At 56.4% G+C, this 67,276-nt stretch overlaps 5 protein-coding genes across 15 annotated transcripts in view; 2 read left to right on the top strand and 3 right to left on the bottom strand.

The window, feature by feature from the left end:
- Positions 1–5,703, bottom strand: part of ZBTB17 (zinc finger and BTB domain containing 17) — a 30,919-nt gene extending 25,216 nt beyond the window's left edge. Inside the window, exon 1 of the mRNA XM_032393021.1 lies at positions 5,577–5,703. Coding sequence (XP_032248912.1) covers positions 5,577–5,583 — 7 coding nt within the window. The 5' untranslated portion in view covers positions 5,584–5,703. The remainder of the gene's footprint in view (positions 1–5,576) is intronic.
- Positions 5,704–16,441: 10,738 nt separating this feature from the next.
- SRARP (steroid receptor associated and regulated protein) lies at positions 16,442–18,484 on the top strand. The gene is made up of 2 exons (XM_032418443.1): positions 16,442–16,580; positions 17,700–18,484. Exons 1-2 carry the CDS (start codon positions 16,547–16,549, stop codon positions 18,125–18,127), a joined length of 462 nt encoding a protein of 153 aa, XP_032274334.1. The 5' UTR covers positions 16,442–16,546; the 3' UTR covers positions 18,128–18,484.
- An 8,409-nt stretch (positions 18,485–26,893) lies between these two features.
- On the bottom strand, positions 26,894–29,154 carry HSPB7 (heat shock protein family B (small) member 7). 7 transcript variants are annotated; one of them, XM_032418386.1, is made up of 3 exons: positions 28,946–29,154; positions 28,302–28,449; positions 26,894–27,073 (listed from the first exon to the last, which is right to left on the bottom strand). In XM_032418386.1, the coding sequence occupies exons 1-3, from the start codon at positions 29,152–29,154 to the stop codon at positions 26,894–26,896; spliced, it is 537 nt and encodes a 178-aa protein (XP_032274277.1). The 7 variants fall into 7 exon arrangements, with proteins under 7 accessions (XP_032274277.1, XP_032274268.1, XP_032274295.1 ...); XM_032418377.1 differs by having other exon boundaries at positions 28,302–28,459; positions 28,953–29,154; XM_032418404.1 differs by having other exon boundaries at positions 28,317–28,459; positions 28,953–29,154.
- A 4,429-nt stretch (positions 29,155–33,583) lies between these two features.
- CLCNKA (chloride voltage-gated channel Ka) lies at positions 33,584–45,562 on the top strand. The gene is made up of 20 exons (XM_032415133.1): positions 33,584–33,612; positions 34,223–34,329; positions 35,042–35,170; positions 35,970–36,098; positions 36,682–36,821; positions 37,103–37,180; positions 37,273–37,351; positions 37,870–37,995; positions 38,184–38,268; positions 38,378–38,479; positions 39,141–39,225; positions 39,503–39,676; positions 40,155–40,224; positions 40,394–40,504; positions 40,862–41,075; positions 41,973–42,106; positions 43,796–43,884; positions 44,031–44,111; positions 44,871–44,957; positions 45,497–45,562. Exons 2-20 carry the CDS (start codon positions 34,230–34,232, stop codon positions 45,560–45,562), a joined length of 2,079 nt encoding a protein of 692 aa, XP_032271024.1. The 5' UTR covers positions 33,584–33,612; positions 34,223–34,229.
- Positions 45,563–45,964: 402 nt separating this feature from the next.
- FAM131C (family with sequence similarity 131 member C) lies at positions 45,965–64,148 on the bottom strand. Of its 5 annotated transcripts, none has more exons than XM_032392963.1 (7): positions 64,039–64,148; positions 52,105–52,220; positions 51,066–51,101; positions 50,777–50,870; positions 48,410–48,592; positions 48,017–48,127; positions 45,965–47,309 (listed from the first exon to the last, which is right to left on the bottom strand). In XM_032392963.1, the coding sequence occupies exons 1-7, from the start codon at positions 64,058–64,060 to the stop codon at positions 47,026–47,028; spliced, it is 846 nt and encodes a 281-aa protein (XP_032248854.1). In that variant the 5' UTR covers positions 64,061–64,148; the 3' UTR covers positions 45,965–47,025. The 5 variants fall into 5 exon arrangements, with proteins under 5 accessions (XP_032248854.1, XP_032248874.1, XP_032248844.1 ...); XM_032392983.1 differs by lacking the exon at positions 64,039–64,148 and adding an exon at positions 53,732–53,830; XM_032392953.1 differs by lacking the exon at positions 64,039–64,148 and adding an exon at positions 53,392–53,500.
- Between the last annotated feature and the right edge of the window lie 3,128 nt (positions 64,149–67,276).

Genomic DNA, 67,276 nt, shown 5'->3' with positions numbered 1-67,276 from the left:
GAAAAGAGTGAGCCACCTGGTCGTTTACATGGCAAACTGGTGACACCCCGAAGCCCCGCCCACAGCAGCTGCCCTCCTACCCACAGGGGCTCCTGTCTGTGCAACCTAATCAAACCATGTGACTCTTTAAAAATGGTCTTCCATCCGCCTGGGTGGCTTAGTGGGTTAAGCATCAGACTTCAGCTCAAGTCATGATCTCAGGGTCCTGGGATTGAGCCCCACATCGGGCTCTCTACTTAGCGGGGAGTCTGCTTCTCCATCTCCCTCTGTCCCTCCGCCCACTGGTGCGCACGTGCGTTCTCTCTCTCTCACAAATAAAATCTTAAAAAAAAAAAAAAAAAGGTCTTCCGGGCGCCTGGGTGGCTAAGCTGGTTAAGCATCTGCCTTCTGCTCAGGTCACGGTCTCAGGGTCCTGGGATAGAGCCCCACATTGGGCTCCTGGCTCAGCAGGGAGCCTGCTTCTCCCTCTGCCTCTGCCTCTCCCCCTGCTCATGCTCTCTATCTCTGTGTCTCAAATGAATAAATAAAATCTTAAAAAAAAATTTTTTTAAATAAAAATGGTCTTCCCTGGGCATACACAGAGACATACGGATGCAGGGAATAGCTCTGAAAGGACCCACAGATACTATTAACATTTATCTGGGAGGGGAACTGGGTCAGGCACTGAAGCATGATTTACTCTCCATGGTGCATTTTTTTTTTTTTTTAAGATTTATTTGTTTACTTTAGAGAGAGAGAGGATGAGTGGGAAGGGTAGAGGGACAGGGAGAGAGAATCTTCAAGCAGACTCTGCATTGAGCGGGGAGCGTGGAGCCTGACACAGGGCTCGATCCCACGACCCTGAGATCATGACCTGAGCCGAAAACAAGAGTCAGATGTTTAATGGGCTGCGCCACCTAGGTGCCCCTCCATGGCGCATTCTTTAGAACCTTCTGATTTGTGCACCTTGTGCATATTCCTCTACCAAACATTTTTCTTCTTCCTCTGCACACTTTCTTTCTTGACCCTCTCAAGGGTCCTCTTCTCCTAACTAACACGTAATAACACCAGTCACCAATGATGGAGTCAGGGACTCGAATAAGCATTTTACATGCGTTACCTCATCGATAATTCCGGCCAATAAAACTATGTGTGAGGTCATCCGTATCCCCACTTTGCAACTGAGAAAACTGAGGCTTGGACAGACCAAGTACTCTGCCCAAAGGGACACATCTAATAAGTATAAGAACTACTATGAGCCCAGGGATGCCTGACTTAGAAGTACCCTATATGTGGGTTCCAGCTGGGGACGATCTGTCCCAGGAGACGTTTGGCAATGTCTGGAGACATGTTCCACGATCACAGCTGCAGGTGGGTGGGTATTACGGGCATCTATGGGTGGAGGCCAGGGGTGCCATAATCATCCTGGAGTGCACAGGACAGCCCACAACAAAGATTTATGCAGGCCCAAATAACAATAACGTCAAGGCTGAGAAACCATGCTCTACTGGAAAAAGAAAGACAGAGAAACTATCTTCTGACCTAAACTCTCATCGTTCAGGTCATACAGTTCACCATGTTTACATCCATAGTCCAGCCAGATACCAAATCAACCATCAGGTTCTCCTCTCTTAAGTCGATAGCGCGCCAGCCCACATCACATTGGAGTTCTGGCCAGCCTGCCAGTTCCTCTTCAGCCAATCAGGGCTGATCATCCGCCCTCCAACAACATTTACTGAGCACCAGCGATGTGCCCAGAAATGAGCTACACAGTGGGGCTACCAGGAGAAACGATCCCCTGTCCCTGCCTGCAAGGTGCTGGGGGCCAACAAGGAGACAAAGAAACCCAGGATTATAATGTGAGATACGAATGCACTGAGAGATCAGTGCTGGATGCTAAGAAATCAACGGAGAAGGAGCTCCAAACTCAGCAGGGGGTGGGTGGCTGGGCAGGGCCCAGAGAAGGCTTTCCAGAAGCTTTTGAGCTTGCAGGAATTAGACAGAGGGAATCTTTCCCTTCCCAAAGGACCCCTCACCAGCCCTTTTAGAGTATGGTCTCTGAGAATCCACAGATGGACACCTTTCAGGAGAGAGCTTGGTAGAACTCACAGCGCAGTCGCTGACCGCCTCTGCACAATCTGGATACTTCCTGCCTTGAGGGAGGCCACACCCTGGTTTCCCTACAGGTTTGGGCCTTCTTTGACTGCAGTCCTCACTAGCCTCTCTGGCTTCGAACCACCCCGCACCTTGCAGCAGGAGGTAACTCCGCTTTACACGGCAAACCCCGTGAAGTACATGCTTGATCTTGCTAAACAATTCTGGGAGCTAGATACCATTATCCCTATTTGACAGATGAGGAAACGGAGGCACGGCGGTGAAGTAACTGGCCCTCAGAGAGCCACGACACAGGGAAGCAGGGATTCAGCATCAGAGTCTTCGCTGCCTCTATCTGAGGAGACCTGCACAGATGTCAATCCAAGCACGCTGTTCACTCTTAATCTCCCCGCTTCGGTAGAGCCTTCCAACATCAGTCATCCTTCTCCTTTGCGCCTCCCCTGTGGTGCTCCTTGTACTGTATCGTGATCATCCACATAGCTAAGAGCTCCTTGCTCCCGGGATCCAGTCTTACACCCCTAGCACAGTGTCTGACACGCTGGACACAGAAAACACTGAATGCATAAACAAGCCTGGACTCCCTGGGCCCAAGCAACATCAACCTACCCAAAGCCAGAGCAGCCTGCCTCTTCCACCAATGCAGCGGACTTCCCTTCAGGCTGGGCCCAAGCCTCGGAGACAGCAATTCAGTCACACGAGGGACCAAGCAGGCTCTCTCAGCCAGCTTTCCCTCCAGCATTGGAACAGTCATGATTCGCTCTTTGGTTGTACACCAGATGCTTATGTTTGGGGACATGTTGTACAAAAATATGTATCTTTAAACATTAGAACCTTACAAGGAATGAACATGTGCTCCCCACTCTGTCTTTCCCTTTCTGCCAGACGGAGTGTATATACAATGGCAGGAGCTGCAGCAGCCAGCTTCGACCATGAGATGGAAGCCTGGGTTTGAGCAAAGAGAGCCACATGATCACTAGAACTGTTCCTGGATACTTCACAGAACAGAGCAGGATGCCCTACCAGCTCTGGAATGCCCACTTCTAGACGTTTAATAAGAGGGGAGGAATACACTTTGAGCTTGTTTCAGCCACTGTATTTTGGAATTGCTTTGTTGGAGCATGTTAGGTTGTACTTGATTAAAACAAGGTGTGAGCATTTGCCCAGTGATTAACCTAGTCCGGTCTTTGTTGGTAAACCAAGCATAAATGATAGCCACAATTTCCCAACCAAACTCAGATGTTGTCATTACTGTATAACTTGAAAGAAAAAGCTATCTTGAAAGGGTGATTTGAGTCACGCTGAGCCTAGAGAAGAAGGACAAACAAACTGACCTCCTGGTTTGTTTCATCCTTGAGCATTACAGACATACCTCAGATTTCCAAGTAGCCCAGGCTACTCTTTTCTGACAGTTTGTCTGCGTAAACTCCAGCTTGGCTCTCCTCCTCCAGCTCATTACCTGAATCAAAGACACCCAAGTGGAAAATCTGATGAGAACCCGAAAGGCACCTGCTCCCTAAGAGTTGCCCTTTTATGCATCCAAGAAACATAGGCAAATCCAGAGCCCTGAGCACAGAGCCTGGCACAATGTAAGCGCTCAGTACAAGTCTGTTTGGATCATTATTGGCCTGCTGCATGCCAGACACCATGCTGGACAGCTGGGACACAAAGATGAGTAAACCCGCTCCTGGTCCCTACACTCAGGAATACCTGCTTACCAAAAGACATAAGGCAATGTTGAAAAGCAAGAGCAACAAGACTGTGCCCAGGTTCCCGTGTTGCTACGGCATCAGCATTTCCCCCAGGGTGTCTCAGACGCTCCGGCTTCTCATTTCATACCCTTGCCCTCGGTGAGCACACCCCCTCCCACAGCTTTAGGGACTTTTGCTGGATGACAACTGCTAGCTCACCACTGGACAGTTCCACTGGACTGTTTTACAGGCACCCACTTTCCACATATTCAAAACTAAATGTATCTTCCCTTCTCGCATCCGCTCCCCATCCTGTTCCCTATCTCGCTGAGTGGCATCACCACCCACCGGTCAAGAAGAGGAGGTCAATCGGGACACCTCTCTGCCTCTAACTTCCTCATCTAAGTAATCACCAAGTTTTGTCAATTCTCCAAAACCTCCCTCCCCACCCTGTGCCTCTAACCTGACTCGAGGCCACCCTCATTTCTCACCTGGATTATTCTAGCAGCCTCTTCATTGGTCTCCAGGCCTGCTCCCTTTAATATATCCTTCACATAGCCAGGTGATTGTTCTAATCCACAAATCTGATTCTTAAATGGCTTCCCATTAACCTAAAACTTCAAGTCCTTAACTAGGTTTACAAGGCCCCGTAGGACCAGACCATGGCCAGCTTCTTCAGTCTTAGCTCTGTCTCTAGGCAGAAAAATTAATTATTACACTAGCCCCTAAGCTTTCTCACAAACTCCATCTTCAACTGAGAATACTCCCCCCTTTTCTTGCCTCCACTCTCCTAAGCATCCTTTAGGTCTCCGCTTCTTGGGGGGCAGAAGCCTCCCTGGATTCGCCTAGACCGAGTGAGGTGCCTCGGTGCCTCTATTCTTTCCAGAGCAAGGAGAACTTTTCTGCTTTTCTTCCATTACAGCAGTATCAGAGGTGCTGTTTATCTCTGTGGCTCCCACATGAGTCTCATGAAACAAATAATCGCAGCAACAAACACACACAGTATTTACTTTGTGCCAGGAAATATTCTTGGCACTTTGCACCTATCACCTTATTAAATCTTTAGAACAACCTTAGGAGGCAGGTTTTATTATCATCTCTGCTTTAAGTTTGAGGAAACTGAGACAGAGAGCGAGAACCTAACGTGCTTCAGAACACAGCGGGCAAGCAGAGAGTCGGGATTCAAACCCCGGCCGCCTGGCTCCACAGTTCACACTGCCAACCACTACACCAGGAGCAAGTCTGTCCGGTTCACCTGCTCTATCCCCACAACCTATCAGATGCCGGGCCACCGTCTGCGGAAGGAATGAATGAATGAAATAATCTTATACAGGGGCAGTGTCGACCTCCCCCTCTGCAAGCACCTCCTGGTTCTGGCAGGCCCGTGCCCTCCGGCCCCGACCCGCCGACGTGAGCTGCCCCGGCACCCCGCCAGCCAGCGGCCGCAGAACGACCCCGCGCGGCGCGCGGGGTCAAGGGACAGTGACAGCCGGGCGGCGGGGGCGGAGATGCTACCAGCTGGGGTGTCACCCAACCCGGAGGCGACCCGCGCTCCCTCGCAGGAACTGCCGGTCCGCTCGCCCCTTCCGCGCCCGCTCGCCTGGAGGCGCCCCCCACCCCAGCTGCCCCGCACCCTCCTACCCCGCGGGGTCCCCTCAGTCCGGGTTCCCTTCTCATTCCACTTCCCTCCCCTCCCCCACACAACCGTCCCCGGCGTCCCGCCGCGCCCCATCTTTCGCCGCCTCCGCCCGGCTCCCGAGACTCGGCCAGCCCCGGGCGCTTGCTGACCCTCACCTGCCATGTCCCGGACCCCACCGTAGAGGGAGGTGCATCACGGCCGCGAGAAGGCCGGGGACGGCACTTCAGAGCAGACAAAGGGCGCCGCCATGTTAGAGTCGGGCGGAACCGACCTCGCTGGCTTCCCGGCTGCAACTTCCGGCGCATGCGCAACGTCTGCGCTAGCCGAGGACCACCGACAGGCGCATGCGCCTACCTATCCAGAAGTTCTGTATTACAGTACTTCTGCACTTAGAATTGTTTTCATTGTAACCCTTCCTTGGTTCCAAACATAACTTATTCCAAACATAACTGTAACAGCTTCCCCGCGTTCAGCGCTTACTGTGTGCCAGGCACTGTGTTAAGCACTTCACGTGCATGATCTCATTAAGTCCTCTCGCTAACGGTGGGATAGTCTTTTTCTCCCCCCTTTTGAAGAAGGGAAAACGGAGGCTCAGGAAGAGTAAATGAATTGCCCATTGTCACGCGTCTTATAAGTGGAGGAGCACAGACGTGAACCTAGTTGTGGCTCCAAAGTTGCAGATCCCGCTTATGTTTTTCTACCTTCTGAGCCAACCATTGCCCCATTTCCTATTTAGGGCAGATCTAGGATTAGCCTGGGCGTGAACGAGGGTGCTGGAAACAAACGTGTCTACCGACTTGAACAGTCCCTCTGTGGCCTCTTTCCAACTTTTCTGCACCTCTACTTCCTCACAGTTCGTGGGCTTTCTCTTTTCTTCACTTCTGATCCTGTTTATTTCCCATGAGGTTTTTTGTTGTTGTTTTTTTTAAGATTGTGTTTATTTGAGAGAGAGCGAGTGAGCACAACGGGGAGTGGGGGGTGCAGAGGCAGAGGGCGAGGGAGAAGCAGGCTCCCCGTTGAGCAGGGAGTCCCATGCGGGCTCAATCCTAGGACCCTGGGATCATGACCTGAGCCAAAGGCAGACACTTAATGACTGAGCCACCCAGGCGCCCCACTCCCATGGGTTTTCATAACACTCTTGCCACCACCCTGAACTCCTTTCCTCCCTTGTCTTTTTTCACATGGATTTGGTAAGCTTTCCAACCCTCAGTAAATCCAGCTGCACCTTTTCTCTTTGCTTGCACCCAAACAGCCATGCACAATTGGACAAAATACCCAAAAGGACAGACTGTTCCCTACAAATTCATGATCACTAGCCTGAAGAGGAACGTCAAAAAATGTCCATCTGGCCAAGTCACTACTCCTCCCTTCACAATCAGTAGGGAAACTAAAAAGCTCAGCAGCAGTTGACTTCGCCCTTTCTTTTACAGGAAAATCATAGCAAATCTGATAGGACCCCTCTTGTCCTCCCAATACAAAGGACACAGATCTACGTCTGTGTCCATCTGTGTTGGATGTAGTCAGCTAGGACTCATCATCCATTCCTTCCAGAATCTAAAAAGTTAAAATTCCATTTCCCAGACTCAGTGGCAGTTAGAATTCCAGATACAGATGGATTCTGCCAGTTGGTAAGATTGGATGGAAGGCAGAAGTGAGGCAATAGCCATTGTCCTACCGATGTTAGCTGATTGCTGCTGGCAAGCAAGGTCATGCAGATGTGAGGGTTTTCAGCAGCTGGCTAGTCTCCAGCTTCACGAGTGTTCAGAAGCATCTGTGAGATGCTGACAGCCAAACTCAGCATTCTAGTGCCTGGGAACCAGCTTCTAGCCCCAAATCTAAATCCCTGGATTCTTGCTGGCAATATGTTGAATGCAATAATCTCGGTGATGATTTCTTGATTCCTCATCTTCCTGATTGTGGCAGAAGTAATATCCTCTGGTTGGTGAGTTCTATGGTGTTCTGGGAGCCATAACTAGAGGACCAGTCTAGAGACCCTTCTTTCAACCCCTCCAATAATGTTATAAACACTTAATTTTCTGTATGAAATCCCTTTCTGCTTAAAAGAAGTCTGAAGACAACGTGAGGGATCCTTGTAGGATGGAAATGATCTGTACCTTGACTGTATCAGTGTAAATATCCTGGTTGTTATATGATGGTACCTTAGCTTTGCAAGATGTGAGCGTGGCGGGAACTGGGTAAAGAAGGGTGGTGGTGGAATTGCTCTGTATTGTTTCTTACAATTGCATATGAACTGGGGTGCATGGGTGGTTCAGTCGGTTGACCATTTGACTCTTGATGACTCTTGATTTCGGCTCAGGTCATGATCTCAGGGTCATGGGCTCTGAGTCCAGCCCAGAATCTGCTTGAGATTCTCTCCCTCTCTCACGGCCTCCCACCCCTGCTCTCGCTGACTCGCGCTCTCTCTTTCTCTAAAACAAACAAACAAACAAACACAACACAAAAAACAGGGGCACCTGGGTGGCTCAGTCGGTTAAGCGTCTGCCTTCAGCGCAGATCGTGATCCCAGGGTCCTGGGATGGAGCCCCGCATCGGACTTCTTGCTTGGCAGGGAGACTGCTTCTCCTTCTCCCTCTGCCTGCTGCTCCCCCTGCTTGTGCTCTCTCTCTCTCTGTCGAATAAATAAATAAAATCTTAAAAAAAAAAAAAAAAACAATTGCATGTGAACCTACATTTTTTTCAAAATAAAAAGTTCAAAGAGAATGCCCAGCAAGGTTTCTATTTCTGCAGGAAACTGACCTCCAAGGGGTCAAGGCATTAGATTTGAAGGTGATGCAGATCTAGCCTACTTTGCACAGGGAAAAAGTAGTTACAGAAGTTATCACTTATCACAATAAGTATTGTTGCCTGGGGGAAAGTGCCTAATAAAGATAGGCTTTGGTGGATGGAGTGGCTGTCACACTGACCATTAGAGGAGAGTGAGGACTGTAAGGACTGTCACATAGGCTGCCTATTTATAATCGCACTGAAGACTTTCAAAAAAGAAATATTTAGGGTTTAAATTCTCAGCTCAAGACAGGACCAGAGAAGCAAGGGCCATTCCTGACTACTCTAAAAAATTTATCTCCTCTCTTGTAGCTACAGGGCTTATGTTGCCAAAAATTGGACAGAGCTGATACTGTGGGTTGCTGAATTGTAATATAATTGCAATAGAAGTTGTGTTCACAGGCTGGCCAGGTGCATTGGATGGAAACAAGTGGCACTTAGCAATCAAGAAGGAGGTGTTTGGGTGGATGCAGATGACTAAATTCCCTAATCCAAAATTCAGTGAAACTCTTTCGCCTTAGATGCATTAGATGCAGCCCCCTCCTCCCATTGAATGAGACTGACCCTGCTTTCCCTGGGCTCTGAGTCCAGCCCAGAATCTGAGTTTGGAAAGCACGTAATGGCCTTATCTGAGGAAGCTACTTTGCAAAGAGCTGCTGATTCCCCTCAGAGATCATTATCCTTTATTGGTCTCCAGATCTGGCCCAGTCCAAAGTGCCCCAGGGAACAAGCACGTGGTCTGACCCTAGAGGTGATTTACTGATTTAGGAAAGAAAGCAAGCAGGGAGGGAAAGGAAAAAAAAAAGGCAAGCCTTAGCTAATAAGTGAGCTGAAACCTAGAGAATATACATGTAACTTAGACATGTTAAGTCAGGGAGGAAGGAGCATAACATTAAACTTGGCTGAATTTATAAATATAAGTGAACCCCAAGAGACTTTGGGGTTTTAATGTCCCAGCTCCAACAGCTGAGAATGGTTCTAATAGCACAGTTTGTTAATCAATAATTGAAACCCAATAGTGGTCTTCATTAGATGAAGCTGAGATGCCAGAAATTCCTTAGAACAGTACAGAAGGAGGAATCTACAAATTCAGGCTAGGTGGCTGAGAGCAGGAGCTAAGGATACCCCTGGGGCTGGAATGAGTGAAGGGTGATGATTGCCTGGTTTCTCACTAGGGGGTGTCGCTGCAGAGTCTATTGCTAACTGACTCCCTCCACCCCGGGGCTTCTTCCCTCCAATGCCCTCTCCCCTTAGCTGTCCCAGGGACACACAGAGCCCCTCACCATCTCTGGAGCCTCCAGCCAAAACCTCATCCGCCCTCCACCCTAATGGCCTCCCAAAGCTCGGTTATTATTTACACGTGGGCCTTTTCCCAATGAGGAGAACTTCAGTGGTTGGCTAACTTGTGGCTATAACTTGAAGGGCTGTAGATAAACTGACAAATGTCTATTTATATAATTTAGTTTATCAGTTTGATTACACACACGTTGAAAATCATGAATTACGTAACACTATAATAATTTATAAATGCAACGATGTTTTCTCTGCTTATTTGTCATGAAACGGTTTTCTTAACTCTTCACAGGCATCCTTGACATACTTTTTAATTCACCTCCATTTTGAAAATGGAAAATGTTATAAAGTACTAGATAAATTAGGGACGCCTGGCTGGCTCAGTCGGTGGAGTCTGTGACTCAGTCTCGGGGTCATGAGTTTGAGCCCCACGTTGGGTATAGAGTTGGGTTTTTGGTTTTTTGGTTTTTAAAGATTTTATTTATTTATTTGACAGAGAGAGACATAACCAGAGAGGGAACAGAAGCAGGGGGAGTGGGAGAGGGAGAAGCAGGCTTCCCGCTGAGCAGGGAGCCCGATGCGGGGCTCAATCCCAGGACCCTGGGATCATGACCTGAGCCGAAGGCAGACGCTTAACTGACTGAGCCACCCAGGCGCCCCTTTTGGTTTTTTTTTTTTAAAGATTATTTATTTGACAGAGAGAGACCACAAGCAGGGGGATAAGCAGGCAGAGGGAGAGGAAGAAGCACGCTCCCTGCTGAGCTAGGAGCCCGATGCAGGACTCGATCCCAGGATCCTGGGATCATGGCCTGAGCCAAAGGCAGATGCTTGACCGACTAAGCCACCCAGGTGCCCTAGAGTTTACTTAAGAAAAAAAAAAAGGAAAGAAGGAGCGCCTGGGTGGCTTAGTCAGTTAGGTGTCCGACTCTTGATTTCAGTTCAGGTCATGATCTCAGGGTTGTGAGATCAAGCCCCACGTGGGGCTCTGTGCTGGGCGTGGAACCTGCTTAAGATTCTCTCCCTGTCCCACTGTCCCTCCCCACCCCACTCCCTCTCTCTCTAAAATAAATAAATAAATACATAAATAAATAAATATTTCTTAAGAAGAAATGAAAAAACAATAAAGTACTATATAAAATAATAAAATAAAATATTAAAACTAGATAAAATAATAAAATATTTTCTGCATGCCCATCATCCAGATTCAACAGTTGCTTTACTACAGGTACTTAATATATCCTTCCTTTCCTTTTTCTTTCTTACTTTTTTAAGTAGGCGCCACTCCCAGCATGGAGCCCAACATGGGACTTGACCTCACCACCCTGATATCTAGACCCGAGCTGAGATCAAGAGTCAGATGCCCAAATGACTGAGCCACCCAGGTGCCCCTCACTGAAGTATTTTAAAGCAAACCCCAGATATGTCACTCAACCCTCATATCATTCAGTGTGCAAATCTTAAAAAATTGTCTTATGTTTCCATGATGTAAGATTTTAAAAATAAAATCTTTTTTTTTTTAAAGAATATTCTTTGGAGAGAATCTTAAGTCAAATTACAGAGAATGTACTATAGAACATCCCACATTCTGGATTTCTCTGCTTCCTCGTGCTGTCATCTGAATAGCTCTTCTCTCCATTTCCTGTAAATTAGCTGGAGAGGGATAAGTAGTTTCAGGTCCAACATTTTCGGTAAGAACATGTTCTAGATGCTGCTGAGTCACATCAGGGACCCCTTCAGTGGTGCTAAGATCAATGGTGGGTCTGGGTGGGAGCAGCCCGATTCCTTCTTTGGAAAGTTCCCCATCAACTGCCCATGTAACAGTTTCTTCCTTTGAAGATCCTTCCCTGATTCAATGATTTCATTAGAAGTTGTAAAATGATGCATTTCTGATGCTATCATTCTTTCCACACTTATTAGTTGGAGTTTTTTTTTTTAAGTTTTTACTTATTTATTTAAATAACCTCTACTCCCAACACGGGGTTCAAATTCAGGACCCCGAGATCAAGAGTAACATGCTCTTCCGACTGAGCCAGCCAGACTCCCCAGCTGGAATTCTTTTTTTTTTTTTTAAGATTTTATTTATTTGAGAGAGAGAGAGACAGAGCCAGTGAGAGCACGCGCAGGGGGTGGGGGGAGAGGCAGAAGGAGAGAGAGAAGCAGACCCCCCCCCCGCTGCTGAGCAGGGGGTCTGATGCAAGGCTGGATCCCATGACCTGAGATCATGACCTGAGCCAAAGGCAGACACTTAACTGACTGAGCCACCCAGGTACACCTGGAATTCTTGTGTAAACTCATCAATTAGGACCATAGTTACCTGGAAATATAGTTCATTCAGAGAAGTAGGATAGAGCTCATTTCCTTAAAAAAAATAAATAAGAGCTTTAATTGAGATATAATTCACATACCATACAATTCACCCTTTACAAGTGTGTGTCTACTTTGGTCGGTTTTACTATATTCACACAGTTGTGCAACCATCACTACTCTCTAATTTCAGAACATTTTCATCATGCCAGAAAGAAACCTTTACACCTATTAGCAGTCATTCACCCATCCCCTGCCCCAGCCCCCTGGCAACCACTAATCCACTTTGTGTCTATGGCTTTACCCATTTGGAACATTTGATATAAATGGAATCGCACAACATGGGGTCTTTTTTTTAAGATTTTATTTATTTATTTCAGAGAGAGAGAGCGTGTGTGAGCACAAGCAGGGGGAACAGCAAGCAAAGGGAGAAGCAGACTCCCCGCAGAGCAGGGAGCCTGACGGGGGCTCAATCCCAGGACCCCAGGATCATGACCTGAGCTGAAGGTAGACGCTTAACCCACTGAGCCACCCAGGCGCCCCACTAATATCCTTTCTTGATTCCAGGATCCAATCCAGGATCCCACAATGCCTTTCATCACCGTGTCCTCTTAGTCTCCTCCCTTCTGTGATGGTTTCTCTTATTTTTTCATGATCTTGACCATTTGAGGAGCACCAGGCAGGTATTTTGCAGAATGTCCCTTGGTTTGGTTTTCCCTGTATTTTTCTCATGGTTAGACCCGGGTTATGGGTTTGGGGGGAAGGAGGCCACAGATGAGACATGCCCTTCTCATCACATGATCTCAGGAGTACAGGTGTCCACAGGTGCCCGGTCACTTTTAAGTCAAATCACAGAAGCAACAATATCCAGCTAGAATTTAATTTTATTTTCTTTGACTTTTGCACAGCCTATCAGTTTTCTGTTGCTGCTGTGCCAAAGTACTACAATTTAGTGGCTTAAAGCCGCACAAGTTTTTATCAGTTGGTCAGAAGCCCGATGTGGGTTTCACGGTGCGGAAATTAAGATGTTGCCAGGGAGGTTCCTACATGCAGGTCCTAGGGAAAAAATCCCTTTTCATGCCTTTTCCAGTTTACAGAGGCTGCCCGGATTTCTTGGCTCATGGCCCCCTTACACCATCTTCAAAGCCAACAATGATGGGTGAGTCTCACGTCCTATCTCTGGCCTTTTTCCATCAGCACAACTCTTCCTAACCCAGGTGGGAAATGTCTGCCAGTTTTGAAGACTAGTGGGATTAAATTGTGCTCACTCAGATAATTTGGGATAATCTCCCCCTCTCAAAGTCCATACTTGTGATACTGTGATTTATAATAACATATATGTTATAATAACATATATATATATCTGGTCTTTGTCCAATTCCTGGCACAGGGCTCCTCACACCCTTTGGAATTGCCCAAGTGTTGAGAGCAAGAAAGTTGTCCTTTTGGGGGCACCTGAGTGGCTCAGTCGGTTAAGCATCTGCCTTCAGCTCAGGTCATGATCCCAGGATCCTGAGATGGAGCCCCGCGTCAGGCTCCCTGCTCAGCGGAGAGCCTGCTTCTCCCTCTCCCTCTGCTTGCCGCTGCCCTTGCTTGTGCTCTCTGTCAAATGAATAAATGAAATTATTTTTTTAAGTGTCTTTTGTTATATGAACAAGGTAACTTTTATTTTTAAAATTTTTTTAAAGATTTTGTTTTTATTTATTAATTTGAGGGAGAAAGAGAGCGTGAGCAGGGGGAGGAGCAGAGGGAGAGGGACAAGCAGACTCCACACCGAGCACAGAGCCGCAGGCGGGGCCCGATCCCAGTACCTGGAGATCATGACCCAAATTGAAATCAAGAGCCAGATGCTCAACTGACCGAGCCACCTAGGTGCCCCACGAGGTGACTTTTAGAAAGACCCTAGGTCACCTAAGGATGGGCTTGGTGGCCAGGGGAACCAAAAAAATGTGATTAGAGAGTTGGAAATTTCAGCCCCACCCACCAATGTCAGGGAGGGTTGAGGGGCTGGAGATTGAGTTCAGTCTCTAATGGCCAATGATTTAATCAATTGTGAACGTAGTGGAGGAGATTCAGGAAGAGTGGCAGCTCAGAGACTATTAGAAGCTCCGCCTCCTTCTCCATCCTTTGCCCTGTGCATCTCTTCCATCTGGCTGTTCCTGAGTTGTACCCTTTTATAATAAACTGGTAATCTAGAGGCATCTGGGGGGCTCAGTCAGTTAAGCGTCTGCCTTCGGCTCGGGTCATGATCTCAGGGTCATGGGATCGAGCCCCGCATTGGGCTTTCCCTATGCGGCAAGTGGCAAGTCTGCTTCTCCCTCTCCCTCTATGATCTTTCTCGCTCTCATTCTATCTCAAATAAATAAATAAAACCTAAAAAAAAAAACAAAACCTGGTAATCTAGTAAATAAAATGTTTCTCTGACTTCTATGTGCCACTCTAGCAAATAAGGGGGGTCATGGGACGCTCTGATCTAGAAATCCGAATCACAGATGACAATGTGGAATTACAATTAGCATGAGCAATGCGGGGATTGGCAGTCATGTGGGAATGAGCCCTTAATCAGTGGAATCTTTCTATTTCCAGGTAGGTGGTGTCGGAACAGAGTTAACTGCTTGCTGGTGTGAGAAAAAAACAAACACACACGTCAGAATTGATGTTAGAAGTGAAACACCCCAATCACAACTGCAAAGTCGTTTTTGCTGTGTCAGGAAACATGTTCACAGGTTCTGGGGACTAGGGCATGGATATTTTGGGGGACCATTATTCTTATACCATACAGAGTTACTTGTAATGTACAGAAGTGATATGTTACATTTAATGAAACAGTACCGATTTTCATTTTAAAGTGTATTTCCAACAAATTTGCAAACAAACAGAAACAGACTCATAAATACAGAGAACTCGTGGTTGTCAGAGGGGTGGGGGTGGGGGGATAGGCAAAATAGGTGATGGGGATTAAGAGGTACAAATTTCCAGTTACAAAATAGGGGCGCCTGGCTGACTCAGTTCCTAGAGCATGTGACTCTTGATCTCAGAGTTGTGAGTTTTGGTATTGGGGTTGTGAATTTGAGCCTCACATTGGGTGTAGAAATCACTTCAAAAATAAAATATATTTGTTAAAGATTTTACTTACATATTTGACACAGAGATAGACAGCAAGCACAAACAGGGGGAGCGGCAGGCAGAGGGACAGGGAGAAGCAGGCTCCCCGCTGAGCAAGAAGCTGGATGCGGGACTAGATCCCAGGACCTGGGATCATGACCTGAGCCGAAGGCAGACGCTTAACCGACTGAGCCACCCAGGCACCCCAAAAATAAAATCTTTAATTTAAAACAAAGGAGGTGGGGCGCCTGGGTGGCTCAGTTGGTTAAGCGACTGCCTTCGGCTCAGGTCATGATCCTGGAGTCCCTGGATCGAGTCCCACATCGGGCTCCCTGCTCGGCGGGGAGCCTGCTTCTCCCTCTGACCCTCCCCCCTCTCATGTGCTCTCTCTCTCTCATTCTCTCTGTCTCAAATAAATAAATAAAATCTTTAAAAAATAAAAAAATAAAAAAAATAAAACAAAGGAGGTACAAACTTCCAGTTTTAAAATGAATAAGTCGGGGCATCTGGGTGGCTCAGTTGGTTGAGCGGCTGACTCTTGATTTCAGCTCAGGTCGTGATCTCAGGGTGGTGAGATGGAGCCCTGCATCAGACTCTGTGCTCAGTGCAGAGTCTGCTTGTCCCTCTCCCTCTGCTCCTCCCCCCACTCGCATGCTCTCTCTTGCTAAAATAAATAAACAAAATCTTAAAATAATAATTTTAAAATAAAATGAAGAAGTCATAAAGATGAAAACTACAGTATGGGAATGGGGAATGTAGTTGATAATATTGTAATATTTTTGTATGGTGACAGATGGTAACTACACTGGCCATGGTGAGCATTTCCTACTATGTGTAAATGTCAAATCATTATGTCTATGTCATACACCTGAAACTAATATAATACTGTACGTCAACTATACTCCCCTTAAAAAATGATAATAAAGTATATATGTTTTTTCCAATAAAAACAGTCAGTTGATTTAAAGGATGCTGTTGACTGAATGTGTCCTCCCCAAATTCATATTCTGAAACTGAATCCCGGGGGTGATGGGATTTGGAGGTGGAGTCTTTGGGGGGTGATTAGATCATGAGGGTGGAGTCCTCATGATGAGGCTAGTGCCCAGATAAGAGACTCCAGACAGGGCCCCTGCCCATTCTGCCGCATGAGGACCCTGCCAGAAAGACAGCCATCTCTGAACCCGTAAGTGACTCCTCACCAAACACGGAATCTGTGGACATCTTAATTTGAATTTCCCAGCATCCAGGACTTTGAGAAGTCCATTTTCTTGTTGAAGTCTGGACAGGCTAAGGCAAAGAACAGGTAGGAAGCAGCTGCAGTGGAAAGAAATAGGATCTGTTTGGTAGAACAGCCTCCCAGTGACCTGACAACAATTCTGTTGACATAACCCTGTGGATCAAAGCAATCTGCTAGCTGCCCCAGGCCAGTTCCTGTGGCTCCTGGTGGAATTCACTCAGCAGATCCGGATCTGGTCTGGTAAATATAAAAGGTCTGGTCCTTGGGTGGGGAGCTACATCCTGGAAGAGGCTGCTGAGAAGTTCTCCTCCTCCCAGAGCTAGAAGTTCTCCACTGTGGCAGCAGCTGTGACCCCCCCCCCCCTCGGAAGACCCCAGCGACCAACAAGCCAGCCCCAGAGTCATGGGCCTTGAGACAGATCTGGAGACCAGCTCGGGTAAGAGGTGGCAGAGGGGCCTCAGCACCACAGAAAGACCCGCCGAGGTGGGCCTGGGGAGGGCACACACCCTCCCTGGAGCTGCCGGGATTCTCAAGCCATGCGTGGTGGGCTTTGCTGATTCCCCGTGTTAACAAACCTACCAGAACACGAGCTTCCTTCTGAGCCTGTGTCGTGAGGAAGAGCCCACAGTGAAGAGAATTTGCTATCTGGGTAACTCATGAAGTTCACTGTTTAAGAGTCCGGGCTCTGGATTCACATGGAGCCGCTTCATTGACAAGTCGATTGGCTCATGGCTTCTCCCTGAGCTGGGTCGGGAGGGTACAAAAGTAAGACTGCAGGGATGCCCAGGACAGACAGCCCCGGGCACTACTGGTGGGCTCCAAGGCTAGGGACGAGGTTGTGGGGGGGAGGGGAGAGCAGCATGGTGCTCCCTGAGGACCACCATTTGCACAAGCCGGGCCTCAGTGTCCTCGTCTGTAAAAGGTGGCAGGACCTTCCCCTTGTTCGAGGACCTCATTACTTCAACAGTGTGTCCGTGGACCAGCAGCACGGGCATTCCCTGGGAGCTTGTTAACAATGCAGAGCCTCACCCCCCACCCCACCGGCGCACCAGAGTCTGCAGGGGAAGTTCCTACGCACAGAAGCTCTGATGCCCGGGGCTCTGCTCCAGAAGGCAGACGGCTGAGTAGGGGAAAGCCAGGATTTCTTTTTTTTTAAATAAGAATTTCAATTTAATTTTTTTTTAAGATTTTATTTATTTATTTGATAGAGAGAGACACAGCAAGAGAGGGAGCACAAGCAGGGGGAGTGGGAGAGGGAGAAGCAGGCTTCCCACGGAGCAGGGAGCCCGACGCAGGGCTCGATCCCAGGACTCTGGGATCCCGACCCGAGCTGAAGGCAGACGCTTAACGACTGAGCACCCAGGCACCCCGAAAGCTTGGATTTCAACTCATGTCTCCCTGATGCTGAAATCCATGCTCTTAGACCCCACTCTTCTGGTCTTTGGGTGTCAACCAATTGGGCAGTGAGACCCTCGCGGAGGGAAGGAAGAAGTGAGGGAATGGAACCACACTGGACTGTGCTAATGCAAACCTTTGGTCTTCTCCTTCCTTCCAGGTGGGAAGCCGGCCTGCCATCAGAAGGCCATCCCCACCGCTCACCTCACTTTTGTCATCGACTGTGCTCGTGGCAAACAGCTCTCCCTGGTGGCACCCCCAGTGCCGCCCCGAGCCCCCGGTCCCCATCCAGGACCTGTCACTCCTCCAATGAAGACCTATATCTTGTTCTGTGGAGAAAACCGGCCCCACCTGACTCAGGGGGCCCCTCTGGGTGGGGGACACCTGGCCCACGCCGGGGGGACCCTGCCACCCCGCAGTGGGACGGTGGCCCCCGCTTCCTCCCCGGTCGGTCCACGTGTCCCCCAAGAGGCTCCCGAAGCCAAGGGGAACCCCTTGAAGACTGTGCCCTCAAGATCTTCAGCTTGGGGCACGGTCATCGGCTCGCTCAAAGCCCTCTCCTCCTGTGTCTGTGGGCAGGCAGAGTAACAGGAAGAGCCTGGCCCTGGAGGAGGGGGTTGGCACAGCAGGCTCGAGAGCTCGGGGTGGGGGGTGGGGGCTGCAGTTCCCGAAGCCCAGCCCTCTTTCCCCACCAAGCAGAAGTCTTTGTGCCTGAGCCAAGGAAGAGCATTGGATCAGATCAAGGACATCTGAAACAGCCACTAAGTACACACTCAAAGGTCTCCTCCTTCCTCCTCCTTATCTTTGTTCACCTTTCACTAGAAGCAGGATAAGGCACCTATGCATGGAAAGAGACTAATTCATTCCTACAGCAAATCCTAACGGAGCATCTTCTGCATTCCAGGCTCTGCAAAGTACTAGGGAAGAGACCACAGCATTCTTGGAGCTTATCCTCGGGGCGGTGGGTGGGGGTGAGGGGAAGGGTTAAATAAGTAAACAAATAAATAAAGATGATTTTGAACAATGATGGAATGAGTGCCGTGTAGGAACTGAAATTGGGTGCTGGGATGGGGGGTGATGGGGGGCAAAGAGCTTTTCTGACACGGTGGGTGGGAAAGGCCTCTGAGTGGGTAACAAAGTATGATCTCGAAGACGAGAAGGAGCCAGCACTGTGAAAATCAGGGGCCAACCCGAGCAGGGTGAGGATGCCCCAGTGCAACGGGCAGGGCCAGCGAGTTGTCTGCTGCCATCCTGGCTTTCGTGCAAGTGTGCGGGTCTGTGGGAGGTCCGGACACCGGGTGGGGAAATTCCGGGGGCCCAGGTGGGGCCTGGCGATCCAAAATAGGAAATAAGGGGAACTGCTTCTCAAGAGGGCCTGGGCGTGGGGTGGGGGATGTGCTCAGGAAGGTAATGGGGAGTCATGTTTGAACAGATACAAATAAGAGCTCTTATTTCCTGAGCAGCTGCTGCATGCCAGGCTCATGCACCCCTAGGGAGACAAGGCGGTCCCTGCCTCCCGGGGCAGTCATGTTACCCAGTGGGAAGGGGGTCACTGGCGTGCATGTGAGGGTGTGTGCAGGTCTAAGATGCACGGCGTTGTGCGGAATGCTACATCAACTCAGCTGAGGAAGTGTGTCTCAAGGCTTTCTCGTTAAAATTGCTGAATGTTCGGAGCGCCTGGGTGGCTCAGTCAGTAAAGTGTCTGACTCTCGATTTCGGTTCAGGTCTCGATCTCAGGGTCTTGAGATTGAACCCCGTGTCTTCGGGCTCCATGCTCAGCGGGGAGTCTGCTTCAGATTCTCTCCCTCCCTCTGCCTCTGCCCCATTCCCTCTCTAAAAACCAAAATTGCCGAATGTTCACGTATTTATTCAATGACTATTCAACTAGTTTCCTACAAACCCTAGTAGCTAAGGTGTGTTGGCCGTTTGTTCCGTGCCAGGGAAGAGACATCCTGTGAGGATGTGCCTGGGTGAGGAAGCTCAGATTAGGGAACGGAGGTACACGGAGCTGAGGGAGGCACTCAGGCCCCCCAGACTGGTACAGATCCAATCAGACCCCAGGCAAGCCTGGTGCTCAGGTTGCTCCCAATCCTAGGGCCGGTGGCTTCTCGTCCCAGCAGAATCTCTCCTAGGCAGAGGGGATCCAGAGAGAACAGCCATAACAGTCCTCCGGGAGCTCACAGCCTGGTGGGGGAGACAAGAAAGGAAGATGACTATTACCACAGCATCTGATAAGTGCAACAGTAAGGGCGTACAGAATAAGGCTGGGGCTGGAGGAGGGTGTCCAGCCCACTCTGGGGAGAGGAGATCAGGGAGGGCTTCCCACGGGAAGTGATGTCTAGACTAAGGTGTGACCAGTGAGTGAGCCACACAAAGGCAAGGGAACAGGGGTGGGGAGTGTTCCAGGAAGAAGGACCAGCGTCATTCAGTCTGGCTGGAGTATTCATTCATTCACTCAGTATTTATTGGGCACCCACTGTGTGACAGGCTCTGGGCTAGACCCTCAGCTGGAGCAGTGATAAGACAGACAAGGCTCTGCCCTAAAGGAGCTTATTCTCCAGCTGGAGGAAGACAACACGTGCATGTGTACACGGAACAGTGGCCAGAGGAGTGGCAGGGACCTCATCATGTGAGGCCTTTAGATTTTATTTTAAGACAGGTTCTGTTGGAAATTGTGAGCAGTGACATGCCCAGACCTACCTTTAAAAAAAGTTCCTGTAGGGGGCGCCTGGCTGGCTCAGTGGGTAGAGCATGTGACTTTTTAAAAATTTATTTATTTATTTGTTTGTTTATTTATTTAAGTAATCTCCACACCCATCACGGGGCTTGAACTGAAGACCCCGAGGTCAAGAGTTGTATGTTCTTTCTACTGAGCCAGCCGAGCGCCCTGAGTATGTGACTCTTGATCTTGGGGTCGTGAGTTCAAGCCCCAGGTGGGCATAGAGCCTACTTAAAAACAAAACAAAACTTTCCCTGGCTCTTGTGCTGGGACCAGAAGTCATGGGTGGGGGCGCAGGAGGGGGGTGGGAAGCTTAGGAGGCTGCGCCCTAATCCAGACAAAGAGGGGTGGCGACTTCGTCTAGAGAGGTAGCGACAGAGTAATCTGGATGATATCTGCCCCTCCTCCCCGCTTCGCCGGTTGAGAATCCCTGGCCTGGAAGAGCCCAAAGACGCAGCTGCAAAGGGAGTTGGAGGCCCTCAGGGAAGAGGGTGGGGCTGTGGCTGCACTTCCAGCTTTGTAACAGCAGGTGTCGCCCCATCATCAGACTGGAGGGCACATTGTCCAGGCCAGCTGGGAGGGTAGGCAACAGCTGGGCAAGAAGCCAGAGTCCTGAGCCGGCCACCCAGTGGGGTCCGTGTTTCCAGAAGCCAAACTTCATTCTAACCAACACCCCCTTCGTCCCGATAATGACTACATGTATATATGTGTGTGTATATATATATATATATATTTTTTAATTTATTTATTTTTTAGTACTCTACACCCAGCATGGGGCTCGAACTCACAATCCTGAGATCAAGAGTCATCTGCTCTCTGACAGAGCCAGCCAGGTGCCCCATGACTATGTATATTTTCATATGCACCACACACCACCTCTGTTCCTCTCATACCAGACCAGAGAGATGGGTACGACTTTTCCTGCCATTTTGCAGATGAGGAAAGAGGCGGAGCCCAAATCCAAACCCCAGGCAGCGTGAATACACACCTGTAAGCCACGGCATCATGACCCTGAGCCATGTGGCTGGCGCTGTGTTCACATTTTTTCAATGGGCAAATGGTTTTACGAGGAACCAGCCTAGGGCCTGACAGTGTGCAGAGGGGGTGTGGGGCTAAACAGGTGAGCAGGGCCCTCATTGAGATGGAACTCACAGGTGGAGGAGAGAGCTCAATTAGTCTCTCTACCCACAATCCTGTGAGGCACTATCCCATTTTACAGATGTGGAAACTGGGGCTCAGGTAGGGAAAGCAACTGGCCCAAGGTCACACAGCTAGCAAGTGGCAGAACCAGGGTTGAAATTAAGGTAGTTTGACTTCAGAGCTTTGCCTACCATCCATACTGAAGGAACTCAACAAAATTCTGTTAAGGGAATGAATCAATAAATAAATGAAAGACTTTATTGAACCAGTGAGTTAAAGTGTGAGTAAGTGAATGTGTTTCCAGCTTGGCAGACATGCTTCATCAGGACTGTGTCCCCAGTGCCTTAAAATGTCTATACATGATAGCATGTGGTCGAGAATTGTGTGAGAAGGAGGGGAGATGGGTGCCTGGGTGGCTCAGTCGATTGAGCATCCGGCTCTTGGTTTCGGCTCAGGTCACGATCTCAGGGTTGTGAGACCAAGCTCCAGATCTGCTTTCAGCAGGGAGTCTGCTTGGGATTCTCTCTCCCTCTCCCTCTGCCTCTCCCTGTCTCATTCTCTCTCTCTCTCTCCCCTGCAAAATAAATAAATAAGTCTATTTTTTAAGATTTTTTTAATTTGAGAGAGAGAGAGTGCACATGAGTGGGGGGAGGGGCAGAGGAAGAGGGAGAAGCAGACTCCTCACTGAGCAGGGAGCCCGATGAGGGACTCGATCCCAGGACCCTGAGATCAGGACCCAAGCTGAAGGCAGACACAACCGACTGAGCCACCAGGTGCCCCTAAATAAATCTTAAAAAAAAAATAAATAAATTACATTTTTAAAAAAGGAGGGGAGGGAGGGAAGGACAAGGAAGGATGGAAGGAAGGTACAGATTTGCTGTCTTGTCCTCTCCTCTGGGGCTCCTAGGGCCCGCAGCCCTGCTTTGTGCCCAGAGGTCCCACACCCGGTCTAGTAACCCCCAGACTCCCATGAAAGATTGTCCCCGGGTCCAGGCCGTGGAGGGCCTCAGAGCTGGGGACCGGCCCAGCTGTGCTGACTGTAAATATCACTCCCCACTCTGCGCGGAGCCTCCTGCCTTGGGCACCATCCCTGCAGACTTCAGGCACCATGCCCCTCAGGACCCTCTGCTGTCTGAGGGCAGCGCCCCATGGGTAGAAGCTTGGCTTTCCTTGTTCAGAAAACAAGCACAGTTTTAACAAGAGTTTAGCATTTATTAAGCTTATACTAAAACACCATCTCTCTCTGGTTCCTCATAGCAGCCCTGGGAGGGTGGTGCCTGATCTTTGTTTATGGGATGAAGGAAACTAAAGCTTCCGGAGGCTTCTCTCCCCCCACCTCCACCTCCAGGGCCCAGACGGGATCTTCTGAGAGGCCAGGGGGCCTTGTAGCTCTGCCTACCTGCTTTTGATGGAGAGGAGACAGCAGCCGCCAGGGCTCTCCTGCCCCTCCAGCCTGAGTCTTGGCCTCGAGGGAGCCACAGTGTGCGTGAAGCTGGAGATGTTGGGATCCAAATCTAAACGAAGTCACAGTAGCTGAGCCCTACTGGGCATTTTCAGAGCATGGCATATGTGAGCTCCAGTCAGCTACCACGTGCCAAGCCCTTTACACACATCACAAAACAACCCTGGCAATGGATTCCATCAGCACCACTTACAGATGGGCCAGCTGAGGAAGAGAGGGGTTATGTTACTTACTCAGCATCGCACAGCTCAGAAGCAGCAGAGAGAGCCAAGATTCGAACCCAGGGGTATAGCTCCAGAGTCTGTGCTGACCCTCCACTATTTACTGAGGCTTGGTAGCTTTTCAAAACATCCTACAAACACGCACTTAGCTCCCTTCCTGTGCCAGGCTTGGGAGCAAGAGGGCAGAATAAGGCATCTTCCGCTACTGCAGAACTAGGATCGGAGGAGACTGGGGCGGAAGAGGGGTTGCGGGGGCACACTGTGGGAGAAGGGAGTTACCTCTGGGCCATGGAAAGGTGGCCATGGGCATGAGGGGGGTTGGTCTGGAAGACATGCCCCGGCCTGAGGTTCTGGAGGCCCAGGTCTTCATCTCACTTCTGCCACCAACTTCTGTGTGACCCTGGGCAAGGCTCTAGCCCTCCCTGGGCCTCAGTTTCCCCACCACACCAAGAGGAGTTTGGAGTGACTCCCTAGGGGACAGGGCTGGCCAACCAAGTGGGTGGGCCTCAGGGTCTGCCCTCACCCTCAGGCAAGTGGCCCTATCATCTGAGTTTCAGTTTCTTTTGAACACAAAGTTTGGGCCTAGGCTTCTTTGGACTTGTCTGTGCCCCTGAGCTGGTAGCTCTAGAAGGCTATCTGGAGGAGGCGGCTTTGGACCTGAACGAGAGGGAACTTTCTAGGTCCTTGGCACCCTTCGGGGGGTCTGTGGCATCACGTGACCTGGACCTACTCTCAGGTCTCCAGCCCTGGAAGGCTGCATCTTTTCAACTCCCCCTGCCCTCCTGCCCAGGCCCACTCCAAAAACTATATAAAACGTACAAGTTTGCATTCCCTGTACCAGATGCCAGGATATGGGCAGGGGAGTTCACTTAACCCTCGGATGGTGTTGTGGGGGGAGGGGGAGGAGGAGGGATTGATTTGGGCTTTCTAGACTCAGCAGAGAACTTTCTAGAGTCATAGACAAGGATTCAAATCCCAGCCATGCCACTTCCAAGCTGGGTGACCTTGGGCCAGTTGCTTGACCTCTCTGAACCTCCTTGGTACCTATCTTACAGAATTATTGCGGGGATGAGCAGTATGCTTGGCACACACTAGCCGCTCAATGAATGGGGCTGCTAAAATTATTCCTCACGGGGTGGGGGTGGGGGTGGGGCGCAGGGCCGGCAGCCAGGCCTATATTTAGCCTGGAAAGGGTGGGGGGCCCCGGGGAGACAAAGCGCCAGAGCCAGCCCAGGCGCCCAGGGGGCGGAGCCGATGAAAGAGGGCCTGCCGTCCCCTTCTCCCCGCCCTCCTCCTCCTCCGCAGGGTCACCTTGGTGGGAGGACTCTCTCAGACACAGCTTCTGCTCTGTCCCCTATGAAATCTTCATCTCCCCAAACCTCGGTCTGGGGAGAGAGCTGCTGGGGCCGGCGGGTGGGTGTATTGGGCCCCACCGACCATGAGGGGGTAGCTGCCCCTTTTCCCAGCCCGGGGCTGCCCGCCGCCCAGCCCCGCCCCCTTCGCGACCCAGGGTGTCGGGAAGCCAAGGTGAGCCTGACCCTGGGTGGGGGTCGAGGGAGACGGGGAAGCTGGCCCGGCTCCACCCCCAAGCCCCGCGCCGATGAGTTTCGGGGCTGCAAATAGCCCAGTGGAATCAGTGAGTCACGGAGGCTGGAAATACCGCACCCCCTCTTCCCTCTCCTCCCCTCCTCCCGCCTGCAGCCCGCGCTGTGCTGGGGAGAGCCTGGCGCTCGGGTTTCAGTGGCTCCTCGTGGTGTTGGGGGTGGGGTGGGGTCCCTCCAGAGCGCACCCAGACTCCCCGAACCAGCCAGCCCTCCAGCCAGGGTCCAGCCCTGCCCTGCCGCTGGGTCTGTGCGACCCTGAGCCAGTCACTCAGCCGGTCTGGCCCTCACACAAGCTGGGCTTCAAGAGGGCAGGTGACTCAGGACAGCTGGCCTGCCTTTGGTGTCCCTGTGCCTGGGACAGTGCCTGGCAGTTGGGAGAGAAGGCGCTGCAAGGTTTTTCAGGGAAATGATTCTGGGGTTCCTGCTCAGGTGGGTCTGGGAGCCGATTGAGGAGGCCAAAGGACACCCACATTTCTGTGAGGTCCTTGAAATGTACTTGAGTTGCCACCCCTGGCCCCAAATCTCAAGGAAGGCATGTCAGTTTATTCTGGGGTTTCTCCCCCTGGCTGCCTCCAGCCCCATCCCAAGTTTGAGAACTTAGGCAGGTGATCTCCAGAAGTCTGTGATTCCGTTGTTTATTGTGTGTGCAGCGTACAATGCTAGGGTCTTCCCATGCCCCCTTCCACCACCCCGCCCCCAGCCATCCCCTAAGGGCCCCAGAATGGCAGGGGTGAGAGGCCACCCTAGAGAACACTGACCCAAGAGGTGCAGAAGGGAGAAGCAGGCCTCGCCTCCTGCCCCCAGGGGGCCTCAACTACTGTGAACCACCCCTTCCCCCCCCACCCCTGCTTCTGTATGTTGGAGACTGAGCCAGTGTCACTGGGGTTATCTGAGGCTCCCTAGGATGAAGGATGACTTCCTGGAGGTCCCCTGCCCTGGACGGGAGACTAGGAGGGAACTGGGTTGGGGGCTCTTCCTACAATCCAGCGCTCTCCAGCTTGAAGATGTGGGGCAGGATGCAGAGGTCACAAGAGGCAGAAGGAGGGGAACTACTCCCCAGTGCTCAGAGGGGAGGGGTCAGTTTGAGAGCAGCTTTCACAGCCTGGGTTCAAATCCAGCCTTTAATGAATGAGCCAGGCTTTCAACTGCTCAGACTCAGTTTCCCCATTGATAAAAATAGAGATTGTAAAATCTGATTTTCGAATATGCTGAATTCAGCCTCAGCTAATGGTATTGTTCAGTATTTGAAGGACGTGACCATGGGCACGTGTGTGTGGTATATATACACACACCAAGCCTATAGATTCATCGATTAAAGAGGGGCAGGGATGGGGGAGGTGACTGGCTGCAGGGGAAGGTTGACAAGAAGCTGGGGTCCAACCTTGAAGACCCAAGGCCCCATCCATGCTGTCTCTCCCACCTCAGCTGGGTGACCTGTCTGCGGGGGAGGCAGCCGCAGGAGCCCCAGTCTCGGGGTGGGAGGAAGGACCAGCCCCACCCCTCCTCGAGGCCTTGCCTGGGGACACAAGCGGGGGGAGGGGCAGGGGTGCTGTACAGTTTATCACGAACCAGGTGTATTGGAAGAATCCCATCTATATACAGACATTGTGTGGCCCCGCCCCGGCCCAGCAGGCTGGTGGGGGCACCAGGTAGGCAGGCAGCCTGGCTCCAGGCGGGCTTAGGGCTTGGGGCTTGGGGCGTGGCAGAGGGGAGGTTCCCCGCCGGGGCTGTCCCCTCTGGCTTCCCTGTGCAGTTCCACTTGGATCAGCGCCTCTGCCTCCCCCGCTCCCCTCGGTCAAGGGGGTCCCAGGTCCCTGTCCCCTCCGCCCCTGCCCTGCAGAGACTCCAGAGATCAAAGGATTTGTCCGTCTGTCTGTCCTGCAGATTATTTGCCTGGAGATCCTGCCTGTCCCAGTCCCCCTTTCCCCAAAGTCCCTCTGGGAGCTTCCTTTCCCATCTCAATGCCTTTATCCTGGATTCAGTGAAAGAGGCCACATCTGGAATCTGGGGGCCATAGGTGAGGCAAAAGTTTCCCTGGCCTGCCCTGGGGAGCAGAAGGCCTCAGTTTAGGGGGGGGATGAGCCACCTCAGGGCCTGGAGCTTGAGCTGGGAAGTGCTGCAAGCTGTCATGAGGGGTGAGGCAAACTTCTGTGGCAGACCAGTGTGGGGAGAAGGGGGGAGCGGGAGGGGACAGGGACGGGGAGGCCCTCAGATTTTGATCTCTGTCCGGAAGGTCTGCTGGCCGTGCTCCGTGTGCGGGTGGCGCCGGGCCCGGACGGTGAGGCTGCCGTCCTCCCTCAGGGCGGAGGTCACCGAGGTGGGATCCACGTCCTCGGGCAGCTGGCACTTGTGAGCGAAGGTGTTCATGACCGTGCCATCAGCTGCCAGCTGGGGAGGGGTGACAGGTCAGCGCAGGGTGCCCCACCCCGCCCCGTCCAGCTCGGGTCAAGCCGCAGTCCCTTCTCTCTCGTGTCATGCCGGCCAGGCCCCCACGCGCCCGTGCTGAGGGGCTGGCCCGGGTGGCGGTGGCAGGGACAGCGACAGAGAGGCTCAGAGGAGCCCCAGTGCTTCCACGGGGGGGGGGGGGGGGGGGGGGCGGTGGCTAGCTCAGAGAGGGAGGAGCTCCCGAGCAGCAAAGAGAAGACAGCCCGGAGCAGGGGGGAGCAGGGCCGTGCCCTCGGGGAGGCCCAGACACATCGGGGTGTCAGTAGCCCGGGCGGTCGGGCCGCCCCTCCCCCCATGGCTTGGCCCGCACACAGTGTCCAGAGGAGCCTGGGGTGGCTGAGTCACTGGGTGGGGGGGAGATGCAGGCTGGCACGTGCTGCCCGCTGGTCCTGGTGCCCACAGTCCTCGGCTTCTCTGGTAGAGGTGCCAGGGCAGCTAGCCTCTTGTGCTCAGCAGAGGAAGCCAGGCCTTGGAGGATCCGCAGGAAGCCTTGGACAGACCCTCTGGGGCAGCACCCTTGGTCAGGCCGGGCCACACCCTCCTCCCCAGTAGAGGCCTCCTGGGAGCTGGGACTCTGAGACCCTAGTGACCCAGTGACCCTGAGACCCGTGAGTGCAGGGACTGTGGGGTGTGGAGTGCGTCTGACCCTGAACAGCAGGGCCTCTGCCCAGCCTTGGGCCCCGTTCAAGGATCCCAGGATGGGGGCTGAACCTCCGGGTGGGGGGGAGGAAAGAGGGGCTTGAAGGGTGTCACGTGGGGGAACACTTCCCCCCAGCTTCCCAGGGGAGCCCCCCACCTACCCACATGCCTGCCAGAAAAGGTGTCCCCACTCAGCTACCATCTGCATGCTCTCGGCTCCCCCCTCACCTCACCTCCTCAGGTGCCCCCTGCCTGCATCCTTCCAGCCCTCTCCCATTCCCCTGTGACTCCCTCAGCTGCCCTTTGGCTCCTGAACAAAGGATCTCAACGCCTTGGGGCAGGGAGAGGCAGTGGTGGGGGGACGGGGCGGTGGGGGTCCCTCGGCCTACAAGCAACAGGAGCAAGGTCTCCAGTTTGCCCTGGGAGGTTGTGGGGGGCACTAGTCAGCATCTGGGGTCCCGGCAGGGGCATGGGAGTGGGGACGCCGGGCGGAGAATACAGATGTGGAAGCGGGCAGGATGGGCAGGCTCACCTTCTCAGCCCGCACCTCGATGTGGTTGTTGGAGGTGGTCACAATGATGTCTTCAGGGGAGAAGTCACTCACATCCACTGCAAACTCATAGGCATCCCCGAGGGTCTTGATGTTGCCCGGCCCCCCGGGGCGGGCTATGGGGGGAAGGCTGTTGTGAGCTGAGCCCCGGGCAGCCCTGCCTCTAGAACCCGGGTTTTTGGCTCCTCTTGGGGAAAGGGGCAGGTCCCCAGGCCTGACTCCCCCTCAGCTGTTGTTCCTAACCCCCCTGCCCACCTCCCCTCACCTCCTGCAGCCCACCTTTTCCGTGGCGGGCTGAGTGACACTGTGTGGGGCAGCCCACCCAGGCCTGGAGGCTGGGGGATGTCTCCCACCCCTCAACCCCATCCAGTCCTCCAGAGCTCCAGTGAGGACCTGGCCACAGGCCCTGTGTGGCCACTGGCGTCAGAGCTGACCCCTGGGGCCCCAGCTGTTCTTGGAGGTCGGCCTGTTCTTGGGGCCACATCTGTCTCTGTGGCCACATCTGTCCTGGTGGCCACACGTGGCTCCAGTCGGGTGGCACCTGTTCTGGGCAGCTCGGTGGCCGCGTTCACAGGTGCCCTGGAGCAGGGGTCCCCTCCCTGAGCATCTCCCCTCCGAGCCCTAACAACTTGCCTGGGAAGGCCAGGGGCTCCGAGTGGGGCCGCATGAAGCTGCCAAAATCCTCGGAAAACATGCTCAGGGCTTTCTCCATGGGCGGGTCCTGGGCTGGGAGGGCACGGGAGGCTGAGGAGGACGAGGATGAGGACGAGGATGAGGACGAGGAGGAATGGAAGCTTCTCTCCGCTCTGAAGGTGGAGGAGGTCCTGTGGCTCATCCACAGGCCGGCGGCCGGCGGCCGGGCCCTGGCCAGGCGGGCAGGGGGACAGGAGAGCGTGTGGGCAGCAGGCTCTGGGGGAGCGTGCCCGGCCCTGATTGCCGGCGCTTTATAAGGGCCCGACCGTCCCTGGGCTTGGGGCCAGCCCCTTGTCTCCCAGCTAAATTTAGGCCTCGCCTCGGCCTGGAGGGGGCTGGAAATCCTCTCTGGTGAGGCCGCACTGCTGACAGTCCAGCACACGCAGGCCCAGGCTGAGCTCACAGCCCAGCATTCCAGGCCGATAAGTCCAGCCCGGGGCCTCCGCAGCGGCGGGGCCGGGGGCAACCTGTCCTCTCGCCACTCAGACCCCCCATGCCCGCCACAGGACCTTGTGTGTGTGTGTGCGTGATGTTTCTGTGTCCCTGTCTCCCCCATCAGCCTGGCGGGGGGGAGGGGTTTAAGGACGGTGCCTCCCCCATCAGATTGCAAGCTTCTTGAGGATAGAGTTTTCTGTTTCCTGTCCCCTCTCCCCCAAAGTTCCAGTCCTTGGTAAGAGGGGATCTAGGTGATGGGCAGTCAGGTCAGCAGAGGCCCAAGCACCTGGCTCTGGGGAGAGCAGGAGATGCAAGATCAGAAGGTAGGAGTGGGTGGAGGACCTCCACCTGTTGGACCCCTGTGTGAGGTGAGAGACTCCTTCCCTCAGGGCAGATAATGTTTACAGCCATCTCTTAGGAAGGACGGAGAGCCCTGGAGCGGGGCGCGGGGGGAATGTGCAGGTGTCCCCCTGCCCGCTCCCACGGGGACCCAGATTCTGTGCTTGCCCTCCCCCCACTCTCAGAACATTTTGGGGCCCCAAGAGGAGGAAGCTGGCGGCCCTTGGCCAGGGTGGGGGTTGAGCCAGGACTCGGCGGGGGGGCAGATAATTTGGTGGTAAGTGTCCTTAAAGGTCTAGAGGGTTATGTTGCTGGGAACTGTCCGCTTGACCTCCAGCTCAATGGAGATGCTCAGGACTCCGGGGGGCTGGATTTCAGGGAGAGGTAAAGGAGAATTCCGGAAGACGCTATTCTACCTCTGAATTCTGGAGTGCCTCCTGGCTGTGAGCTTTCCAGCACCGCCCCACTTGATCTCCACACAGCTCGGCTCGGGAAAGAGGTGTTGTTCCCATTTTATAGGCGGGAACGCGGAGCCTCACCGAGGGGGCGGGCCTTGCACGTGGGTAAGTGGCAGAGCTGGGATTCAGACCCAGGTGGGTCTGATTCAGAGCCCCTCCAGGAGGAGCGCCTGGGTGGCTCAGTCAGTTAAGCGGCTGCCTTCGGCTCAGGTCATGATCCCAGGGTCTTGGGATCGAGCCCCACATCGGGCTCCCTGCTCAGACTCGGGGGGAGTCTGCTTCTCCCTCTGCCCCTCCCCTGCTCCCTGCTTATTCTTTCTCTCTCTCTCTCTCAAATAAATAAATAAAATCTTAAAAAAAAGAAAAAACCCTCCAGGAGGCTGGGGTGACCTGACCATACGTGTATGGAGACAGACTGGCCCAGAAGCCCCTCTCTAGCCACCCACGGCTCAGCAGAGCCAGGACTGACATCCTGCGGGGCCAAGGGGTAAAGCAGGAGAGGCTATTCTGGGCGGTGGGCGCTGCCCAGGCCACGGTGTGGGGTTTCTGCTCTTCTCTCCAAATCCTGCCCTTCCTGCCCAGACCTGCTCTGATTCCTCCTCCCCCATGAAGGCCTCTGTGATTGCTGCAGCCACACAGGGGCCCCTGCCCAGAGGCCCACCCCAGCACCTGGCACTCTGACATGTCTTCCTGGGTCCGTGACTTCTCTGTCGTGTCCTCACTCCCCCACCTCAGACTGGTGGTTCCCCTGGTGCAGGGGTCCGCCTGTCTCCCTGTTAGACTGGGGGCTCCTGAAGGTGGGGACTGTCTTTCTTTGGCTCCCACAGAACACCATCCTTGTGGGGCTCCATCTAGAGGTAATCACTGGTGCTGGTGGTCCGTGGGTGGGGGCAGCGTGGAGCTGGGAGCTGGGGGGTGGTTGGAGCAAGAGGGGTCTGTCATTCTAGTGGAGGTTCCTGCTGGGCCCGTGTCACCCATACTGGCTGAGGGCTTCCAGTGGGGCTGCCAGGAAGTGACCAGCACGAGGCAAGATGGAAAGAGGGTAGGGGCGGGGGTGGGGGGGCCCACAGGCCTCCCGCCCGCCAGGGAAACAGGAGCTGGTGGCTAAATGCAGACACACTGTCATGGTGCTGAGGGCCTGAGTCACTGCTCCTGGACGTCAGATCCCGTTACCCACCTCCGCCCACCATTCCTCCTCCCCTTCCTCCTATCCCTGAGGCATCGCCCATAAATGTACTGGATTTACTGACTTCAGGGGCCAGGAGGGACCTCAAAAGGTCATCAAGGCCACTCCCCCTATCTCTGGGCATGCTCTCCCTCCAGATCACAGGGATAGAAGGAACTTCTGAGATGATCCAATGCCTTGAATCCCAATCACCTGGGAGAACTTTTAACACACACAGACTCTTCCCTCTGCACCCCAAGATTCTGATTTATGGTCTTGGGAAGCGAGCAGGCATCTCTTTCCGTCAGGTTTGTACACAGCCAGCCGGCAGGCCAGCGTTTGGAAACTGCTCATCACTCAGCAGATATTTACGGAACACCTGCTCTGTGGGGGGGGCCCTGTTCTAGGCTCTGGGGGAGTCATGATGAATGAGGAATGTGTGCATGACTCCCCAGCTCTCCTCATGGGACAGAAGAGGACACCAAGGTTCTGAGTGGTGGAGGACCCGCTGGGGTGACAGAGCTGTTCTAGCATCCAGCCTGCTCTTACCCTCCACGGCTGCGGGGGCCTGATGCAGGGAAGTGGCTTTGGGAGGGGCTCTGCTCCCCTCTCCCCAGTTTCCTGGTGTTCCCAGGGCTGGGAGGTGAGGGTGCGGACATGCGGCACCTGCTGGGCAGCTGATGCTGGCTGTGGGATTATACTGGGGTTTGGGATGTCAACAGGGCAGCCAGGTATCCTGTTACTGTATGCAGTCACCAGCTGGGTGTGGCAAGGTGACAGTGGGCCCAGCCCGTGCAGAGCTGCAAGCCCCGTCCCGCCTCCCACCACATACACAAGTGCTCCTATTTCGGATGGACGTGGCCAGGCATCCAGGGGCAGAGGGTGGCTCAGGGTCCCAGGATTTTAACAAGTCCCCGAAGGGCCATTATGATTTTCAGAGAGATTTGTCTGGGGGAGGGAGAGAGAGGAGTTATCCCAAATCTCTTGCCCAAATCTTTCCAAAAGTGACATCAGACCCAAATCCTCTGCTTTGTGCCCAAACCCTTGACCTGACTGATGAAAGCCACGGGGGCTGGAGGAGCTCTGGGGAGGGGAAAAGCCAGACAGTCTAGGTCTGGGTTCAGCCTCTGCTGTGTGACTTTAGAGAAGTCACTACACCTCTCTGATCCACTATCATCTGCCAAATGGTGATGCCGCCCTTGACTCACAAGGATGCGGGAGGATGAACTGTGTTGCAGACATAAAGGGCCCGGTGTGTGGCTGGCACATAACCTGTGCTCGTTCCCTCCCCCTCATGTCCTCGTCCCTACCCTCTGCTGGGGCAGGACCGTCTGCGGCATATACTGGGAAGCACTGTGGTTTGAGGGGTAGTTCTCTGAGGCTAGAGGGGCTGGACCTGAGGATCAAGTTCAAGTTCCTCCCCAGGCCTCAGAGGCCTGCGGGGCCCCACATCACCGCCCCTGCTCAGCTTGTCGGTCTCCTCCCCACCCCTGAGCAAGGTGGGCGGCGGAGCCGTGTGTAGGCTTTGAGGTCTGGCAAACCCGGCTGGGAATTCCGGCTCTGCCCCTCGGTCTCTGTGACCTTGGACAAGCAGCATCACCCCTCAGGGACTCCAATTTCTTTAACATGGGATAGTACCTCCCACCTCGTTGGGTTTCTGTGAGCACTCACTGATTCTGGGGCTGGCTGAGCACAGCGCCTGGCCCACAGTGAGGGCGCGGTAGTGATGGGGCCCCTCGCCTTTGCCCAAGCTCCTCCTCCAGCTCCGTCGGCTTTCTCCCCTCTCCCTTCTCTGCTTCCTCAAACCCTTTCCGTGTCCAGCTCTGAGAATCCAGCCCCTGCAGAGGACCCCTCACTGTGCTGCTGTGTGCAGGAGCTTCTGCTCCCCCCATGCCCCCCAGCCTGCAGCAGGGAGCCCCAGGGTGGTCGAGCGCCACTCTCTGCGTGGCTCTCCTGGGTTCTAGGGAGCTCCAGCTCCTGGCCCCCCTTGGCTGTTCTGGCCTGCATGGCTCAACCGGCCTGGGCAGTTCTGGATGGTTTGTCAAGGACATTCTTAATGGCTAGGGTAAACCCCGACGGAGGGGGGGCGCCCAGGATGCGGATTGGTGGAGCACAGACCTGTCCAGGAGCACCTGGGCTGCAGGCAAAGGAGTCTCTGTTAGAGGAGGGCCGGCTGGGGCCACAGCAGGACCGACGGACAGAGGTGAGGGGCTGCTGGGTGTGGAGCGGGGCCTTGGACTTGGGTGGAACCTGCCAGGGCCAGGGCAGGCGGGGCAGGAGGAGGCTGGGCGGCAGGGAGCCGGCACCTCATTACAACCCTCCTGGGCTGTCCTTCTGGGCCTGCCGTTTACCTGCCTCTGTGGCCTGAGCAGAGGAGAGGGGGCTCAGGGACGGGCATGGGGGACCCCACAGTGTGAGTGACTGCTGGGAAAGGAGATCGCTCTGTGCAGTGGAGGCAGCCAAGCGTTGAGGGTAGGATCGGTGCCCACGGCAGGGGGAAGGGAGTTCTGAGGCCCGGGGTCCCACCTTGACCAATCTGCTGCTGGACACAGAGGACACAGGAACCCCAGTCCCCACCCCACACCCTAACACAGATATGCGCACCCTCGGCGACACCCCCTCTGTGATGAGGACACATCAGACCTCTGTCCCCTCTGGATAGCTTCACATACACTCGCACATGCACGCACATGTGTGCACAGGAAAACACCTCTGTTCCTTTTTATCTGGGAAGTAGCGGTATTGGGAGGGCTAGGTGGCTGGGTAAGGGTATGGGAGCAGCTTACCAAGGGTCTGTCTGTCTGTCTGCTCAGGGACCCAATGGAAGAGCTGGTGGGGCTGCGTGAGGGCTCCTCGGGGAGCCCTGTGAGTCTTCGGGAGCTATGGGGCCCGTGTCCCCGCGTCCGCCGAGGCATTCGAGGTGAGAGCTAGGCCCCCTTCCTCTCCCTGTCGAAGACCCCTCAGGACATCGCCCCTACCCGGACCCCACCTCCCCACCCACCTTGAAACCCAAGAGCTGCCCGGCCTTCATGTGCCCACAATCTCCGGGTGGCAGGGAGGGGAGGGACCTGTCTGCCAGTCCATCTGCCTGTGGGTCTAGAGGTCTGCTCTCTGCCTTCGGGGAAAGCAGCCCCCAAGCCCGATGGCCGTGCTAGGGGCCTTGCTCGGGGCCCAGTGTGTGCTGCCTGGCCGGACCTCAGCGCGGCCTGTAGGATAGGCCCACAGGTCTGGAGACAAGGGGGTTCCTGCTAGACTTGTGTTCTCTGTGCTGTGCCTTGTGGAGACACTGGAGAAAGCCGTAGCTCTCAGCACACCCTCCCCAGCCCCTGCCGGCTCCATCAATCTTCCATGAGTATCCAGTGTGGGGTGGGGTGGGGAGGGTGCACAGGTCAAAGGTCCCCTAGCAGGGCCCACAGGACTGGCACTCACTGTGTTGCTGCCTTCACTTGCCACAATTCCTGCTTTGCCCCTCATGCGCAGAACCCCTTCTGAGCCACCTTGGACTTGACCCCATGGCCCCAGCCCCACACTGCCCCTGCCCTCCCTGCCCTGGGCCCGGGCAGGCCTCCAGGGAAGGGGTTGTCCATGCCCCACCCCCGGCCCTGGGCTATGACCCAGTGCCCCTGCCCCAGGTGGCCTGGAGTGGCTGAAGCAGAAGCTGTTCCGCGTGGGGGAGGACTGGTACTTCCTGATGACCCTCGGGGTGCTCATGGCCCTGATCAGTTACACCATGAACTTCACTATCGGGCGCGTGGTCCGAGGTAACCCCTCCCTGGCACGCACACCTGCTCTGGACACAGGCTTCCACGCACGCTCTTGGGATGCCAGATGGGCCGCCAGGTGCATCACGGGTGGAGGAGGGCTCAGGGTAGGGAGGAGGCCTGGGTCTGGTCCAGGCTTTGCTCTTGACTTGCTGTGTGACCCTGGGTAGGCTCCTGCCCCTCTCTGGGCCTCAGTCTCCTCATCTGCACAATGAGCAAGAGACACCTGAATGTTCCCAAGAGCCCTTCTTCCTCTGAGCTCTATGCCCACCTCTTCCTGCTGCCCCTGTTCCTTCTCCTCCCTCCCTCCTTGCTTTCAGCTCAGTAACAGGGGAGGGCACTTGCTTAGACCACCAGACATAGAACTTTCTTTCCCCATGCTTCAGCAGGCTCTCTCCACCCTGAGCTCTCCCAGGAACAGGGGGCATGGGCAAGAAGGTTCTAAAACCCCCCTGGTAGACTTGTTCAGGTGCCATCCTAAGGACCTGCTATGCATCATGCACTGGACATCATTTGAGTGCTTTCTCGCAATGACCCCATGAGGGAGCTGCCATCACTAGCCCATTTGACAGATGGGGAAATGGAGGCTCACAGAGGTTAAGTCACTTGCCCAAGATCATTCAGTGGGTAGTAGCAACACTGGGCTGTGGATCCAGGGTCCCAGTCCTGCCTCTGTTTGGGCATCTGACATTCACTGGGTGGCCCCGGGCCTCCCCTCGTCGAGCCTCCATTTCCGGTCAGTGGACACCTGAGGGCTGCCAAGGCTATGATGGCTCCCTGACTCCCGGGGTGTCCCCAGCACACAAGTGGTTATACCGGGAGATTGGGGACAGCCACCTGCTCCGGTATCTCTCCTGGACCGTGTACCCTGTGGCCCTGGTCTCCTTCTCCTCCGGCTTCTCCCAGAGCATCACGCCCTTCTCTGGAGGTGAGGCATCTGCCTGTGTGCCTGGCGCCAAAGTCTTTCCGTATCCCTCGGGGCTTCTGATGGGGGCAGGCAGGAGGCAGTGACCCCATTTCACAGCCAGAGAAACCAGGCTCAGAAGTGTCATGTCGCTTGCCCCAAAGTCACACCGTGAGAAGGACTCTGGGGTCACTGCTGGCTCCGCTTCCTTTCTGAGGGTGCTTCTGGCTGATGACGGGGAGCCCTGGCGGTAGGGTCCCCAGGGAGGGGCTGAGGGAGGGGCACAGCTCCCCCAGGCCTCTCAGCCCTGCATCCAGCTCCAGGCCAGCACTGGGGAGCTCCAGGGGTGCAGCCAGGGGTGGCCTGAGATTCTATCCTGGGTCCCCCACATTTGCCGTAGCTCAGGTTCAGCTGGAATGACATGGACAACTCCTGTCCCCTCTCTGACCTGCAGCTTCCTCATGTGCAAAGGAGTTTACAGATCCTAACTCAGGGTTTTGGAGGACCTGACAAGATCATGATGTGAAACATTTTGGGCAGGGTGAAGTGTTGAGAGTGTAATCTAGAGACCGTCCCTCCTCTTGCCCCCTGTCCATCCCCTGCCAAGGTTCTGGAATCCCGGAGCTGAAGACTATCTTGTCAGGCGTGGTGTTGGAGGACTACCTGGATATCAAGAACTTCGGGGCCAAGGTGGCAGGCCTCACCTGCACCCTGGCCGCCGGCAGCACCATCTTCCTGGGCAAAGTGGTACGGGCAGGCGCGAGAACACCCCACCCCGCCCCTCTGCCTTTCCCTCTTGCCCCACAGAAGCTGGGTCAGTGGCGACTCGGGCCAGTGCCTGCCTTCAGGGCTTCAGGCCTGGGGAGGGGCAGGCTAGGTCCCCAGAGTGTGACAAAAGAGCTGGGGAGACGGAGGACGAGGGTGCGGATGGGCAGCCATGTAGGTCTGGATGAGGCTCTCTCTGCCCCCCAGCCCTGGGCCCCAAGGGGGAGGAGTAAGGGCTCTGAACTCCCCCACCTCCCCAGCAGGGCCCCTTCGTGCACCTGTCTGTGATGATCGCAGCCTACCTGGGCCGGGTGCTCACCAAGGCCATTGGGGAATCTGAGGTAAGGGGGCCAGGGAGGGCCCCCCTTGGAGGAACGAGAGGGAGGGCAGGGTGGCGGCTGACTCTGAGCCCCCAACTCGGGATCCCCCCCAGAACAAGAGCAAGCAGAACGAGATGCTGGTGGCGGCAGCAGCGGTGGGCGTGGCCACGGTGTTTGCAGCACCCTTCAGTGGTGAGATCCTGCCCCTCCCTTGCACCCTGGGGCCCCCCACACCACTCCTGTCCCCCAGCGCTGCCGACCTCGCCGCTCACTCCTCTGTCCAGCTGAGGGCCCCGGAGGAGGGGTGCGGGCTTACTGCAGTCCTTTGAGGGCACATCCACCCCAGGGTGGGATGGAGGTGGGTGTCAAGACGCCTCAGGGTCACATCCGATAGACTTGGGTTGGAGATCCCGCTCCCCTGTGTGACCCTGGGCCAGTGAGTTCAGCTTTCAGCTCTCTGAGCCTCATTTCCTCGTCTGTAAAATGGGGCTAATCGCCCCACGCCATAGGGCTGTTGTAGGGATTGAGATGGCCCAGGAGGGCACAGGCGGGTACACTCCCTGGGCTCCTGCCTGGCCTCCCTTGCTCCAGCTCAGGCCCAAAGAGGGGGGGAGCCTGTCTGCGGGGGCTGTAGGAGAGCAGGACGGGAGGGGTCAGGGCGCTGGGATGGATGGAGGTGGGGCTCCATCTAAGCTCAGCATCACCTTCAGGCGTCCTGTTCAGCATTGAGGTCATGTCTTCCCACTTCTCTGTCTGGGATTACTGGAGGGGTTTCTTCGCTGCCACATGTGGAGCCTTCATGTTCCGCCTCCTGGCGGTCTTCAACAGCGAGCAGGGTGAGTCCCCGTTAGAGCGCCAGACCCCAGCCCTGGCTCCCTCCCCGTCCCCCCCCCCCATCTTTTCTCCCCCTCTCCTCTCCTTCCTGACCTGACTTAGCGCCACCTCCACTGCTGTTTGTCAAGTCTGGGACTTGGGTTTGGCTGGGGTCGGGGTATGGTCCCTGATCTTTCCCCTCCTGCCCCAGAGACCATCACCTCCCTCTACAAGACCAGTTTCAGGGTGGATGTCCCGTTCGACCTGCCGGAGATCTTCTTTTTTGTGGCACTGGGGTGAGTGAGCACCTCGGGTCCCTTGAGAGCCCAACTGGGGGCCTCGCCCAGGCCTGAGCCGCTGCCCTTGTTTCTGGGGCGGGGCTCTGGCCTCACCTTCCCTCCCCAGGGCCATCTGCGGCATCCTGAGCTGCGCTTACCTCTTCTGTCAGCGAACATTCCTTGGTTTTGTCAAGACCAACCGGGTCATCTCCAAACTGCTGGCCACCAGGTGGGCTCTGGACAGGGACTGGGGACCTCTCAGGGAGGACAACCCCCCCTCCCTTCCTCAGCCTCCTGAGCCCATAGCTCCCTTTGATAGAGAGACCCACCCTCTGACTGCACTGTCATCCTCCTACTGAGCCCCCCAAAACTTCCTAGCCCACACTCCACTTAAGGAACCCCTATTCCCTCCTAACACCCCTCTCCAGCTCCCCACAGTCACTGCTCCACACCCCCACCCCCAGTTTGCTGGGCTACCAACCCTTCCATGTTCTCCCCACTCCTCCTGAGTCTTCACTCTATCACGGAGCTTGCACCCCCCCCCCACCGAAGCCCTACTTTCCCACAGAGCCAGAAGCCCTAACCAAGCCCCTCTCCTCCCCAAACCTTGCCTGCCCCCTGGCATTGGCACCTGCCCCAGGCCGGCCATGCATGGCCCACCCTGGCCTGGTGGACCTCTGTCCCCAACTCTCCTATCAGCCCGGTGGGGCTGACCACCGCAGGTTTCCTCCCCTGGAGGGGGGCTGGCCTATGGCCCCCACTCCTCCAGTTTCTGCCTCAGTGCCGACCCTCGGGGTGGTGGGGCCTGCTCTTGCCCGTCTACCCCTCCGTGTGGTGGGGGAAGAGGAGGACCAGCACTGGAGCTTACCCCCCACCCCCACGCCCCACAGCAAGCCTCTGTATTCCGCCCTGGCGGCCTTGGTTCTCGCCTCCATCACCTACCCCCCTGGCGTGGGCCACTTCCTGGCTTCTCGGGTAAGGGGCGTTGAGCTGGGGTGGGGTGGGAGTGGGGAACCCCCATTTGTCACTCACATTGTGCCTGTCATCTCACTTAATCCCCACAATACCTGTAAGGGGAAGCCTGTGGGTCATCCTCATGTTCCAGATGAGGACACTGCAGGCCTGGGAGGTCAGAGCCCTTCCCAAGGTGGGAAGTGGCAGAGGAGGACTTGAGGTGGGGTCAGGGTGAAGGGGTGGCAGCAGCTGCTGCCCAGCCCCCTCCTGCAGAGTTCCCACCTGTCCCCTGAGCCAGCTGTCCATGAAGGAGCATCTGGTCTCACTGTTCGACAACCACTCGTGGGCGTTGATGACCCGGAACTCGTCCCCTCCCTGGCCCGAGGACGTCGACCCCCAGAACCTGTGGTTTGAATGGTACCACCCGCGGTTCACCATTTTTGGGACCCTCGCCTTCTTTTTGGTTATGAAGGTGGGTGCCAGGGCCCCCCCCCCCCGGAGTCGTGCACAGAGTGGAGACGGGCCTTGGATGGGATGGGGAGCAATGCCTCCCACTGAGTGTAGCACAGCGCCCGGGCCTTCCACCCAGGCTGTCTGATCTCACTCTTGCCCGCTGTGTGACCCCCGGCCAAGTTGCTTCAGTTCTGAGCCTCGGTTTCCTCATCTTTAAAATGGGGCCGTTGCTGTGTCTACCTCCAAGGGGAGGTTGAGCAGGAAGAAAGGAAAGCCCTTGGCGTGATGCCAGGCACATAGTAGGCTCTTTGTCAGGGTGGGTTTCCTTCCCTCGGTCGGTGCCCTCCTAACACCAGACGCTGGCAATGGGCCTGTGCCTGGGCGGCCTCCTTCTCCCCGGGAAGCTCCCCTGTCCCCTGCCCATTCCCTCTCCTGCCCACTCTTGTCCAGTTGCCTCTAACCTCGGCTCCTCCGGGTTCCCCCCCACCCGCCTCCAGTTCTGGATGCTGATTCTGGCTACCACCATCCCCATCCCTGCTGGGTACTTCATGCCCATATTCATCTTTGGTGAGTCTGGGGTTCCCAGGGCCTGAGAGTTTCAGGGTTATTGGGGCAGGGCCACGGCTCCTGGCTCTCTCCCTCCCTCCTCAGACGGTGCTGAGGTTGGTCCCCAGGGATGGAGGGCTGTGGGGGCTGCGTCAGCCTGCCTCCCCCTTCTCACCCTGTCTGTGGCCAGGAGCTGCCATTGGGCGTCTCATAGGGGAGGCCCTCGCTCTTGCCTTCCCCGAGGGCATTGTGGCTGGAGGAGTCACCAACCCCATCATGCCTGGGGGGTATGCCCTGGCAGGTGAGTGGGCTGGGTCCCCACGGGAGAGGCAGACCTTGTGGGGGGGCTGGCTGGACCCAGAGGATCGGGGCATGGAGAGATCACTGAGCCTCCCAGTGAGACCCCTCCCTGAGCCCTGTCCCCCGAGTCCCCGTTATTCTCTCTAGCTCCTGTCTTGTCCCTGATACCCCATCCTCTCCCTTACACGCTGCCCCTCACCGAGCCCAGGCTCTGGGGCGCTTCCAGCAGTGGCCAGCACGTGGCCTCTGGACAGTTCCCACCTAGCACATGGCCACGGCCATGGCAGCTTTGCCGTCCTCATGAGGCTGGCCCCTGGCCTGAGCCACCCCTGCCCTCCCCCGGCTTTGCCCCCTGCAGGGGCTGCTGCCTTCTCGGGGGCCGTGACCCACACCATCTCCACGGCGCTGCTGGCCTTCGAGCTGACTGGCCAGATAGTGCACGCCCTGCCCGTGTTGATGGCCGTCCTGGCAGCCAACGCCATCGCCCAGAGCTGCCAGCCCTCCTTCTATGACGGCACCATCATCGTCAAGAAGCTGCCATACCTTCCATGGATCCGAAGCCGAAAAATCAGGTGAGTGGTGCCCACGTTGGGCTGGCTGATGCAGGTGATGGGTCTGGGTGGGCTGGGGTGAAGGCCCCCCCCAAAAAAAACCCTCACTGTGGCTGACCTTGGACGTGGGTGGTGTGGAAGGGGCCCACACACAGCCATCTCGTCTCCACTCTCTCCAGCTCCCTGCACGACCCTGGACAAATGCCTGGCCTCCCGGGCTCCAGTGTCTTATTAGTTGTCTGTCTGCACGACAGGAGGACAGATGTTGCCCATTTGCTGGGAACTGGGGCTCATAGAGGTGCCGTGGTTTGCTCCCCGTCACACAGAGAGGAAGCACCAGATCCGGGAGGTCCCCTCCTCTCTCCCACTCCTGCCCTGCTGTCCTTGCTGGCACGTTGGGAGCTGGAATCTCCCTTGGCCAGGCAGGACCAGAGCAGCCTCTGTTCCCAGAGAAGCAGGACTAAGAGGCTCTGAGAGTCTCGGGTCCAAGGTCCAGCTCCAAACATGTGCAAGCCGTCACCTTGGTCCAGACCTCAGTTTCTCCATCTGTAAATGGGGGTGGCTACTCCAGTGATTTTCAAACTTGAAAGCTTTCTTTTTCTTTTGCCATAAAACTTTTCTTCAGATGAAATTCTCCAGGGAAGGCTTCTGAGTAAAACAGAGCAGAATGGAGCCGGTCTGGAGGTGGGGGGTAAGGGGGAGGAGATAGGAGTTCAGGTGCTGGGAATCCAGAGCTAGGCCATAGGTGAGCTGTCCTCAAGTTCCTCCCCACCTTGGGGTTCTAGAAGCTAGAACCTAGGAATCTCTCAGCACCTGCCCACACCCAAGAACCAGCTTCCCCCAGGTACCCCTGCCTCGTCCTGGGGTCTGGAGATCACCTCACTCCAGGACCTGAGGGGAGCACCCTTCTGCCTCCAGCTCTCAGCGTGTGATCGTGGGGCACTTCATGAACTGTACTATCACCACACTGGCCAAGGACACACCTCTGGAGGAAGTGGCCAGGGTCGTGACCTCCACAGACCTGGCCAAGTATTTCCTGGTGGAGAGCACAGGTACCCAGCAGGAGTGGGGGAGCATAGGTGGGGAGGGGGCCTTCCCTCTACCTTTGTCTTTGGCCTTGGAGGGTCGGGTCCAGGAAAGGGGAAGCAGGGCATTGGACCTCTCAGTCACCTCAATCTGAATCTTGTCTCTGCAACTGTGTGACCTTGGGCAGGTCACTTCATCTCCTTGAGCCTCAGTTTCCTCACTGGTAAAATGGAGACCATGACCTCCCTAGCTTGGGGTGGTTGACATGTTTAAATGAGATGTGAGGAGTCTTGTAAGGCATTCTATGGATAGCTTTAGGAATTCTAGAAGCCAGGCCTGGTGAGCTTGGGGTAAATGATGGCAACACTATAAGGTCTCAGAAGACTCCTTACCTGGGCCTCCCTTCATTCCCCAGCTAACTCAACTCTCCTGAAACCCTGTTGCCACAAGAAAAATGTCTTTTTAAAGAAAAATGAATGGGTGCCCTTGTGAAAAGATACATAAGCTGCATCTTGGGGAAGGATCTAGCTAGAGCATCATTTCCCACTGGGACACAAGTACAGTAAGAGTAGGAAAGATTTGTGGGGGGGAAGGTAGCCATGTCCACTCAGGGCCATTGTCAGCCCACATATGCAAACGAGACAAGGTACACACTTGTCAAGCATAGCACAGCAGGAGTTTGATTCCTACTCATCCTTTGGGCAGGTACCTTGTTTAGTGAGCAACCTGCAAAACCCTATGGGTTACCCCCATACCCACCCAAGAGCCCGTAAAGCCATACGAGCAGCAGAACCATGGGCAAACCCCTTAAGCTCTATGAACTGCAGTTTCCCCGCCTGGAAAATAGGGACCAACGTGGAGTTGTCAGAGGTTCTCATCCCAAATGCCATGTCCTCTCCCCACTCAAATTGGGATACCTTTAACATGATCCCACAGACTACACCAAATACGCCATTTAGAAATATTTGCATATGGGTGACTCCTCCAAGAAGCTTCACCTCCTGGAACAAAGACAAAATTGGCCTCTAAGACAAAGACCACTTCTACCCTTGGAGCCACAGAAAGCAAAGAGCTCCCAACCAGCACAGGCCCAGGCTGTGGGACCCTGCTGCGCACCCAAGAAATAGCTTTAACTGTTGTTGTTGTTGTTTAAAGGGAGAGCATTTATATGCCTAGTTGTAAAGTCTGGATTTTACTTGACAAGAAGGAAAAATGCCAGGCTGCCCCCTCAAACCCCAACACCTGCCAACTCCAGTGATAGCCCAGAGTGAGGCATGCCAAGCCCTCAGCCCACACCAGGACCTCAGAACATGGGGACCTTCTGGGTTCACACTTTCACTGGGCTGAGCCAGGTGTGGAACTTCCTGTGGGAAATGAGGGGCAAAGCCCAGCCCTGACCCACAGACGTCTTCGTGCAGGTGTCCCAAAGCTGCTCCTGCCTGGAGAGCCTGCCACAGGGGGAATCCGGATGCGCAGCCTTACCCAGCTGCCTTCCATTACCACACCTCCACATCAGAAGCTCAGTGACCTTGGGCAAGATAATTAACCTCTCTGTGCCTCTGGGCCTCAGCTTCCTCTTGTATAAAATCAGTGGTAATAGCTCCTGACCCTCTGGCTGCCGTAGGGTCCTGACACGAGAACACCCAGTACAGTTCTCGGCACATAGTAGCCGCCCAGTAAATGCCGTGTGGCTCTCTCCCTCTCCACGTGTGCAGAATCTCAGATACTGGTGGGCACTGTGGGACGGGCACACTTGGTGCGGGCACTCCAGGCTGAGCCACCTTCCTGGGCTCCAGGGCACCGGGTGAGTACTCCTGTGGGGTGTCAGGATGGGGGGTGGTCAGCAGGGGAGTGAGGGGGGCGCCTCGGGGAAAGGGGGTTTGACAGGGACAGCCTGGAGGAGGCGGAGGCTGGCCCAGCCCTCCATGATCCTTCCCCCATCACTGTCAGCATCTCCGGGACCTCTTGGCTGGGGGCTGTCCCATGGAGCCAGTGACCCTGCAGCTGTCTCCGGAGACCTCCCTTCACCAGGTAGTGGGGAAGGTTCGGGCATGTGGGCAGACGAGGACTGTGGGATAGAAGGGAAGAGCCCAAGAGGGGAACTTAGGCTCCAGCTTTCTTGGTACCCTGTGGCTCTCTGCACCTCCTGGGTCGGCTTCCTCATCTGTAGAATGAGCATAGTAGTCCTTGTCCTCTCCCCGTCCCTCATTTCTAGGGTTCTTGGGATGATGCAAAGACTAGGGAAGAGGGAGAGCTTGGGGGAGCAGAAGCCTCAGGGTGGAGACAGTAGTTGAGAGGATGTCTTTGCATCAAGGCACACATGGGTCTCAATTTCAGGTCTACCACATTCTCCCTGTGTGATCTTGGGCAAATTACTTAATCACTCTGAATGCTGACCCCTTCCCACCCTACAAAACAGGGGCTTTGGCACATGGGGTCGGAGAGGGACAGAAGCAGGTTGGGGACGTGGAGGTGGCCTCAGCCCCTCTGTGCTGCTGGATGATGCTGGATCATGCTAAATAAACCGGTCGTTTCCATTGGTCCCTTGTGTGGACTCTGGAGACCCCTGGTGGTCACAGTGGACATTGCAGGCCCAGGTCCTGGTGTCCCACTGTTACTGTGCCCCACCCCTTTCCCAGGCTTTGAGACAGGCGGGTGGGCACCCCTGGGACAGAGCCCTGGCCAGAGCCTCCACCCCAGCTCACAGCCCCCAAGCTAGGGAGAGATTGAAGCCCGATGGGCTGAACACCATCTATCCTCCAATGTTTCCTAACAACCCCCGCCCTCTAGGCACACAACCTCTTCGAGCTGTTGAACCTTCAGTCCCTCCCCGTGACGTCCCTGGGCAGAGCTGTGGGCTCCGTGTCTTGGGTGGAGGTACGAGGGTCCCGGGGCAGAGCAAGGCAGAAGAGCCATGCTCGAGCAGGCTGGGAGACAGGGGGGCACAGTATGATCCCATCCAAATTTAGAGAGGCCTCATTGGATTCTGATGAGCCCCACTTTTTGGCCCAGAGTGCCTGGCCACTGTTTTTTGTTTTTTTTTTTTTTAAGATTTTATTTATTTATCTGACAGAGAGACACAGCGAGAGAAGGAACACAAGCAGGGGGAGTGGGAGAGGGAGAAGCAGGCTTCCTGCAGAGCAGGGAGCCAGACGTGGGGCTCGATCCCAGGACCCTGGGATCATGACCTGAGCCGAAGGCAGACGCCCAACGACTGAGCCACCCAGGCGCCCCCTGGCCACTGTTTTGTGCCTGCCATTCTCTGGGCCTAAATGATGCCATCTGTGCTGTGGGGAGGCACCGGCTTTAGCATTTACCCCGGAATCAACCCTTAGGGCAGCCAGACAACCCTGGAATCCCCACTCTCAGCCTCCTCTACACCCTCCCTCCCCCAAACCCCTCTTTCTCTGTTCTAGTTGAAGAAAGCAATTTCCAACCTGACAAACCCACCACCCCCAAAGTGCACCAGCCTGGCAAGATGAAACAAGTGAAGGAGACCCTGCCTCTCTTCCCCCATCACAACACACCCCTGCAGCCCAGCTCAACTCCTCAGTGAAGCAGGCAGCTCTAACCTAGCACCGAAGGGGGCCCCACATTCACCATGTCCCATCCTGGGTGGCACAAGCGCTCCATACCGTAAAAGACAAATCCCACCCTGGACCGAGCAGGATTCGAGACCGCCGCGGAAAACCAGTGGACAGTGGGTGCTCACTGAAAATTCACCAAATTCACAGTGAAGACATTAGCATATGGCTTTCAGCAAGGGCAGGCACAGATGCCCTCTGGGGTTGTAGGACTCCCAACCAGAGGCTCCTGAGAAAAATAAAGCTGGTTCCCAGAGCTGTAGACTCTCTCTCAGCAACAAGGGTGTGGACAGACCTGTGCTGGCCCTGAGTGAGCTCTTGGCGCCCCCTGGCGGCCACGTGGGCCTCGCGGGCCCGTGTCCCTGGCCTCCCACCGCTCCTCCTGCGCCCCCTTCCTGGCAGGGAGATAGGGTAGGTGAGCAGGTCCCCCATCAGGTCTTATGATGCTTGTCCTCAGGTATAAGAAGGACCCTGTGGCCCAGTCACCCTCACCCCAGCTTCCTTGTTGGCTGAGCCGGGGCTGATAAAGCAGTGTCCCCAGGTGTGGTTCCAGGGGCCCCACATGACCCTGGGCATCTCCCATGGGCTCTCCTGGCTGGGTGGCATAGGTTGACCACCTGTATGCTGGGGGGGGTAGGGGTCCTCCCCTAAATCCCTCTAGAACCCCCTTACCCCAGGGGCTCGCGGACACCCCTTCCCCCAGAGACTAGGCCAAGTTCATCCAGGGTGAATCCCACACTTTAATGTCTGCAGAGAACCTTCCGGGAGGTGGGAGGAGGGTGCAAGGAAGGGGGCAGGGGCACCAGGGACAGGTTCAGAGAGTAAGGGACAGACAGACACTCCAAAGACAGAGATCCTCGTGAAGGGAGCCGAGGAGCAGACGCTTAGCTACCAAAGAGGCTGTCCCGCCTCTGATGGGGGGCACAAACACAGAGGGAGGGGGGAGGACTGAGCCCCAGGGTCAAGGCAGGGTCCCCAGGCCCCACTCCAAGGGGGTCTCCCAGGTCCTTCTGTGGCTGTCTGCCCGGGGGCCCAGCGGCCGGCTCCTCTGGGCAGCTTGGCCTGGTGCCTGCTGAGAGTCCTCGAGCTCACCGATGGCGGAAACCCCACAGGGGAAGGTGCCCACGTGAGCCAAGTAAAGAAGGGAGAAGGGGGATTATGGCTCCCACTGCTGGGGCAGGTCCATGGAGGCACAGAATGGTCCACAGGGAGTGCTGGCCCCCCATCCCTGCTGCACCCACCCTCTGCCTGCCCTGAGGGGTCAAGAAATGCCCAGCCCAGACCCCAACATCCTGATTGCCCGGGCTGCCCACCAGGCAAGGTCACAGTATGAGGAGGCTCCGAGGCACACAGCCCCCACCTCAGTTATAGAACACCTCGTCCTCCTCCTCCGGGAGGGAGATGCTGTCCACCGAGGGGAGGGAACCCTGCAGATGGGCCCCACCCTCAGGCCCCAGGCCCCGAGGCAGCTGCAGCCGATGCTGTTGTTCAGGGCTGGGGGGCTGGGGGCCGACAGCTGTGATGGGGGGCTCGTCAGGTGAGGGCCAGCCGTCGGGAGAGAGGCCAGGGGAGGAGAAGGCCAGAAGACTGTCATCCTGTGAGGGGTCACTCAGAAGACTGTCCTGCAGGTAGACGCTCTCCAGGTCTGGAAAACCAACGGGAGGGGTAGGGAGCGTGAGGAACGGAGTCCCAGACCCTGCTCCTCACCCTCTCCTGGTGTGTGAGGGAAGGTGAGGGGCAGAAGGCTGGCCTCCAAATCCTGCTTGGTCACTGCCGAGCTGTGTGACCTCGGGCAAGCCTCTCTGAGCCCCAGTTTCTCCCTGGGGGTTATAGGGCTGGTGGAGCGAGTTGGAGGAGTTAACAGCAGCCTGCGCGGCGGGGAGGATTAAGTAAGATAATGGGCCTGCAGGTCACCCAGGACCAGGCCCTCAGTAGTGACCTGGGGTTCTGGAAAGGTGGTTGGCTGTGCTTGGTATTAAGGTTCAGATCCTGACTCTGGTGCCTTGAGCTGTAACCCAGGGTGAGTTTCCTGGTGCCTCAGGTTCCCTTATTTGTAAAATGGACATAATAACAGGGCCTCCTTCTTAGAGGTGTGGTGAGGATGAAGTGAAATGGCCAGGGAACTCGGTAAGCGCTTCATTCCCTGGCCCGTGACCACACTCGTTCTTTCCTTTATGCTACGGCGCCCGGTGGGCAGTGGGCAGGGCAAGGATCCCCCGCTCCAGCCCACGGATGCAGAAACCCAGGCGGAGGGCAGGAGGGGCTCGTCCGAGGTCACCGTGCATTTGGTGGCAGGCACCCAGCCCTTGCTCTGCTCCACCCACCCCGCCCGGGCGCCCACCCGGGCAGTACCCTGGAGCTGGACCATGTCCTGAGGGCCGTTCTCGAGGTGCAGCTCCTCGTCGTCCAGCGAGGACCAGGCGCTCAGTGTGGCCTCTGTGATAGCAAACTGCTCAGCAACCCCTGCGGGGGGGCGGGGGGGGGACAGCGAGACCCAGCTCAGCAGGGACACGGCAGGGCGGGGGGGTAGCGCAGCGCCAGGATGGCCTGGCACCCAACAGCCTAGCGGTTTGCTGGGCTGACCATCCGGGCCCCGGTGATCAGATGGCCCCCCGAACGCCCTGTCCACCCCATGGCATTGTTTTGCCCTGCCTCGACAAGGCCCATGTGGCGACCCTCGGTCCCCTAAGGACCAGAGCCCCAACCAGTCCCCGTCCCCAGGTTCCCCCGCCCCCAGCCACTGACCTGCAGCAAATCGGGCCTCACGCAGCGCATCGGGCAGGCAGCAGTAATGCTCATCCTCAGCGGGGGACAGCTCCCAGCGTGACCGCTGAGCGCACCAGCCCTTCCACTCGATGAGGTGGGCCACGCGGCCACGTGCCATGGCCGTGGGCTTTGTGATGTGGTCCTTGATGCTCTGCACCACCCCTGGGAGCATTGAGGGCAGCTGGGAGACTGCTCTGACCCAAAACCCTGCCCAGGGGCCCACCCCCACTACCGCAGGCCCAGCCAGTGGCTTGTACCCCACAACCATTCAGTGCTCTGTACTCGCCCCATGCCGTGTCCTCACAGCCCCAAACCCACAAAGCCCTGAATCTGTCTCCACAAGTGCTCCTACCCAACCAGCGCCTATGCCCACTCTGCACCCCACACCCTCCCCGAGCCCCAAGGCCCCACCTTACTTAGATCCCCACCCATGCAGGGGCCCCATGCCCTCCCAACATCCTACTCCCAGGCAATGTTCCCCTCCACCTGGTGCTTCTCCCCCAGACCTGCCACATCCCTCATTCCCTTTGACCGGGTTCAGACCCTTCTGTCCTAGAAGATCCACTCAAGGATCCACTCAAGATCCACCCAGCCCTCTCCCTTTATCCATTACTTAGCCAGTTCTGAGAGAGCACCCCCTATGCCAAGGCCAGTGCCAGCTCTGCTGAGAGGGAGACCTGTGTGGGATGCAGCAGACCGGGAAGGCTTCCTGGAAGAGGTGGACCGGGGTTGAACTTTACATGTAAATTGGTAGGTTTGTAGGTGCGTTGGACAGATGGAGGCAAGACTGGAGACTATTTCAGAGATGAGATGAGGAGGAAGGCATGGCAGAATCTGGCATGATTCCGGGACTGCCAGGGGTGAGATATGGGGGCAATACTAAGACTGGGATGGCAGAAAAGGCTGGGCAGCCCATCAGGGGCAAGACTTAGGGCTGAGAGAGCCAAGCTGAGGACTCCAGAGTTTTCCTTCTAGCAATGGGGAGCCACAGCAGGGTAATAAGCAAGAGAGTGACAGGTTAGATCTGTTGTTTAGGAAGAGCATCCCAATTAGAGGATGGGGCCAAGGGTGGAGACCAGGCACCATCAGGAGCCATTGAAGAGATCCAGCAAGAGACAGGACAGGGGCTGGGCAGTGGGGAGGAGGGCCTGAGGGGCTCTCAGGAGTAGACCACCTCGATGTGGAAGTGGACAAACAGGGCTGTCAGGAATGATTCAGCATCTCTCTGAACCAAGGCTGAGCATACAGACCCTGGGGTCTCAGAGCCGTGACATGAGGATTGGCAATATTTAAGCAAGATGGGGTGTCCACAAAGGAAGCTAAAGACACGATACTGAGAAAATGGGAAAGATGGAGGTGAGGAAGAAGGGGGAGAACCCCCCCGACCCTGCTCCCAAGCTAGGAGTGCGGGCAACCAGAGAAAAGTTCTGGAGGAGGTGGTTAGAGGAGGTGGTTCGAGTGGCCCCTGCAGGGCAGGTGAGGCAGAGGGAAGGGGTGGGGGAAGAGTCGAGGCAAATGGGAGGGAGGGCAGCACGGGCACTCTGAGGAGCTGTGAGGGATTTAATGAGACGTGAGCCTGAGGTACAGGGAACAGAGTGGTGGGCAAAGAGCTGGCCAGCTGAGAATGGCCCGGAAGGTGTGCTGTGGGTGACGGGGGCAGAGGCGGAGGCGGCCCCCGGAGACCCCTCTGCTGGCCTGCGTACCTACCTCCCAGCTGCTGCTGCCTCCCACCGGCAGCCCTCTCCAGAGACTTGCCCTTAGCTGATGGGAGCAGCCCCACCCAGGGAGAGCCTTCCCAGGGGCCACCACCGACCAACGGGGGACTGATACCCAAGCAGGCGGCAGCCTAAGTTCCGTGGTTCGATCTGGGCTCCTGAGCTCCCCAGGGATCGGGCTGGGACAGATTCCTCCCGCAGCCCCATCTTTGCTGAGCTCCTTCCCTTGCCCGGTCCCGATGCCCTCACTCCTACAATTTGCCCTTGAGAACAATACCTCCATAAATCGCTCACACAATTCCCATCTGGGGCTCTGCTTCTGGGGAACCCGACCCACGGCGGGGTGATGGGCAGACTGCACCTGCCGCAGAAGCCGGGGAGGCCAACTTCTGAAAGACTGGGGCCATTCCCTCACAGCTTCGGGAACCCCCAACAACTTAACAGGGGGTGGGGGGACGGGAACCCTAAGTCACTCATCCCTGCAGAACCCGGCGTGGAGCGTGGATCCAGGAAATGTTGGCTCCGACGGGCTGCACGCCTTCCAGCTGCAGTTCTGTTTGCCCTGCCCGCAGCAAGGGGTGAGGGCTGGGCCGCGCGAACCCCAGGGCAGGACAGGGCCGTCGGAGCCTACCCACAAGGGACGAGGTGGCCAGAGCCGCCACGTTGTAGTTGCTGGAGCAGGACCTGGAGTCAGACAGGTAGCCGTTGGTGGTCTGGAAGCACCTCTGCAGGAAGGACACGAGGGGTGAGTAGAGTGGGGCAGACCTGCCAGCCAGAGGACATCTCCCGGCCACCTCCATCCCTGTGAGGCCCCCTCCCCCAGGGCTGGCAGGGCTGTGGGCCCAGGCTGGCGCTGCAGAGCGAGAGGGACGGTGTCCGCGGTGGCTGGCTAGACCAGGGGATGGGCAAAGCGCACTGACCTGCCAAGGATCCCAACAGAAATCCATCTGTTTGTCCTAAAACGAGAGGAGCAAGAGGGTCAGGCAGGGCCTGGCAGATGGTGCCAGCAGATGGCACGAGTCCTCGAGCCCCGGGTGGTGGTGCGGGTCAGCCTTCTGCTATTCCCTGAGGTCCGGGCTCTGCCTACTCCTGGGTCGGGCCCCCCTGGGGTTTCCTCACCGCCATGCAGAGAAAGACATGGGGCGGGGTGGGGGGCCATGGTAGCTCTGCCAGGAAAGCAGCAGGTGCAGGGCGTCGATCGGACCTGGGTTCGAGCTTTGACTCTGCCCTTTCTACCCGGGTATCCTTAGACTAGGGCCTTAAGAGCTCAGAACATCAGTTTCTTCCTCTGTAAAATGGTGATAAATGCCATTTATCTTGGGTTGTGGGGACGCAAATGACATGACATCGACAGTGTCTAGCATAACTTAGCATGTGGTATGTGCTAAAAAAAAAAGAGTAATTATATCAATTGGTAGGTTCAAGCCACAAGCTCTGGGGGTGGGGTGGAAATTATGCACCAAGATTTGAGGCCCCCAGCAAGCTCCTCCTAATGCAGTGGACTAAGAATGCCACTCTTGGGGTACCTGGCTGGCTCAGTCGGCAGAGCAGGTGGCTCTTGATCTCAGGGTTGTGAGTTTGAGTCCCATGTTGGGTGTAGAGATTGCTTAAATAACTAAACTTAAAAAAAAAAAAAAAAAAAAGCCACTCCTTTACCCTCCAGAAGGCAGGGCAGGCTGCTAAGGGGTGGTGGGCTGGTCAGGAAACTTGTTATCTGCAAGGCTGGGGTAATTTGCGTGGAAAGACCTCCATGGCAGGACTCTCTTTTCTGGTCCTGGTCCAAGTCCCTGGACGCCCAGCCCGACTCAGACCTTCATCCAAATGCATACCAAACCTTAGGGGCTCTGATCCAAGGAGGGAAGATTGGAACAGTTTCAGCTCCCTGTGGAATGCTGTAGGGGACATCCCAGGAACCAGGGCCTAGGCAGGTGAAGGTGAGGATCAAGTGGGACCAGTTACCTTGCCAGTGACATGGTCTCGAGCAACAGTGGGGGGGTGGCTGGAGGTCAAGTCCGGGTTCAGGGGGTCCGTGCCCTGGGGCATGGGGCAGTCCTTGTGGGCACTTGTGAACAGATCTGGAAATATGACAACAGGAGGAACTTAGAAACCCCATCCCCCCACCCCTACACTCTCCTACTTACGGGGCTTGTTCAAGCTAGCCCCGAGGGATGGGCACTACTTTATTGGCACCTGATGTCATTTTGTTGAAAACAAAGACCCAAGCCCACAGAAGGTGAGGAGTCCAGCCAGACCGGGAATTCTTGCCCATCTGCCTGTTCCTCCATTTTCGTAAATTCTAGCACCCACTCCCTGGCACAGCCTAGGAGGTCTCCTTCACAGACACGCTCAACTCCCAACCCTGTCCAGTCTCACCCTCCGCCTGCTCCACACCAGGACCTTTCTCCAGCATGTTGCTGGAGAAAGTCCCCGACCTCACACAGGACACTGTCCAGGGAACCTTCTACAGGTCTCCAGTTCCCGCTAAGTTTGCTTCCCACCAGGCTGACCACCTCACGCGGCTTTCCTTCTCAAACCTGCAGCCCGGGCAGCCTCCTCCCCACACCCCGCTACTGGCTGCCGCCCCATCCCTCACGGAGGTCCAGAAGCCTTCAGCAGGCATCGCCCCATTTTTCTACCTCAAATCATTGCCGTGTCCGCATTTTGCCCACACCATCTGCTTTCCCTCCTGTGACAAAGGAAGAACTGTCCCGACTCCATCCAAGACCAGCCCCCACCCTGGGGACCCCCCAGCCTGAACTGCCCCCCACCAGGGGCCCTGCACTCTCTCTTCTGGTCGTCTGCTCTTGTCTCCCTCCCGGCCACCAGCGCGGCAGGTGCTGCCGTGCCTCTCCAGTCCGGACTCTCGCCTGCATCCCTGCCCCCCACCCTCACCCCTGGGTCAGCCCCCCACCCACCAAAGCAACCCAGCATCTCCCATCCTTTAAAGACCTCTCGACCCCTGCTTCCCCTCAGCTCCCTGCCCACTCCTCCGCGTCCTTCCTGGCCACACTTAGAGAGTTGTGCATGACCTCTACTTCCTCCCCCCATTTTCTCCTCCACCCTCTTCAGGCAGCCTTTCCTGAGACAGTCCAGCAGGGACTTCCGTCTCCTCACTGGCTTCAAGCTGCACTGGGACACCTCCCATCGCTCCCTCCCTCCCCCTCAAGCCACGCCCATCTCAGATCTGGGGCTTCCCCCCCACTTGGTCCCCCTTCTCTTCTCCAGCCTGGCATCTCACCTTCTCACCTGGGAGGGGGGTCTCTCCAAGGACATCTCCATGTGCGGCTGATGCCCGCATTTACACCTGCAGCTCTGACTGCTTGAGCCCCCGACTGAATAGCCAACTCCCCTCCTGGATGCCTGACAGCCGACAGCCGGCTCAAGGAAACCCAGGTCCATCCCCACTTCCCCGATTTTAGAAAATGATGCAACAGCCCACCCAGCTGTACCAACCAAATATCCAGTTTTCTCTGAGTGCTGCCTTCCCCCAACCAGCAAGTCCTACTGGCTCTCCAACCTCCATTCCAGACTGAGCCCTCTCCATCCCCACCGCCGCTCCCCACCTGGGGGTACCACTCTCTCTCACCTGGAGGCCACCTACCACAGCCTTCCGCTTCCTCTCCTGGCCCACAGCCCACTCTCCACCCCGCCGCACAGGGATGCTACAAGTCAGACTGCATCTTTGCTGAAAACCTGCCCCTGGCTTCCTTCCACTGCACTTGAGGAGAGCCAGCCCCTCACCAGGGCCTTCAGGGGCCTGCACGCCAGGCTGCCCGCTGTTCAGGCCACACTGGCCTCCCTGCTGCTCCTCAAACAGCCCACTTGTTCTTTGTCCTTGCTATCCCCTCCGCCTGGAACACCATCCCCAGATCTTCCTGAACCGTGTCATTCAGGTCTCAGCTCAAGGTCACCTCCTCAGACAGGCCCTCCCTGTCCCCACACCGGGCACCAGTCACTCCCCATCACAGTCAAGCTTTCGTGAAGTGTCCGGTCCCTCCCCGCATGGTGAATGTGAGGCCGTGGGAACAGAGACCACAGCCAGAGGAGCAAGCATCTATTTCTGACACGTTCAGAAGTATTCGCTGAGCACCTACTACGTGCCAGGCACTGTCCTGGGCACGAGGAACACCGTGGCAAACAAGACAGAGATGGTTTCTGCCCTCACGGAGCTGACATTCTAGTGGGAGAGACATTCTAGTTCATTCATTCACCTGAACATCTGTTCATTCCTTCACCCCATGGGCATCCATGTACTGTCCATACCGTGCAAGCGTGTGGGGGCCGAGGTGGGATTAAGACTCCATCCCTGCCCTCTGGGAGCTCCCAGTCTGATGGAAACCAGCCCCAAAGCCCCTCATTCAAACACAAGGCTGACCCCGGGGGGACAGTAGCACCCCCTCTCCTGGTGTGATGGCACCGATTCCTCACATCGACCTAAAGAGGAAGGAATCCATAGCTCAGCTTTCTAGATTCACTAGCCCAAGGCACACAGCCCGTAGAGGGCGGTCAGGGTCTGAGCCCTGTTACTCTGATGCCGAGGCTCACTCTCTTCCAAAGCACAAAAGGAGTTTTGATGAGTTCTGTGGGGGTCAGGGGCTGCACGGGAGAGCTGATGGGGGAGCTAGCCAGGAGAGGGTGCCAGGAGAGGGGCGTTGCAGGCAGGGGGGGGTGGGGTGTGCAGCTTGCACGAAGTCGTGAGGTCTGGGAGACGTGAGGCGCAGGGGTGTCTGGGCCGTGGCAGGGAGGTGAGGCTTCTGCAGGACACTGGTCCTGGCCTGCGGCCTGTCCTGCGCTGGACGCAGGCTCCCACCATCCTTCCCTGGCTTTGACAACCCATGGGCAGAGCTGCAGAAGTTGACAGCATGGAAGCACGCAGGGCTTCCTGGAGGAAGCGGAGGCCAGGGAACGTCTGCAGGCTGGAGGTGGGAGGTGTCAGGTGCCCCCAGAGGCAGAGCTGGGCGCTCATGGGCCGTGGGCGGTGGGCTAACGCACCAACTAGAAGTCTTGGGAAGGTGTTAGCATGGAGGGGAGGACGGAGCGCTAGAGGACAGCGAGGGTGCCCCACTGACCCCCCACATGCCCTCGGATCGCTTTCTCTGGTTTTGCGCACCCACGGCCCTGTCCCATGGGCTTTGCCGCCCTCCGGCAACTGGAGCTGAATTTATGTTGCCCTCCGGCAGTGTCGCGAGGTGCAGGACCCCGGATCCTTGGTTTGGGGGTTGGAAAACTCAGAGCCCCTGTGGGATCGGGCTGTGGCCATCCCTGCAGGGCGACAGATGCTTTTGTGGCCCGTCTCCTCTCTCCACTCCTTCCTCTGGAGGATCTCCCTCACATACCAGTTGTACCCAAATCCTCATTTCAGGGTCTGCTCCTGAGTCGCTGCTCCAGAGACTGGGTGAGGTTCTGGTGCCAGATGGGCCCGTTCAAATCCCAGCTCGGCCCTCTACTACCTGTGGGACCTTGACTTTACCGCCCGGATCCTCCATTTCTTCATCTGTAAAATGGGCAGTTGACTGGTCTTGCTCTTCAGGTACTGCCTACCAGCATCCGAACCAGAACAAAGGGGGCGCTACGTGCCCCACTTTGGAAGAAGGCCACTGTCAAGGGTGGGGGAGCAGACACCCTCTTCAAGGTGGTTCAAACAGGCTCTGTTACTCCAGCCACCCACCATCCCTTGGACTCTGACCACCTATTGCTCCCCACAAGCGAAGTGAGGGGCTCTCAGACACTCCCCTGCAGAGATCCGGGATGCTTGCGAAGGAGAGGCCAGCATCCTACCCACCCGCCCCACCCCAGGTCGGATGTCTGCACAGCTGGGACGGGAAGGGGCGGTGGAGCGGCCTGCCCTCCCTTCCCCCGCACAGCAAGAACTGTGAGTTTCTCAAGGGTCAATAGAACACTGAGGACGGGGCCGTGTTTGAGTTTTGCTGGTGCCCCCTAGGAGGGTCGCTTGCAGGGCAGGGGGACCCCAGCCCCCAGAGGCTGGAGGGTGGGCAATTTTGCCCTCCCTAGCGGGCAAGGGAGTTGGGCAGGGAAGGGAAAAGGTCAAACCAGGTCAGATCTCTCATGACGGGTTCTGCTGTGGGCAGGCCCCACCCAAAACAGCCCCTGGGAGAACTCACACATGCTAACCTGGGGCCCGTGGCCCCCCTGCCACCTCCTCTTCCACCACTCTCCCTCTTGCACTCCAGCCACACTGGTCGCTCAGACACGCCAAGCACACTCCTGCCTCAGGGCCTTTGCACTGGCTGCACCTTTCCTCCAGCTGGAACACTCTCCTCCCACATAGCTGCAGGTTCACTCCCTCACTATATTCAGGCCTCTGCTCAAATGTTAGAACCTCAGGGAGGCCTCCAGCCACCTTGTTTAACGGCACCCGTCCTTTCCTATCTCCTGATTTTCTGTCCTTCTTCATGGTGACATTCCTTCTTTAAGTTATGTGTCCGTTTCCTTGTTCACCGTCTCTCACTAGACCATGAGCTCTCTGATTGCTGGTCCTCATCAGCTTTATTCGCCACCATAGCTCTAGCACCTGCCGCAGGGCCTGGCCCGTTGCTCATCAAACTCTGCCTCAACAGGGAGCCAGTGGCAGCCAAGACGAACCACCAGAGCTCCAGATAAATAAAAATCTCTTGACCACTTTTTCTCAAGTTCCTCATGCCAGACCCCAGCGTGTCAGAGTACGGGACCCAGAGAGGAGGGAGGCCAGCAGAAGAAGGTGCGGCCAGTCCTGGCTGGAGGGCCGAAGCGAACACTGAACAGGATATGAGGTGGAGGGGCGCCTGGGTGGCTCAGTCGTTAAGCGTCTGCCTTCGGCTCAGGTCATGATCCCGGGGTCCTGGGATCGAGTCCCGCATCGGGCTCCCTGCTCAGCGGGAAGCCTGCTTCTCCCTCTCCCTCTGCCCCTCCCCCTGCTTGTGCTCTCTCTGTCAAATAAATAAATAAAATCTTTAAAAAAAAAAAGGACATGAGGTGGAAGTCTCCGTCCACACTGGACTGGACTTAGGATCCCTAAGGGATCAGAGTGTTGTGAGATTGACCTGGAGACTGTTACCGGCGGGCAGGTGAACGAGGTCTGAATGAGCTTGTCTGAAACAGGGCAAGAAAAGGCAGGTAGAGCTAGGACTGACGCCCCCACCCCTGAACTCAGAGCTCAGTCACCCAGGAGCCAAGAGCGGGGTGGGCTGAGCCATGTGCTTACGCACCAGAGCATTCGGCACATCTGCTCTTTATCCCAAGTCCGGGCTGTGTGCCCTTGAGGTAGGCCTGCCCCTCCCTGAGCTTCAGAGTCTCCATGTGTACAAACACTAGGCTCCAGCCCCCTCAAAGGCAGTGTCCAAGCCGGGGGGGCACATCCTTCAGCGGGTCATGCAAGCCACTGACTAGGTCATATGTGTAAAAAATAAAATAGAATTGAACAGAAAATTCCAGAACCTATTGAGGAGTCAGGTTAAGTATTGTGTCATGAAACTTCGGTTTAAATTGCACAGGCCCCCATGCACCCACACAGATGTGTGCACACACACACCTGCGGTAAGAATGTTCTAAGCGTGTGCCGGGTCGTGATGCAAAATATATGCATTCCTCCGGGTTCTAGTCAAAAACGTTTGAAAAGTCACCGCTCCTGAGATTCCAGCGCACATAAGCAGGGGCCCGCCGGGGTGCGGGCAGAGGGGTGCTGGCTCCAGGCTGTCCCCGGGAACTCTGCGAGGTGTGGAATATTTCTAGGGCCCCTGGCCGTCCCTGAAGCTGTTTTAAAACCGTGCACTGCCGGCCGGGGAGCACGGGGAGCTGAGCACCGAGTCAAAGGCCTGGAGCACACATGACTGGAACAAGGTCATTGGTCAAGGTTGGCTTGGAGGATTCCTGGCTCCGAGCCCCTCTCTAGCTTTCCTGGCCGCCACCCCTCCCCGGCCTCGGCTGGGCTGCAGGAGCCTCCGCCAAAGCCGCCTTCTCCCCCTGAGGACTTTGGCCCCGTGATGTCACGGGCTGGTTGCCATGGAGACGTCAGGTAATGGAGCAGCCCAGGGTGAAATCACAGGCTGCTCTTCGCCCAGCTGGGACCGGCGGCCACGTCACCAGCAACTGGAAAAACACAGTGTTTCATGCGGGGTGGGGACTGGGGGTAGCCTGAGGGGACCCCTGGCCACGGCTCCTGTGGGTGCCCCCTTCCTCCCTAGTCCACACCCTACTCCTCCGACCTCAAGGTCTGAGGCCCCTGCTCAGACCTGCTCCCTCCCCCACCTCCCCTGGCCACAGCAGTGACAAGCCTCCGGTTGCCCTGGCAACTTGGAGGGGGCCATCTCGGCCCTTCAAGGAGAGGAGTGTCATCCAGAGGTCTCCTGTCTCCTGTCTCCTCCTTCCCTCTGCCTTCCAGCAGAGCGCTCTTCTGCCTACCAGGGATGCTTCCTGCCTTCTCACCCCAGCCCCTCCTTCTGCTGTAGAGTCCAACCACCCAGACAGTACCTCCTGATGTCTAACCTAAACCCCCCTTGCTGCACAGCACCCACCCTGGCTTTCTCTGCTTGTTCCTTGGGTGAGTCTGCAGCTCAGTCTCCTCTCCCCTGTCTCCGAGCCATCTAGCCCCTTTAGCTGTTCTTTGGTGCTCGAGTCCCAGCCCGTTAGACACTGGGGTTGCCATCTGCCCCCAGAGTGTCTCCCAGGGCTCTGCACCCCAGGAGGGCAGGGAGGGCCCAAGGTTAACCCTGTTCTTTCCCAGCAGCCCAGAGAGGGTAAACTTCTTGAAAGCACACAGTAACAGAGCAGTAGCCTGGGTCCGAAGCCCCTTACCCTCCCCTCCCTGGACAGCTGTAGGCCTCCCCTCTAAGCTTCTCAGGACGCCTGAGTGCACCACACAGTCCTCCAGCCAGCCGCCCCCCCCCACCCCTGTGTGTGCTGCCGGCCCACCGAGGTCCAGGCCCTTTCCCTGCCTCCGAGGAGAACCCAGCGGGCCCAGTGTTCCTTTCGTAGTCCCTGCCCCGGGTCTAATCCCGGCTTGTCACTGCCAGCCAGGGCTGTGGGCGTGCGGCACAGGCCCTGCGAGCCGAGGGCTCTCACCTGTGACATGAGGATGCCCGCGCTCCCCGGGGAAGGGCTACCAGAGGATGAAGCACCTGCCACAGCATCTGCTCTGTCCCGCTCAGCTCCCGGACCTGGTCCTCTTTCTGGGCCACAGGACAGATCTCAGTCCCCGCTGCCGACCTCTGGTCCTGCCCCTCGGACTGGTGCTCACCCTGGGGGCTCTGCAGAGGGAGGCCACCAAGAGTGAGCCCTTGTCCTCTCTGCCTGGTGAGTCGCTGCCATGACAGCAGGCCGTCCCTCTGACCTTGGCAGAGGCCTGGCCTCAAGTGGACAAAGTGCCCTCCTGCTCCCTAGGACATTTGTTTATAAATCACCAGGCCCACAGTGGTAACTTCATCAGGGAGCTGATGCAGCACAAGGGGGTCCGTTTCTATCCCCAACCAAGGATAGAGGGAGACAACAGGCTCTTCTCCAGGACCTTCCACACACCTCAGCTCCTTTCTACTTCCTCTGCCATCCCGGGGCTCAGTCTCTTTGACAAGCTATCCTAGAGCCCGTCCTGCTCTAACCTCACCTCCTCCAGGCAGCCTGCCTAGATTGGCCTCAGCTGTAATAGGCCACCAACAGCCTTAATAAGCAAAGTCTGGCCGGCAATGATTTGCTGCCACTATTTATTGAACACCTACTATGTGTGGGATACTGTCTTAGGCCTTTTCATCCATTATCTCTTGTTTAACTCTCACTAAAACCCTGCAAAGTAGGTATCATTATGCCCGTTTTTACAGATGGAGAAACTGAGGCTCAGAAAAGTTAAATCACTTCTCCAAAGTCACCAGCTAATAAGTGTCAGAGATGGGGTTCAAACCTAAGCCAGTCTGAAATTCCAAAGCTTGTGCTCAAACCACTAGCCAGTGTTGATCTCCTCAGGCTATTTTTCTGTGGGTGTGTCCATGTCCGTGTCCTGCCTCCCCCATTAGACTACCCCTAGGGCAAGGTTATATCTCTCTCCTCAGACAGTGAGCTCCCTTGTGATGGCGGAAGGCCCCATCGACTCCTTCTTCAGTGTCAGACGGCTCACTGGTTCTGCAGGGGCCAAAGTGAGACAGCGCTAGGAGGCTGGGAGGGGTACTGGTTGGCCCTGGGTACCGTGGGGTGCTCTGCCAGCCCCTACAGAGCTGGAGCCTTCTCCCAGACATAAGAGATGTCTGACCTTCCAGAAGAAAGACTTCAGTCCCCAATTTCTGTCCTCACAAGCCCCAGGGCCCAGGGCACTGAGACCCCCACGGTGAGGCCAGGAGGCTGATGGGTTGGTTGGAGGACAAGGCTGGGGCAGGTGGAGAGGTTCCAGTGCCAGGGGCATGGGGCGGGCCCCGAGAGACCCTGGAGCTAGAGAGAGGGGAATAGATATTAACTCCCCCTGCTCCCTACACATGTTGCTCCCTTGGGGCAGCAAAGCCCCAAGCAAATACCAACCACAAGAGTTATTCCAGAGGGTTGCTTTTTTTAAGCACTGGCCATGCACTCAGGACCTGTCTCCAGGGGGCGCATCAGAAAGCAAAGGGCAGCGGCTCCCCGCTCAGGCGCTGGGCTAACTCAGACCTGAATCCAAATCTTGCCTTTCCAGGGGCGCCTGGGTGGCTCAGTCGTTAAGCGTCTGCCTTCGGCTCAGGTCATGATCCCAGGGTCCTGGGATCGAGCCCCGCATCCGGCTCCCTGCTCCGCGGGAAGCCTGCTTCTCCCTCTCCCACTCCCCCTGCTTGTGTTCCCTCTCTCACTATGTCTCTCTGTCAAATAAATAAATAAAATCTTTAAAAAAAAAACAAAAAAAAAACAAATCTTGCCTTTCCGTGTCCTGGCTGTGTGACCTAAGGTAAGACTCTTCCTGTCTCTGAGCCCTACATCTCCCTTCCCAGGGTTGAATGAGAAGGTCAGAAGAGTAAAAAGGCTAAGCCTGGCTTAGGATAAGCTCCTGGCAAACAGTAGCTTAAAGGTAGATGATGAACGGGGCACCTGGGTGGTTCAGTTCGTTAAGGGTCTGACTCTTGATGTCGGCTCAGGTCATGATCTCAGGGTCATGAAATCGAGCCCTGCATCAGGCTCTGCACTCAGCATGGAGCCTGCTTAGCCTCTGCCCCTCCCCCTGCTCTCTCTCTCTCTCTCTCTCAAATAAATAAAATCTTAAAAAAAAAAAAAAAGTAGATGACAACACAAAACAGCTCCTGGAAACAGCATGTGTTGCCTTACTCTGGTCCCCATCACTTTCCCCAAGTCCTCAGCACCTTGAGTGCCTGCCATGAGGCATCCATGCGGCAGGATGGGGCTGGAAGCCTCCATAGTGTCCCCTTTCTCAGCCAAGAGGGTCTCGCTTAGCTGTCTGCACAGAAGGGTAATAACAACAAATTTAAAATGAAAGAAATAGCTAAACGTGCCAGGTACCGGTCTGAGTGCTTTACATGAATTAAGTCATTTAATCCCTGCCCAGCAACCCTAGGACATCAATATTGGTATTGGTCCCATTTTAGAGATGAGAACACTGAGATACACATTCAAGGTTAAGTAACTTGCTGAAGTCACAGAGCTAGGGAATGGTGCATGGGAACCTAGGCTGGCTGGCTCGAGAGTCTGCACCCCTAACCTCTCAGGCCTGGCACAGAGAAGCGAACAGCCGCCCCCTGCTGGCGTGCGGAGGCTCTCCCAGCTCTGGCCTGTACCTGGGGCTTGGGCGGCCCTAGCTGGGTGCAGGCTCTGGGCTCGGTGTCAGCAGGAGCCTCGCAATCCCTGGCCTGGCTTCAGGACTGCGGACCAGGCCCAGGGAAGTGCTTGGAGAGTGGGGTGGTTATTGGCACTGGGTGTAGGTGTGGAGAGCAGGCCCGGGGCTCAGCTCACGGAAGCCTGCCCCTGGAGAGGAGCAGGTCAGGCAACTGTGGGCCGGGGGTGCAGTGCAGAGGCTCGGGACACAGGCCTAGCTTTGTTCAGGGCACTCAGCTACCCCCCCCCCCCGCTCCGTTTCCCCATTTGTAAAATGAGGACTGTGATAGTACCTACCCCAACTTAGCTAGCTGTGCCTAAAATGTTCCAACCAGCACCTGGTAAGCCGGAAGCGCTCTGAGAGTATTAGTGACAGCTGGAGGGGGGTGTGCCCTCCACTTAGGGTTCAGTCGCTGAGACCGCGGTTGTCCTCTGCTCCAGTATCTTGTCCCTTCTTTACCTTTATCCAGCTTGCCTGCTGCATGTCGAGACTGTAAGTGCCACCCCCTCAGGAAGGGGACAAGGTTCGAATACACAACTAGATCTGGAGGTGGCACTCGGGAGCTCAAGCCACAGAAGGAAGGGCGAAGAAAGTCCATCCTCAGTCTGTGTGACCTCAAGCAGGCACAGCAGAGGGAGCCAGCCCCGGTGGGGGGTCCAGGGACCGGAGCACCAGCCTGACCTTGGCAGGCAGCTCTTCCTCCTGGCCCCTGGACTGTGTTCAGTGGGTCTGTGGCTCACAGGCTGGGCCCCGGGTGTGGGATGGCCAAGTGACAGGGAAGGGACGCGGTCGCCAAGGAAACACCCAATCCCAGATCCCCAACACCCAAAGCCTGCCCAGAGCCTTTGGGTTTCTGGAGACACACTGAGCGCCTGCCAGTCCTGAAGAACCCTAAATACTCTTCCCTCTTAAAATTAACTTCCCCTCTGGCAAGCTGTCGGCCTCACGAGGGCAGGGGCTGTGCTGGACTCATCCCCACTAGATGCCCAGCATGTGCACAGTGCCTGGTACACAGTAAGAACCAGGCTAATACCAGGTTGATGAATGAATAAGTGAATGAACCTCACACAACCTAACTCCCACCCATGATTCCAGCCCTGACACCCTCCTGAGACATCCTAAGCCACTTACCTGAATGTCCCACATGGACTGGTGAGCCCCTTAGAGGCCAGAGGAGGGGGGGTGGGGGTGTTGTGTTCCTTGCCCAGCATCCCCCAGCACAAGCCCCCCCCACCCAGGGCCTGTGCAGCCCCTCCCCAAGGCCTGTTCACACCCCAAGTTTTGGGGGTGGTGGGTGGGGTGGCAGCCCCCAGGGTTGGGGGTCAGTGGGTTTGCAGAGCTGCAGCCAAGGCCTCAATCACCTCTACCCCCAGTCCCCCTGCTCTGTGTAGGACTCCACTGCCATTCCCCCAGGGCAGCTCCCGCCAACGCCTGGGGTACCACCTTGGGAAGTGCAAGAGGAGAGCAGAGGGCGCCTGCACAAGACAGAAGAAAGGCCCAGGAGTTCCCAGAAACATCAGCTTTCTCTGTCCCTTCCCCTCCCCTGACTGAGGATGGGGGTGGGGTGGGGAGTTAGGGATGAGAGTGGGGGAAGGGATACCTTCCATATAACCTGTTCATCTCCATCAACTCACTGCTGTCCATGGGGATTCAGAGACTCTGAAGACAGCGCATGGGGTAAGGGGACAGAAGTGGGGGCGCTGAGCAAGTCAGGCCTGTGTCTTGGGGAAGTGTGGGAAGGAGAGTCGGCTTGTTCTCCCGGGGCCGCCACCGGCCCTCCAGAGAAGCCAGGAGCAGCCAGAAGCCTCCCTCGTCTCCAGAGCACGCGACAGGGGGCGTGTGGCTGTTGGGATGGAAGCGACCCTGCTTCGCGCCACCTGCCTGGGTGTGGTTCCAAGCCCGGCTGGAGCTGCGGCGACCTCCCCCTGCTCTCCCTCTGCGCTGCCACCCCCACCCCCTGTCCTCCCGGGGTGGGGGGGCACCGTGTCCCCTGGGGCTCGGTGGGGGGCGGGGTGGGGTGCTGCCGGTCGGGGAAGGCCGGGTCGCCCCCCCACCCCCACCCCTCCAGGCTCCTCCGGGGCGGCCCCGGGCCCCGACCCCCACCCGGCCGGCGGCCCCCTCACCTCGCGACACGCAGGAGCCCATCACGGGGCCGCGGGGCCGGGCCGCTGCGCCTCGGGTGCGTCGGGCCGCCGGGCGTTCATGTCTCCGCGGGCCCGGGGCTCACGCGCGGCGCCGGCGCGGCGGGCGGGCGGGCGGTTGGGCAGGGGCTGGGGCTCCCTCCGCTCGGCTCCCCACGGCTCCCGCCGGGTCGTCCCCGCCGCCGCCGCCTCCCGCGCCGCACCCGCTCCTGCCAGTCGCGGGGAGCACGGCGGGCGGGCGGGCGGGGGGGCCCCGGGGGAGCGCTCGCCCCAAGTCGGGGAGCCCGAGCCGCGCGCACCTGGGGCCGCAGCCCGGGCTGGGGGGCGGGGTCAGTGGACGGGGGGCGGGGCGAGGAGGAGGATGCGGGAGGGCCGAGGGGGGGCGCGGGTGAGGGCTGGCGGGGGCGGGGTGAGGAGGGCGGGAGGGCGGGAGCGAAAGGGGGCGGGAGCGGGGGAGAGGGGAGGGACCTTCTGGCCCTCCCTTCTCGCCACCTGGTGACCCGGGCCGAAGGTCGGGGAAGAGGGCGGAGGGGGGGAGGCGCGGAGATTCCAGCATTTGGAGCACAAAGCACACAACCTTAGTTTAACAACCTGGACCAGACACCTGGCGGAGCGCAGTAACACTAATTCCATTACGCCCATTTTGCAGGAGAAGAAACTGAGGCTCACAGATGCCACTGCCTTGCCTGAGGTCCCTTGGCTGTGAGGGACAGCGGCTTCTGACGGTCAGCTCCTGCTTCGGGCCCGCTGGCTAAGGGTGGGGGTACAGAGGGGCCGTAACAGCGGCCTCACTGCTGGACAAGAGTCCAGCACCCCTTGGCTCCCGGGGCTCAGCCAGGGTGAAGAGAACGGAGGCCCAGCGCCTCTCAGCCGCGGGTCTCCTGTCTCCTGGGCAACAGCGGCTCCATCAGGCACACACCTGCAAGCGCGCTCTCACTCGTGCCCCCACGCACTCGTACACACTCACAGACACTAGTGCACACACTACATTTTGGGGGTGATGGGTTCCCCCAAACGCGGATGCGTCCTCTGCATTCACGCTGACACGCAGGCACGCACACGCTCCGCTCTCGAGCAGACCTGCCCATGCGCCAACACATCGCCCTCTTTACACCTACACCTACCTGCGCACCTCTTACAGGTGAGGAAGCCAGGTTCACTGGCTCCCCTCAAAACCCCGGTGATGGCCTGGGCAGGGTTTTGAGGGATGAATAAGGTTTGAGGCAGGAGGCTGGCATGGAGCTGGAGGCCTCCAGCAGGGCAAGGATCCGGGCCTGGTGGCACTGCCAGGGGCTGGGGGTGCGTGCTGACCTGGTTCTCTTCCCCCAGGCCCGGTGCCCTCTCTGAAGTAGGGGTCAGGTGGGGAGTGGCTCCAGCCACCCCGATGCCCGCAGACCGGTGTGAGAGCTGGCTCAGCTCACACAGAGCTGTGTGACCTTGGGCAAGGTGCCTCATCTCCCTGAGCCTCAGTTTTTTTTCATCTATTAACTGGGAGTAAAAAAAAAAAATCTCACCTCACAGGATCGCTGTAAGGATTAATGAGAAATATATGCAAAAACGATTGGCACATAGTAGGTACTTAACTCAGGGCTGAAAATAAATACCAGTGACGGGGACACAGATCTGTTGCATGATTACCGCACCAAGCTTCCCTACACCCACGGGAAGCCTGAAGAGTCTCCATTCGATGACTGTGTGTGAAGCACCTACTATGCGCTGGAATGAACAAGAGAGATGTGCCAGCCCTTGTGTCCTTTCTCTTCTTCCTGTGGTGGGGTGACTGGACTTGGCTTGGAGGGATGGCTCTGACTCACCATGACGCAGGACACTGGTCACAGCTGCTGATGTTCCCAGCTGGCAGCCTGGCAGCTCTGGGGGCAGGGGAGACTGGGAGGGGGACCCCAGCAGAGAACAGGGCAGTTCACAGAGGAGAGGATGCCTGGGGAGCCCACTGTGTCCCCTTCAGCCTAAGACAGGGACAGGTGGATGAGGCTGGGCAGTGGCCCCACCCACAGTCCCCTGCTCACCATCCCAGAGAAGGGACCAGGGTGGGGTGAGGGGGCTCTGGCTCTCCCCGCCTCTGGTATTCATGCTGAGCAGCTCCACACTGACTCAATCCTCTCATTGTACAGACTGGCGCTCAGACAGGGGCAAGGGCTTGTCCAAGGTCACACAGCAAATGGGTAGGGAATCAAACCCAGGTGTCCTGCCTGTCAGCCCAACTTGGCACTGACTGAAGACTGGGCCTTGCAGGGGTGGGCAGCTCCCCCTTGCATGCCCACACTCACCTTCCCAGTCCTTGGAATTCTGCTGAAGCTGACGATTCCCAGATTCCCAGACAGCTCTAAGATGTGTGGTTGTCCTTCCCCCGGGGGCAGGCTGTCCTTTCCCAGATCAGCGCACCGTCCATCTGCCCTGTGACCTTCTATTACCCTCCCCCAGTGCCCTCCTGGCTCTACCCATCTATGGGGGAGGAGGAAGAGAAGGGGAGGGAGTGCCCAGACGGTGCCCTGAATCCCATTCTCCCATTCTGACTTTGGGGATCCAGCCAGAGCCCCCGCTCCTGTGGCCTGCCCCCACTGTTCCTAGGCAGCTGCAGACATTCACTAGTCTGGCTAGACTCACAACCCTGAGCCCCTGGCCCTGGGCTGGGCCCTGGAGCATGGAGAGCAGACGCTGCGGGGCCTGATGGGAGAAAGATCAATCACCCGGAGCCTTACAGGGATGAATTAGACTCAGTCTAAGCCCAGGCGCTCCTGGAAGGGGGGCTGGCGTGGCTTGGGGGAGCCATGTGCGTAAATAGCTTGGGTCAGTGTGGACTGTGGTGCATCCCCATGCCAGCTGAGCGTTGTAAGAGCAGAGTTGCTTCTGCCAAGGGTCATGGGGATGGCTTCGAGGCGTTGGTGACCCTGGGAATGTGAAGGTTGAGTGGGACATTGGCAGGCAGACAAGGAGGAGCGCTCTGTGTGCACAAAGCTATGGAGGCAGGGGTGCTGGGGGGCGTACAGAGGACCAGAGCATCTGATGTCTGGGGGGCCAAGCAGGAGAGGACAAGCCTTCCGGCTGCGGTTGCCCATCTCCAGGCCTCCAACAGCTCCTCGGCTTTGGTTTCTCAGGAAAGGCAGAGCTGGATAAGCAGAAAGAACAGAACTGGAAGCCCAGCAGATCTGAGTTTGACTCCTCTGCCCAGAACAGGACATGGTCAATGCTCAGTAAGTAT

The sequence above is a fragment of the Phoca vitulina genome, unplaced genomic scaffold (genome assembly GCF_004348235.1).
Source record: "Phoca vitulina isolate PV1807 unplaced genomic scaffold, GSC_HSeal_1.0 scaffold2, whole genome shotgun sequence".
Classification (NCBI taxonomy): Eukaryota; Metazoa; Chordata; class Mammalia; order Carnivora; family Phocidae; genus Phoca; species Phoca vitulina.
Note: the sequence above shows the minus strand (reverse complement) of the source record. Positions and strands in the feature narration are given on the sequence as shown.

What these genes read in the sequence shown, in the direction of transcription:
- HSPB7 (XM_032418377.1), bottom strand. Translation starts at nt 29,154, where the DNA reads ATGAGCCACAGGACCTCCTCCACCTTCAGAGCGGAGAGAAGCTTCCAT. An exon ending in GGAGCCCCTGGCCTTCCCAG is followed by an intron (nt 28,460 to 28,952) that starts GCAAGTTGTTAG and finishes CCCGGGGCTCAG; the next exon opens with CTCACAACAGCCTTCCCCCC. An exon ending in TCGAGGTGCGGGCTGAGAAG is followed by an intron (nt 27,074 to 28,301) that starts GTGAGCCTGCCC and finishes ACCCCTCCCCAG; the next exon opens with CTGGCAGCTGATGGCACGGT.
- SRARP (XM_032418443.1), top strand. Translation starts at nt 16,547, where the DNA reads ATGGGCCTTGAGACAGATCTGGAGACCAGCTCGG. An exon ending in AGATCTGGAGACCAGCTCGG is followed by an intron (nt 16,581 to 17,699) that starts GTAAGAGGTGGC and finishes CCTTCCTTCCAG; the next exon opens with GTGGGAAGCCGGCCTGCCAT.
- FAM131C (XM_032392953.1), bottom strand. Translation starts at nt 53,443, where the DNA reads ATGCGGGCATCAGCCGCACATGGAGATGTCCTTGGAGAGACCCCCCTC. An exon ending in GAGACCATGTCACTGGCAAG is followed by an intron (nt 51,102 to 52,104) that starts GTAACTGGTCCC and finishes CTCTCGTTTTAG; the next exon opens with GACAAACAGATGGATTTCTG. An exon ending in GGCCACCTCGTCCCTTGTGG is followed by an intron (nt 48,593 to 50,776) that starts GTAGGCTCCGAC and finishes CAATGCTCCCAG; the next exon opens with GGGTGGTGCAGAGCATCAAG.
- CLCNKA (XM_032415133.1), top strand. Translation starts at nt 34,230, where the DNA reads ATGGAAGAGCTGGTGGGGCTGCGTGAGGGCTCCTCGGGGAGCCCTGTG. An exon ending in ATCCGAAGCCGAAAAATCAG is followed by an intron (nt 41,076 to 41,972) that starts GTGAGTGGTGCC and finishes TTCTGCCTCCAG; the next exon opens with CTCTCAGCGTGTGATCGTGG. An exon ending in CGGAGACCTCCCTTCACCAG is followed by an intron (nt 44,112 to 44,870) that starts GTAGTGGGGAAG and finishes CCCGCCCTCTAG; the next exon opens with GCACACAACCTCTTCGAGCT.